General features: G+C 44.5%; 3 protein-coding genes and 1 pseudogene across 6 annotated transcripts; 1 reads left to right on the top strand and 3 right to left on the bottom strand.

Moving 5' to 3' along the window:
- Positions 1-567: 567 nt before the first annotated feature.
- LOC309795599 (growth hormone-inducible transmembrane protein-like) lies at positions 568-2,047 on the bottom strand (annotated as a pseudogene). Its single transcript has 2 exons — positions 1,049-2,047; positions 568-818 (listed from the first exon to the last, which is right to left on the bottom strand). The product of its transcript is annotated as a growth hormone-inducible transmembrane protein-like (transcript).
- Positions 2,048-11,126: 9,079 nt separating this feature from the next.
- Positions 11,127-29,111, bottom strand: ADAT1 (adenosine deaminase tRNA specific 1). Of its 2 annotated transcripts, none has more exons than XM_082606892.1 (10): positions 29,060-29,111; positions 26,784-26,974; positions 26,438-26,506; positions 25,420-25,474; positions 24,828-24,958; positions 21,505-22,108; positions 19,596-19,741; positions 18,963-19,062; positions 14,333-14,419; positions 11,127-11,512 (listed from the first exon to the last, which is right to left on the bottom strand). In XM_082606892.1, exons 2-10 carry the CDS (start codon positions 26,950-26,952, stop codon positions 11,380-11,382), a joined length of 1,494 nt encoding a protein of 497 aa, XP_082463018.1. In that variant the 5' UTR covers positions 26,953-26,974; positions 29,060-29,111; the 3' UTR covers positions 11,127-11,379. The 2 variants fall into 2 exon arrangements, with proteins under 2 accessions (XP_082463018.1, XP_082463017.1); XM_082606891.1 differs by having other exon boundaries at positions 11,127-11,454.
- Positions 29,112-33,321: 4,210 nt separating this feature from the next.
- Positions 33,322-48,621, bottom strand: KARS1 (lysyl-tRNA synthetase 1). 2 transcript variants are annotated; one of them, XM_082608089.1, is made up of 15 exons: positions 48,503-48,582; positions 46,808-46,987; positions 44,426-44,585; positions 43,332-43,497; positions 40,540-40,633; positions 40,012-40,198; positions 39,800-39,925; positions 38,062-38,181; positions 36,643-36,805; positions 36,362-36,535; positions 36,126-36,211; positions 35,720-35,805; positions 34,978-35,104; positions 34,176-34,319; positions 33,322-33,609 (listed from the first exon to the last, which is right to left on the bottom strand). In XM_082608089.1, exons 2-15 carry the CDS (start codon positions 46,951-46,953, stop codon positions 33,511-33,513), a joined length of 1,878 nt encoding a protein of 625 aa, XP_082464215.1. In that variant the 5' UTR covers positions 46,954-46,987; positions 48,503-48,582; the 3' UTR covers positions 33,322-33,510. The 2 variants fall into 2 exon arrangements, with proteins under 2 accessions (XP_082464215.1, XP_082464216.1); XM_082608090.1 differs by lacking the exon at positions 46,808-46,987 and having other exon boundaries at positions 48,503-48,621.
- Positions 48,622-48,708: 87 nt separating this feature from the next.
- On the top strand, positions 48,709-56,434 carry TERF2IP (TERF2 interacting protein). The gene is made up of 3 exons (XM_082608095.1): positions 48,709-49,479; positions 53,758-53,882; positions 55,194-56,434. Exons 1-3 carry the CDS (start codon positions 48,804-48,806, stop codon positions 55,587-55,589), a joined length of 1,197 nt encoding a protein of 398 aa, XP_082464221.1. The 5' UTR covers positions 48,709-48,803; the 3' UTR covers positions 55,590-56,434.
- The last annotated feature ends 1,179 nt before the right edge of the window (positions 56,435-57,613 follow it).

The raw sequence follows: 57,613 nt of genomic DNA, 5'->3' as shown, positions 1-57,613 counted from the left end.
GGAGAGCCTGGAGAATCACCTATGTCTTTGTTTTCTGCTCAGTGCTTCTGATAAATTCAGCAGATGTACAACCATGACTTGTTTCCAAACATCCAGACCCCCTCACTGGCTCACCACAATTACACGAGTGCTAAGTTCTAAGTATTCAAAGAAAGACTGCAGGTGTCGCTTTACTTCTCTCTGGTCCCTTTACCAAACCCCTACATCACTTATGACGTTACTTGTTAATATTCTGCAATCCAAAATGAAAAATGCAGGTACACAAGTTTGCTAAATTTCACTTAACCAAATAAATTTTAAAATAGATAAAATACTTAAATTCCTGCAACACAAAACTTGGTTTTCATATTCTTTTGAACATTTTAGAATTACTCAAACACGAGAATTGAAAATATGTGTGCTATTTGGAAGAGAACTACTGAATTTATTCTCCAGAAGAAAAAGCAGACCTGAAGCATCACATTACTGGAACATCTGAAACATGTTGACAAATTCTTATCTTCTAAACTTCAACGAAAGCTGCTTGCACAAACTATTTAGAAAGCTGCTTGCACAAACTATTTAAAGAATATCTGCCCCTATTAAACAAGCCAGATATCTGATGTATTAAGGAAGTCAGAAGCTGAGTCACTTCATTTCTTTCTGTTGCCTCCAGGTGCCAGAATACTGGCAACTCGCATTAATATGTTTAACATATCCATGTAGATTCCCAGCATCGAATTGATGGGATCATATTTTTGAATTCCATACACTGGTACTAATTCTGCACGCTTGATTACTTTCTGTGTATCATACAGAAGAAACATGCTGAAAAGAACTAATCCAGGGCTTCCCTGGTGGTGCAGTGGTTGAGAGTCCGCCTGCCGATGCAGGGGACACGGGTTCGTGCCCCAGTCCGGGAAGATCCCACATGCCGCGGAGCGGCTAGGCCCGTGAGCCATGGCCGCTGAGCCTGCGCGTCCGGAGCCTGTGCTCCACAGTGGGAGAGGCCACAACAGTTACAGGCCCGCGTACGGCAAAAAAAAAAAAAAAAAAAAAAAAAAAGAACGAATCCACCATAAATTGCCACTGAGTACAGAGTGGCACCAGCCACAGTGGTAGGTGGAAGAAACATAGATCCTAGTGAGGACACAAAGACGACACCCAGGCCCACGCCCAGGGGTGCTCCCATGTTCAAAAACTTCTCACTGGGTGCACATATGGCCACAGTGGAGAGGCCTCCCACAATACCAGCTGTGTACCATGCAGCTGTGATGAGAAGAGGCCCCCCCCTAATATCGTCAGAGGAGCCACTACTGCACCCATCACACCAGAATGTAGTAACCAAGCAAGATGCTTTGGGCCTGGGCTCTGGTCATATGATATCGACCGGACCAGCATTCCAGCTCCAATTATGGCTGCAAAGGTTGCACCGGTTGTCACTCAAGAGCCTCTCATCATCAAGTTCATGAGGGCACGAGTTCCGCTCACTGCCAGGGCAGACAAAGCTGTTATGCTGATACTTCCTGCTAAGTACATATAGGTGGTATGAATTCTATCCTTCACATACTGAGGCCAAATTACAGCTTTTTCAAATCTCATTAGACATTCCCAAGCCATAGTAGCACAAAGCTCTAAGACCGACAGCAGCCCCTCCGGCAATCTTCCCGTCGGATCAATTTAAAATATTTTTTCCAATGATGTTACGAAGCTGCCTCCTTGAGTTCTTGGCTAGTTTTCCCACGCCAAATTCCAAGTCTTGTCCTGGTGGCATATTCCCTGCTGGGTGTTAAGACCCACTGATTTTTCGTGATGGAATTCTTCACAACAGGGGAGGCCTTGGTGAAAGCTGGGTGGAAAACCCTGGAAGGTAGTGTCCGGAGACACACAAGTCTTGCGGCCAGCATGGGGGTGCACCAGGTTTACCAAGCAGATCTGAAACGCTCAGTCCCTGGTCAACACAAGCGCGCAGTTCCCCTTCCGGCCTGCGAAACGCAACGACTACCACCTCCCGCGCCCTCCGCCCACCTCTTACTCAATTGTGGACTTTAAATTCCCCTTTTCATCTTTATTTCCTCAGGGAGAAAAAAACAATCCTGGTGGTTGACATCAGGAAGGCGAGGCCACGGAGTTAGGTAGGAGGATCTACATATTTCTCTGTGATCAACAGCTCTGCATCCTCACCTCCTTAGCTGCTGGAGACAGGCTGCTGCTTCCAGATGTGGGATGGGGTGGTGCACGCAAGCAAATGCCTGGTGCGCCTCAAGGGGCTCCACAAACATCTGCCCAACACGCTTCTCCTAAGGACGATCTCTTAACGTTTGTGAGCAAAAGTTCTGGAAATCAGGATCAGTAAACTGCAGAGTACCTTGTGAGCGGTAGTGACAGACCCAGGCAAGAACTGCACACGCGGTAGGCAGCCCTCCTCAAGCCTGTTCTGAACAGTATCTCATCTCATCGCCACAACCCCACTGCCCGGGCGGTGTTGCCCTCATGTCAAAGGTGAGGATACTGACGCTCTGAAAATGCACTTACCCACCCAAGATCACACACTCAGTCCATCCTGGAGTCACAATTCAAACTCAAGTCTATGGCCAAAGTCCATCCTTGTTCTGCTAGACCAGAGGTTACAAGCTGAAGGCCTGTGTTTGTACGTGGACCCTAGACATGTACGTAAAAACACAACTTTCTTGCTTCTCCTCAAAAAATTCTGAAGATCTGGCAACAATCAGCCAGAACAAAATAATGGCTCCTCTTTGGACAAGGAACTTGCCAGTTCACTCCACCTACTTAAAAAAATATATATATTTATTTATCTATTCACTTATTTAGGCTGCACTGGGTCTTAGTTGAGGCATGTGGGCTTCTTAGTTGCGGCATGCATGCCGGATCTAGTTCCCCATCAGGGATCGAACCCGGGCCCCCTGCATTGGGAGTGTGGAGTCTTACCCACTGGACCACCAGGGAAGTCACTCACGCCACCTACTTTTTAAAGGTTTCCTATTCCTGGATATCTTTGGGCTTACAACCTTTGCACCATAGTTTACGTGCTATCCTTTATTTTAGAACAGAATTCTTTCAAAGTATATGTAAGCAAAATACTAACGCACATTGGTCCCCATCTTTCATGGGAGAGGCAAAGAGCTGGGCTGCACGATCTGCCTGCGTCGGCACAGGTGAGCGAACGCTGTCATCCGGACCTGTTGAGACTGTACTCCTGCTCCCTCGCCCCGAAGCCTGGTTTCTCCTGCTGCCAGCTGTTTTCTCAGCCCAGCAGTTACTGATGTGCTGGGATAGGAGGGCATTCACATACCACCGGGGAAATGAGGAAAAGTATAGCATGAAAATACCAACTGAAAAGGTACTCACTAGAGGTCAAAATAGTCCACTAGTAGTAGCAATAAAAAAGGAAGTTGATGAAATCTTTGCGGGGAGGGACAGGGAACATACATTAAGAGCTCTTTGCTTTCTCTCAATTAATGGAAGCTAATTCAATTAAAACTGGGGCAAACTAGACTGAGGGTGCCTCTATTGCTGGGCAAAGCTTGGGTTGCTCACAGTTTAATTTCGTTTTTAAAAAAATTAATTTATTTACTTTTGGCTGCATTGGTCTTCGTTGCTGCGCACAGGCTTTCTCTAGTTGTGGCAAGCGGGGGCTACTCTTCGTTGCGGTGTGAGGGCTTCTCATTGCAGTGGCTTATTTTGTTGTGGAGCACGGGCTTTAGGCACGCGGGCTTCAATAGTTGTGGCATGGCCCACGGTTTAATTTCTCAGAGATTTCCTGAGAGGTTGCACATAAAGGTCTGTTGTTGAACTGAAGAAAGATGCTGGGAATAGGCTCTCTGATCCTGCTCTGTTGTCAGGTTGGTTTCACCACCCAGGGGCCCACCGTGCCTCTCCCCATGGAGACACTGCTGGGTTTCAATGTGCTTTTCATTCTCTTGGCTGCCTGAGCAAACAGCCATCACTGTTTGCATTGTGAGCTCTTCTCCGTCTGGAGCCAAGCCCAAGTTCAGGGAACATGTGCTTGCGACCAACATTTGGCAGCCTGGGTCCCCACTTGGAGCGACTTTCTGCCTTTGCCTTTTTCCCATCAAGACAGTTCCTGAATCTGGAGACTGAAGAGCAGTGCTGAACATGCTTAGTTCTAAAAGCTGGTTCCTCATCCTGCTAGCTCACTGGGATGAGGGACAAAAAATTCACAGCAAAATCCAGAGCCCAGGTTACAAAGACAAAAATTATTTCCATCCCTCCCTTGTTACCAACATGACTGAGGGCATACATATCTCACAGGATCAATGGGCTTAGTTTCCTGAAGAAAATTTCTCTTTGTATTATCTACCGAGTTAAGAATTTTTATGAGAAGTCCTAATACAAGCGGAAAAACATTGAGCATCCTAATCCTGAGGCCTCATTTTCTAGGTCAGGTGACAGAATGAAGAGATTAAATGCTTTCCCCACATGCACATAGGCAGTAGTGGCAGAGTTGGTACTAGGACATAATTACTTGAATATCCAGACCAAAGTTTATTCTACTATGCCAAGTCACTAATAAGGACAGGGTTGTTTTTTTTTAACATTTTTATACTGAGATATAATTCCATACAATAAAATGCACAGATCTTAAGTGTAGAGCTTAATAAATTTTGACAAATGTTTACACCCACGTGATCAAAACTCCAGTCGAAACATGGAATGTTTCCATCATCCTAGAAAGTTCCCTTGGGCCTTTTTCCACTCAACTCCCTTGTCCCATCTTCCCGCACCCAGCAGCAACCCCTGCTCTGATTTCCATCCCTTTTGATTAAGTTTCGGGGCCCCAGTTTTAAGAAATAAAAATTGAATGCATGTGAATTTGCCTGAAGCCCTGAAATGTCTCTTTGCAGAATTTTCCTCTCCCTTTTGGACCACAAGTACTACTTAAGATTTGTTTTGGATCCATCTGGACATTCTTCCAGAAAGTCAGCCTTAGCCCCAGCACAGACATATTTAGGGTTAAAGGCATCCACGTTTATAAGAAGTAAAGGCCAACTATGTTCCTCAATATGTGGTATAAAAAGAACTCTACCTTCTGGAAAAGAAAGTTGCTATCTCCAAAATATCTGCCTTCTTGGCTCTTTCTGTATCCCACCACTCCTTCAGAGTAGCTGCCTCTGCTCCTATGGAAAGAATTGCCTGAGCCCTTGAAAGTGAGCACACATGCATTATCTTTCTACTTGGAAGCTGTTTCCTAGTTTTGATAACCTTCTGCTGCAGTGGGATTCCTCTTCGCAGCTCCTCTGACTTCCCCAGACATCATTACAGGAGGGCAGAGGCAGTTGAAAACCTAACATTGTCCTAAGCTATTTAGTCAGCAAGGGATCTGGGTTTTAGAAGCTGGAAAACTTTGGCTAAGGCTTGCTCAGAACATTGTCTTAAGGCCAAAAAGTGTTGGCAAGGCCCAGGTGAAGGCAGCTTTCCACCAGCCACAGACACGACCAAATCATACGGGGCCTGCTTCTCTTTTAAGCGGAGTGCTGACGGCCAGCCTGGATCATTTTCTCCACATCAGCTTGTCTCCCCAGACAGTGAGCTAATGCTTGGCACCAAAAAACACCATAAAAAAAGGCATTTAACCCCATGTTTTGAGGCAGAAATGACTAAATGGAATATATACACAAAATTATTTAAATCAAGACAACTTTTAAAAATTCTAAGAGAATAAAAATTACTCACACATAGTCATAACATTGGAACCCACTTGTGAACACAGAATAAAGAGGAAGCAATGCTGAAAATGTAAACTTCTCTGAAAGAGCCAAATTTCAGAAGACATTTTGTTAGTAAAGAGAGAATTCTGCGGAATTAGCTGCCTAAAGCATGTTGAATTCTTCTTCCCTATGCAATGTCACTCCTGAGTATGTTGTGGTGTTTCTACAGTTTAAAACTATTGATATTTTAAACTTTTTCTATTTTTTTTCATTTTCTAAAATTTACTTTAAAAAACAGGTACTATATTAACATGGTTCAAAATTTTAAAAATAAGAAAAGTCTCCCTCCCACTCCCAGGCCCCAGCGATTCCCTTTCCCACCCCACAGGCCCTGTGTTAGTGGTTTCCTATGCATCTATTCAGAGCTAGTTTAGCAAAACATAGATATATACCTTTCATCCTTCTTTTTTGTAGAAATGGAATATTATAATGCTGTCCTACATTTTGCTTGTTTTTGCACTTCATTGTATTTAGAAACAGAATTTTGAAGACATATTTCAATAAAGAAAAATTATGTGTTCATTTACCCTTTGACACAGTGAATCCCACCTCAAAGAATCTATCCAAAATATACATTGGCAAAGATACAAAATATTCTATGTAGGCTATTCACAGAGTATTTCAAAAAGAAAGAATATGCAATGTCCACCAACTAATAAAAATGGTTACTGCTGGGGGCAGGAAGAAACAGAGGTGAGGGGACAAGGACGTAAGACCTCTCTGAATGTACCTTAAAAAAAAAAGGTGTTTTGAATATTTTACATAATTTTTTTAAAAGTCCCCCTAAAAATTGAAAGCGAAAGGAGACAAAATTAACTATACAGATTTGAAGCACTAACTACAGAGGAACTATTTCAAGTGACCTTAAAATATTCACAATCTGGGAGTTCCCTGGTGGTCTAGTGGTTAGGATACGGGACTTTCACTGCTGTGGCCCACGTTCAATCCCTGGTTGGGGAACTGAAATCCTGCAAGCCGCGAGGCACGGCCAAAAACAAAAAAAATCAAAAAACCTCACAATCCCTAGATCTGATTTTTCAGTCTCAGCACAACTGACATTTTGGGCTGGATAATTCTTTGTTGCGGGGGTTGTCCTGTGCATCATAGGGTGTCAGCACCCAAGGCCCAGGTGAGCTTCCCTGATTGGCAACATTTTGCACAAACAGTCACACATCGTTGCCCCAAGAATTAAGTGCTGGGTTTGTCACATGTGCACCCAAAAAACTAAATACTGACTGCCCTGGGAGAATGTTCTAAAATATAGGAGGAGGGGGCATGACACAGCAGGAGGAGCCACCTGGGGAAGCACCAGGGTGGGTCAGGAGGCACAGGGAGGAAGGAGGAAATGTGGGCAAGAGCCATTATTGTGAATGGGAAGGGACGGGATGGGCAGGGTAAACAGGCTTGGGATTGGCTGGTTTGACTAATTTCAGTAGACTCTGAGGCACAGCGACTGCCCCTGGTTTTCTGGTGCCTGGCCCTGGGGTGATTAGGGCAGGTAGATAGTGGCCAGAATGTGAGAGCCCCAGGATGTGAGAGCCCCAGAAAGGAGGTGGTTGGGGTATGGGCTCTGGATTGGTTGGTTTACGTACAAAAGGTGTGCTCAGAGATGAGTCTTTAACTGTCCCTAGAAACTGGCTATCCCTGGGAGGGGCAGTCTCTCCAGGGCCAGCAAGGCAAAGATGTCAAAGCATCAGAGACACAAGGTTAGCAAAGAGAGGACAACTAGAAGCTTGTGCAGACTGTCTCCTGGACTTCGCCCATGTGCCTTTCCCTTTGCTGACTTTCACTGTAATAAATGGTAACTATAACAGTTTTTCTGAGTTCTGTGAGTCTGTCTAGTGAATCAACCTAAGGGTGGTCTTGGGGACCTTGTGACACAGTTGCTAAAACCATTCTGTAAAAGGGTGATGGGATAGATCAGGCTGATACCACTGAGCCCACTGATTAATCACTGAAAGCGGGACAACCCTATGTTGTGCAGAACCATCTGAAAAGAACTGAACCTGAATGTAATCAAGCCTCTCCATGTAACCACAAATTTATAGGAAATATGAGGGAGAGAGGAACCTGCTATCAACACTGGAGGAAATAAGCAGCCAACTCCTGGATGCGGGACAGTCTACAGGACAAATAACCCATTTGTTAAGCACATAAAAAGGAGAGTGAACTGCTACAGATTTAGTGAGAAAAAGACACGTCAATCCAATGCATTGTGTGGACATTGTTTGGATCTTCATTTGAACAAAACAACAGAAGACATTTTTGAGACAACAGGGGAAATAAAACACAGCCTGCATAATAGATATTAAGGAATGATTGTTAATTTTGTTGGGTAGAATATGATGGTTAGAATTCACTTTAAAATATTCCAAGAAAAACAAAATTGGAGGGGAGGGGGGAATAGATTAGATAACAACAGCATAAAGCTGATGATTGTTAAGTCTGGGTGATGGGTACATGGAGGCCCACTGTGCTATTCTATTTTTTGTCTATTTAAAAACTTCTATAACAAGTTTTTATAAATTTATTTTACTTTTGGCTGTGTTGGGTCTTTGTTGCTGCACTCAGGCTTTCTCTAGTTGCAGCGAGCAGGGGCTACTCTTCGTTGAAGTGAGCGGGCTTCGCATTGTGGGGGCTTCAGTAGTTGTGGCACGTGGGCTCAGTAGTTGTGGCTTGTAGGCTCTGGAGCACAGGCTCAGTAGTTGTGGCACATGGGCTTAGTTGTTCCGTGGCATGGGAGATCTTCCTGGACCAGGGATAGAACCCATGTCCCCTGCATTGGCAGGCGGATTCTTAACCACTGCTCCACCAGGGAAGTCCTATGACAAGTGTTTAAAAAGGTACTTAAAAATTGGAAGCAGTTATCAGTAAAAACATATGATCTAAATGTATGAAGTCCGAGAACCTGCCAATATTGCAGAGGTGTGATTTTAAGGCATAGGTGAGATTCTAAACTTGGGTTTTTGTTTGGTTTGGTTTTGTTTTTGGGGTGTTTTTTTTGGGCAGCACCGCGTGGCATGTGGGATCTAGTTCCCCGACCAGGGATCGAACCCACGCCCCCTGCAGTGGAAGCACGGAGTCCCAACCACTGGACTGCCAGGGAAGTCCCTAAACTTGGGTTTTAAGAGATTAAAGCAAAATGTAGGAAGTTGGCTGTCTAAGCTCCCGGTTTAGCTCTTGAGAAAACAGGCAGAGTCCAAGGTGAAGCTGCCTCTGGTCTCTATCTTTCAGGGTTTTCCCAGTCTCTGTTCTGAAGCATAAATTCAGGGGTGTTTTTAATATTTAGTTTTTTGGGTGCACATGTGATGAACACTATAAAATTTAGGAATAAAAAGACATTATCTCCTTACATTCTCATATAAATCTTTATCCTTTAAAATAGAATCTCGGGACTTTCCTGGTAGTCCAGTGGGTAAGACTCTGTGCTCCCATGCATGGGGGCTGGGTTTGATCCCTGGTCGGGGAACTAGATCCTACATGCATGACGCAACTAAGAGTTCACATGCCGCAACTAATTAGTCCTCATGCCGCAACTAAGAGTCTGCATGCTGCAAATAAGAAGTCCGCATGCCGCAACAAAGATCCCACATGCTGCAACTAAGAACTGGTGCAGACAAAATAAATAAATATTAAAAAAAAATCTCATGAGAGAGAGAGAGATGCATAATTTTCTGTGGATAAAAGCTTCTGCCAATCGAGGTATCTTAACTGCTCTCATATCATAGGATTTGGGGTCAGGCAAAAGGATCTCTCTGATTAAAGCAGCATATGGTAGGGGTCTGGCCTTCAGGTAGTGATGTTTTTGTCTTTCTTTCCTGCTATCTAAAAGGATCCCTTATAGAAAAAAGTTCAAGGATAACTTGTTATGAAAAACTTATGGGGGAATTCCCCGGTGATCCAGTGGTTAGGACTTGGTGATTTCACTGCCGTGGCCCGGGTTCAGTCCCTGGTCGGGGAACTAAGATCCCACAAGCCGCACGGCACAGCCAAAAAAAAAAAAGTTACAATGGTAAATTTAAAAAAAAAAAGAAAAACTTACGTATTACTTCTGTAATAAAAAAAAATTAAGAACATATGTTCACATGCAAACTTGTATATGAATGATTATAGCAGCACTATTCACAATAGCCAAAAAGTGGAAAAACAACCTAAATGTCCATCAGTTGATGATTAGATAAACAAAATGTGGTATATCCATAGAACTGAATATTATTTTTATTCCATAAAAAGGAATAAAGTACTGACTCATGCTACCAATTCACGTTATAACATCATGAATCTTAAAACATCATGTTAAGTGAAAGAAGCCAGTCACAAAAGACCACATATTGTATGATTCCATTATATGAAATGTTCAAAACAGGCAAATCCATAGAGACACAAAGTAGATTACTGTTTGCCCTGGAGCTGAGGGGGTTGAGGGGAAATGAGGAGCGGCTGCTAATGGATACTGTACTGGGTCAAACAGTATCCCCCCGCCTCCCCCAGATGAGAACAAAAATGTTCTAAAATTGATCGTGGTGATGTTTGCACACCTTTGTGGATATACTAAAACCCACCAAACTGTACACTTTAAATGGGCGAATTTTATGGTATGTGAATTATATGTCAATAAAGCTGTTATTTAAAATATTTAAAGGTATAAGGAAATACTGAAGAACCAACAATGACCTTGAGTAATCCCAACATGGAGAACTTCCACTTTTAGTCAATAAATTAGAGTGTGAAGAGGTTGAAAGTTAAACATTAGTTGTTAGTAAAAACAGCATTGACTGCTAGCTCTGCTGCTCAATTACTGTAGGGACTTTAGGCCTTTTAGACAGAACTCTTTCCATTGAAAGTCATAGGAAAACGGTCTCAAACAGGCTTACTCAAAACAACAATAGGAATTTATCTCACATAATTGAAGTCTAGAGTAAGCACTAGTTTCAGGCATCCAGACAAGGTCACGAGAGCTCTTATTCTCTCAGCTGTTTCCTTCATTGCCTTTGTTCTCAAGCTGGCTGTCTCTATGTAGTAGGCAAAGGCAGCCACAGGCAATCCCAAGATTACGTGGCGTTTATAGTTCCCGATACAAGAGGAGAGAGAATCTTACCTGATCACTCTGGCACTAGTTCCAGGACTGTTCAGGGCTGGCTCACATTCCTGGAGCCAAGGAGGAAAGTTCACTTCATCCAAGCATGGGTAAAGCAGGAAAGGGTGGTTCTCCAAAGGAAAAAAGACTGGATATACAAAATACATGTCCACTATGACAGGCGAAACTCTAAAACTTGCAGAGATTCAAACATCATCTCAGCCCAATAAGTACTTGCCGAATCAATGTAGGAACACACAAAATGGAGCTATTGCAGAGTACTTTTAAAGCATCACATTCCAAATTCTTATTCTTAGAGAAGCAATAAAACACAGGACACATACCAAGGTCATTAGCAAGATGCTGTTTTAGCAGTGAGCTTCTTCAGTCAAGTATAGATTGTTCCATGTCCAGAATTCCATCCATCTCACACAGAAGAGATATTTTACTCTGGTAGATGGCAGTCTTTTTTTCCTGATCAGCCACAAGAAAAGCTAAGGCTTATCCAGCATGTAGGAAGAAGGCAGTCCAGAGTGAATGAATGGAAAACACCCTGCTGCCAGTAAACTTTGCTCATTTAAATTGTTGATAATCCGGTGGGTTTCTGATCCAGGATCCAAACGCCTGCTTCCGGAGTGCGCTCCAGGCCTGCTGGTAAGTGGATGCGGCCTCCTTGTACTCATGGTACGTCACTAGCTTCTGCACCCTAATGCACACACACCACCAAGCACACAGGTTCTCACTGGACAGCTCACCACCGTGGCCAGCAAGACACCTCAGCAATAGGCTGGACAGATTTATTACAAGAGACTTAGGAAACAGGAGGATTTTGTTATGCCGTCCTATGCTGACTCTTACCTCCTTTGTAGGGAATTCACTAGAAAACAGCATGGATTAAAACAGGTAAGAATAAACAGAATGCTAGTTTTGTCTGGTCCTGGTGGAATCAGATAAAACAAGAATAACTGTATCTACTACTTGGTTTAAAATTTTCTATGTGTCTATAATTTCCACCATTAGGATCTAGCTGTTAGAAATTTCTCAACTGCATTTTCCCAAAGCACTTTCCATCTTAATCATATTCTCCTATGTACTGCCAGCCAGCACCCCTTCCCAAATCCCTTAGTGTCTCTGACTGCTGAAGAATGGCTGACGTGCTGAATAATATCTATAACACTCACACCCAGATAAAAAGATTTTCTTGTGACAAAGATTCATTCCTTTGATCAAACTTGAGTCAGGCTCCGCTGAGCCCTCTTCTCGATCCAGCCCCGACCTTGAGCTCCGTCCTTGCCATCTCACAGCTGAAGAGACTGAGCCTCACGTCTCATTGATTCAGGTTTTATCCTGCTTCTACTCTTTCGTTCTTTGCCAAGATCTGAGGAGACCCAAGTTGTTTCTTCACTCCAGCAAAGATTAAAGTTGCTAATGGTAGCAAACACTGATTTTAGTTGTTTGATCAATTTCCCATAGCTTTTTTGTGGTTAATGGATGGGAACCACACACATGACAATGTTAAACTTTACCTGAGCCCTCAGTTCCCCAAACAAGCTATGGTTAAGAAATCTCCCTCCCACACTTCTGTGTTGTGGAAAGTGGCTGACTGCAAACAACCACCCTTCTTCATGGCTTAGACAGACTCATGAATGCCCCCCCTGGTCTACCTCTAACAAGGCCAGACACAGACCCCATTCTTTGTCTCATAATGATTAGCTGAACTGTTTGTACCCACTGACACAATCTCGACAACACGCCTGCTAATTTGACCAAATATTAGTTATGCTTCTCTCCTTCCCCCAGACCCCCGAACTTGGAGCCACTTTCAGCCTGAGCCAGCATCAGCATGTATAACAAGCCCTTCTTTTAACAGCCCCTCCTGAGAATCAACACTTCCTGTTCAAATGTTCCATCACACTACCTGCTCGTCCTACTCCCCCATTCCTGGCTCTGTCTAACTTTGCTTCTCTCTCCGTTTAAAAGAAAATTCCTTTGCACCTGCTCTTCGAGAGCCTTACAGATCTTAAGATTGCAGTGCTCTTGCTATTGCGTTAGTCGTCCTCCTCCTGTTGTAACAGGCTCTTCCTCTTATGGCAATAAACCTTTTGAATGAAATCTCTCCTTACCTAAGTCCAGATTTGTTTTTAAGTCACAGAATATACGGAAACCCACCCAGTTCCAGTCTGATTCATTCTTCCAGACAAGAAACAAGCAAACTGACCACGGATGATGGGAGGGCATCAATACTGACTGTAGGATGCATGATGGTGAAAACAGGTGGTAGCCTCTTCATATGGAAGCATATAGCTACTCCTTTGCTTCTCCACTGTTGTATGAAAAAGAATTAGGCTGATCTTTGTTGCCAGTTCCTGGCAGGGAGCCTCTAAGCTCTTAGAATTCCCCTAATGATAGGAATGTCTTTGTTATTCATGGTGGACCCCTCAGATCACACCTAAGTTTTTGCTTAACGAGATGACTCATGGTGGGCCCTAGATAGTTTCAGGATGGGCTGGCCATGCCAGAAAGACCAACCATGAGATCAGAGAGTTAGGGCTTTGAGCCATCTGATACCAGTGTGACCTCCTGGGGTGGGGATATTGGAAGGTGGGGACTGAGTTCAACCACATCACGTGGCCAACAATTCTATTAATCATGCTTATTGATGAAACCACAATAAACACACTGAGCACTGAAGCTCAGGTCAGCTTCCTGGTTGGTGACAGACAGTGACATGCTGGGAGGGTGATGCATCCTGGGGACACAGAAGTGTCAGGTTGGGGACCCTTGGAGACCTTGCCCTATGTGCCCCTTCCTTCATCTGGTCCTTATTTGTATCCTTCACAATAAAAGGTAATTGTAAGTATGGTGCTTTCCTGAATTCTGTGAGTTTTTCTAGTGAATTATTGAGGCTTAGGGGGAACTGGGAACCTGAGCTTGTAGTCAGTTGGTCAGAAGTGTAAGTGGCTTTGGGGCCCCCCCAGTATGTGGCTGGTGTCCTGAAGTGAGGTCAGTTTGTGGGGACTGTGCCCCTACCCTGTGAGATTTGGCCTAACTCTGGGTAGTTAGTATCTGAATTCCGCCCACCCACCTGCCCCAGAAGTGGTTTTATAGTTCTCTACATTCCTGTTTGGAAAGTAATTTAAGTCTTCGAGCTTCCGTTCACAAGCAGTGATGTGAACAAAAGAAAAAGAGAAGAGAATGATACTCCCAACAGAATCTATTGCTCCCCAAGCACTCACACTTCCACAATGCTGTCCATCTGGAGGTGGAACAAGAGGAGGGCCTGTAATGACCCAGGCCCCAATTCTATAGGCTCGTGTGACTCTGTATTACCAACTACCCATCTGCCACAGCTCAGATCATACACATATCTGCAAATGGGGCCATGGGGATTGAAGAGCATGTGGTTAGCAATAAGTACCCACTCGCCTACCGAACCACCATTCTTGCCAAAGCTTCCTGCCATCCATAAGCAGAATTAAACCAGAAGTCTTCCTAAATATGAAAAAACATAGGTCAATGGCATCACCTGAGGGAGTCTGGCCACTTGTCCTCTGAAATACTGCTTAGCAGCTTCTGGAATGATCTAAAGAGCTCTACTTTGCTGATTCGGGATCTGTTTGGAAAAAGAAAACCACTAAGATTTATTAAGTGTTTACTATGTACCAGGCCCCTATCAAAGATACTGGGCTTCACATGGTATCTTTTTAGGTCTGAAGGTCCTAAGCCCCCATTTTCACCTTCTTGCACTTGTCAAGAAGAAAACTCCAGACCCAAGAGTCTGATTAGGTTGAGGGACAAAAATGATTCTCATCTTAAGAAATGTTATCAGGGACTTCTCTGGTGGTGCAGTGGTTGAGAGTCCGCCTGCTGATGCAGGGGACATGGGTTCGTGCCTGGTCCGGGAGGATCCCACATGCCGCGGAGCGGCTGGGCCCATGAGCCATGGCCGCTGAGCCTGCGCGTCCGGAGCCTGTGCTCCGCAATGGGAGAGGCCACAACAGTGAGAGGCCCACGTACCGCCAAAAAAAAGATTACACATTCACATTTCAACGTAGCCCTATCTTTATTCTAACGTACTTAGACACGCTTAGTTTTTTTGGTTTTCTTTTTTTTTTTTTTTTAAATCTGTTACCCTTCTCTTTTATAATCCAATGAGCCATGTAATGATCTCTCCAGGATGCTCTGGTAGCTTATCTGGGAAGGGAAGAGAATATGCCTCTTCAGGGCAAAGAGAATTTAAAAGGATTTGCCACTTTAGGGCAAAAGGTAAAATTAAGCTTCTTGAAAATGAGGGTCCTTTATCTGATTCCTGTTATCTCACTGTTTGCAATAAACACAAAGACTTAAAATAAAATATTACCTCTGAGTGTCGCACTAGTATTTTAAATGTTTCTAACATCCCAGTCTTGAGTTCATACTCCAGATCATTCTAAAAAAAGGTGATTCCAGGATAGCACTCAGGAATGAGAAGTGAGAAAACCCGCTCTCCCCAGCAGCTGTTGGTCTTTAAAATTAAAGTAACTTTGACCCTTCAAACATAAAGTGCAGGGGCTTCCCTGGTGGCGCTGTGGTTAAGAATCTGCCTGCCACTGCAGGGGACACGGGTTCGAGCCCTGGTCTGGGAAGATCCCACATGCCGCGGAGCAACTAGGCCCGTGAGCCACAACTACTGAGCCTGCGCATCTGGAGCCTGTGCTCCGCAACAAGAGAGGCCACGATAGTGAGAGGCCCACGCACTGCGATGAAGAGTGGCCCCTGCTTGCCGCAACTAGAGAAAGCCCTCGCACAGAAACGAAGACCCAACATAGCCAAATTAAAAAAAAAAAAAAAAGTGTCTTAAAAAAAAAACACATAATGTGCAGATTCATTTGATAACTGAAGAAGAAATCTATCTTAACAAGAAGCCCTGTACCATGTTAGAGGCACTCTCTCTCATTCAATTTTCACAACATTCCCGTGTGACAGATACTGTGAGTTACCCTTGCTTTATTGTTAGGGAAGTTGAGGCCCAGAGAGGTAAAGTAATTTGCCCAATTCACACACTTGGGGGGAAAGGGAGCCAGGACTTAAACATCAGTCTCTTGAACTGCAAAGCTTCTGCTCTTTCCACCATGAACTTCCTCCTGTATGGAGTCTGCCTCCTAAATGGAGAGACATCCACAACATGTCAGATACCTCAGATCACCTACTCCAATATCCTTGTTTTACAGATATGAACACACTGAGGCCCAGAGAGCTACTGGACTTGTCCAAAGTCACCTGACAACTGGAGACAGAGCCAGGGTGAGAACACGGGGCACTCCCAGTCACACATAAAACACTGACATATTGGGACAAACTGGAAAACAGCACTTTAGGAATCTGGAGAAAAGAGTAATTTTGAGCCAGAAAGAAGTCGTAAGGAAAGCTTTTAAGGTAAAAGATGGTGTAGGTTCACAGTGAAGAGCATTTAGACTTGAGCAAAGCAGCAAACTGAAGCCACAGGCAGGTGGGTGGGGCCAGTATGGGTTGCTGCTAGCCTGTCACTTACAGCAAAGGCAGAGCTCAGCAGGAAGTGTGGTCCCTGTCCCTTGTGACCTGTTCTGCTCACACATCGTGGCCTGTGGTTAACTGCTGGTCCCCGGAGAGATGCAGACAATGGCCTGAAGCAGGGAGGCCCTTGAGAAAAAACTGGTTAAAAAATCTCTACCCCTAACAATTTTGTAAATGCTACTCAGTTCAACAGCTTAGGCCACCAAGAGGCAGGCTGGGTCTGCTGTATAGGCCATTTGAACCCTGCTTAGTGTCTGTGAAGAAAAAAACTTTTTTTTTTTTTAAGTCTAAAAAGATGTAAGTTAGTATTGTTTCCATTGAGGGAGACAAATAAGCATGTCAAAAAGAAAAGAAACAAATCCACCTGTGAACTTTAATTACAATACAACTTTTTTTTTTTTTTTTTTTTTTTTTGCGGTATGCGGGCCTCTCACTGTTGTGGAGCACAGGCTCCAGACGCGCAGGCTCAGCGACCATGGCTCATGGGCCCAGTCGCACCATGGCATGTGGGTTCTTCCCGGACCGGGGCACGAACCCGTGTACCCTGCATCGGCAGGCGGACTCTCAACCGCTGCGCCACCAGGGAAGTCCCAATACAATTTTTTATAAGGGCATAATAAAGAAATGGAAAAGCCACTTAGAATGAAAAGAACTACCTATAAATTGTGGGAGTCCTACAACAGTCACTCAGAGGCAGCTCAATCCAGACAGATGGAAATGCCTTTGGTGGGGAGGCTGCTACCCCATAGCCCCACCAACCCTCGTGTTATTGCAGACCCTCTGTGGCTCACTGAGAGGGAAAAGCAGAGGGGGCAAGATGAACATTTAACAAAAGAAGAACCAATAAGGCAGATGCATGAAACTCCAAACACACAAGCATGAAACCCAAGTCTCATGTCCAACAGATCACATGCTCCACATTTCAATAAAAGCCAATTTGAAGATACAAAGTCTTGTTTTCATGGCACCCTTCTTGCCAGTCTGATCACTGTGCGGCTTCATAAATGATTCTCGGTTTCCAGCCTTGACCCACTAAACCAGAATCTCTAGTGGTAAAGCTCAAGAAAGTGTTCCTTTCAAAATCTTCCAGGGGAAAGAACAGTCTTTCCAAGAAATGATGCTGAGACAAGGACATCCACGTGCAAAAGAATGAAGTTGGATCCCTACCTCACACCTTATAAAAAATTAAATCAAAATGGATCAAAGTCCTAAACATAAAAGCTAAAACCATGAGAAGAAAACACAAAGTAAATCTTTGTGACAATGGTTTCTTACATATGATACTAAAAGCACAAACCACAAAATACAAAAATAGATAAAATGGACTTCCTTATAATTTGAAACTTTTGTGCTTTAAAGGACACTTTCAAAAACTGGAAAGACAATCCACAGAACTGGAGAAATTATCTGAAATATATATCTGATAAAGGACTCATATCCAGAATATATAAAGAAATCTCTCAAATCAACAATGAAAAGACGAATAAACCAATTTAAAAAATGGGCAAAAGATCTGAACAGATATTTCTTTAAAGAAGATATACAAATGGCTAATAAGTACAGGAAAAGATGCTCAACATCATTAGTTATTAGAGAAATGCAAATCAAAACCACAATGAAATAGAACTTAACACCCACTAAAATGATTACAAGACAGACAATAACAAGTGTTGGAAAGGATGCAGGATAATTGAAATACTCATACATTGCTGATGGAAGTTTAAAATGGTGCAGCTGTTATGTAAAACAGTTTGGCAGTTCCTCAGAAGTTAAACATAAGGTTATCCCATGACCCAGCAATCCCACTCCTAGGTATACCCAAGACAGCTGAAAACAAATGTCCACCCAAAAGCTTGTATATGAATGTTCAGAGTAGAATTATTATAAATAATAGCCAAAAAGTGAAATAACCCAAATGCCCATCAAAGGATGAACGGATAAAAAACTGGCATATCCATACAATGGAAAACAGGAATGAAGGAGTGATACATGATACAACATGGATGAACCTTGAAAACCTATGCTAAGTGAAAGAAATCACATATTGTATGATTTCATGTAGTGAAAAGTTTAGAATAGGTAAATCCATAGGGACAGAAAGTAGATCTGTGGATGCAAAGGTGGAGAAGAGGATGGGGAGTGACTGCTAATAGGTGTGGGGTTTCTTATTGTGGTGATGAAAATGTTCTGGAGGACTTCCCTGCTGGTGCAGTGGTTAAGAATCCATCTGCCAGTGCAGGAGGCACGGGTTCGATTCCTGGTCTCGGAAGATCCTACATGCTGCGGAGCAACTAAGCCCGCAAGCCACAACTACTGAGCCCGCATGCCAAAACTACTGAAGCCCACGCCCTCTAGGGCCCACCCGCTGCCACTACTGAGCCTGTCTGCTGCACCTACTGAAGCCCGCATGCCTAGAACCGGTGCTCCGCCACAGGAGAAGCCACCACAATGAGAAGCCTGCACACAACGAAGAGTAGCCTCCGCTTGCCGCAACTAGAGAAAGCCCGTGCACGGCAACGAAGACCCAACGCAGCCAAAAAAAAAAAAAAAAAATGTTCTGGAATTAGACGGTGGTGAGGTGTGAATGCACTGCCACCATCTCCTTCTGCCCCAATATGCTATACCTGGCTTGAAGGCGTCCGATTCCTTTCTTTGTTGTTCCCTGTGGAAAGCCATTGGCGGTGACATCCAGTGGCCGCTCAGGAACTGCACTCCAGCTGATGGCTATGAAAAGATAAGAATCTGGGGTTAAAACTGTTCAGTTTTCTGTAAATGTCAGAGGTATTTTAATAAAAATATTCCCCTACCACTGAAGACTCATGAGAGCTGGATATGACGCCAGAGACAGTGGCTGCCGCTCTGATGCCTGGCCTCCAGAATACAACAGTATAAGTAGTTCATGATTCATCATCATCACCACCACCATCATCATAATAGCTAACAATCATTGAGTATTTATTACATGATGAACACAGTAAATGCACGAAACAGAATTTCTCATTTATTCTTTGTAATAACCCTGACAAATAAATGATAATTCTCATCTGAAGATGAAGGAACTGAGGCTAAGAGAGGACAAGTTGCCCAGGGTCATAAAGAGTGTGAACTTGACCCAGTGTGGGTATCTCCTGAGCCCATGCTATTGACCACTTGAATGGTAAACTGCTACCCCAGGCTGGGAGGATGCAGTCCCTTCCAGGCCACTCTAATGTCCAGGGACAAGTTACTCCAGAGCAAGTGGAACCTAGATCCCTTACCTGCCCCACAAGGAACAAGTCGGCCTTGGTTCTCAGCCTTTTTTGCCTGTACTGCACAGCGGCTCTGTTCAAATAGTAAATCTGACTGCTGTATTTTCACTTCTTGAACTCCAAAGCCTTCGGGTAAAGCTGAGACATTCTGACACCTAAACGGGAGGGGAAAGGCATGTAGTTTAGGCTCACTCATCGAGAAGGAGAGTATCTAGGACTGTGGACCACATCACCACCCATGTCTCAGTGGGAGGCAAAGGCCTCAGAAGGTGTGTGGATTTATTTATGTATTTATTTATGGGGAGGATGGTATAGGAGGTTGTGACAGAACAGAATCCAGATCCTGTGAACCCTATGGCTGAAGGAAGATCTCCTCCACCACTCTGAAGTGACAGCTACAAACTGAGTCACCACCCCTCAGGGACTTCAGTAACACCGAACTCCATTTCTCATATTGGCTGTGAAAGATTTGAAAACCTTAAGAAGAAATACTAACCTGTCGGCATCAGCTTCCTAGGGAGTCCTTAAAACAGGCCAGAAACCAAAATTATACTATAATATAAAAGCTTCATTTTTTTTCTCGTGAATATTTCACACAAAGTAGATGCCAACATGTAGTGTGTCTAGAACTGAGCAGACCGCAACTTAAAGTCTTGGAATCAAGAAAACACGGAAAACAGAAAATGTCTTGGGCACCGTGCCTAGGATTGCCTTTTTTTCCTTAACATATTTATTGGCATATAGTTTCTACACCATGAAATCGCCCATTTACAGTTATAATTCAAGTTTTTAACTATAGTCACAGAGTTGTGCAACAAGCACTGCGATCTACATTGTCGTCACCCCAGTGAGAAATCCTGCACCTAACGGCCGTCATTCACCATCTGCTTCTCCGGCCCCTGGCACCCATGAATCGACTTTCTGTCTCTGTGGATTTGCCTGTTTTGGACATTTCACTCCATGAAACCATACAACATGTGGCTTCTTTCACTTAGCGTAAGATTGTCAAGGCTCAGCCATGTTGTGACATGTATCAGCCCTTCATTCCTTTTTGTGGCTGAGTAACATTCCACTGCAGGGAGCTACCACCTTTTGTTTATCACCAGCTGATGGACATTTGGGTTGTTGCACATTTGGGCTATTATGACTAATGCTGCTAGGAACATTCATGTACAACTTTCATGTGGATGTATGTCTTCATTTCTCTTGTGTATGTACCTGGGAGTGGAATTAGTGGCTCATATCCTGGGGCTGCTTCCAAGAGTCAGCTTTAGGAGTGGTCCATTTGACAAGGGCCCACAGACCTCCCCTGGTCATGGCCTTATCTGCCCTCAGTTACTACAGCATTAATCAGGTTTGGCTGCTCTTCTTTAGGGAGACCATGCTTGAGGGGTCATCACTTGTCTTTTTTCTTTTTAAAAAATTAACACTAATGTCTGAAGGTTTTTAAACATTATAACAGCAATATATGCACACTGCAGAAAAATTAGAAAATAGAATAATCACAAAGAAGAAAAAAATCACCCATAATACCACAACTCAGTGGTAATCATATTAATACCTTGGTGTATATCCTCCTATAAATTTTTTCCTATGGGCATATATACTCTAAGACCGAAATGAACTCGTTTTACCTTCTAAATTGCTCTTTAAACATTATGAGCATCTTTCCGTGTTAAATATTCATCAATATTAGTTGTAATAAAAATCACAATCTTCTATTGCTGGCCATTTCAGTGGTTTCCTCTTTTTTTTTTCCCTTAAATTAGTACACACAAAGCTAAGTATTTGAGCACTTTCTTAATTATTTCCTTAGAACAAATTCTTAACTCTTTGTACGTATGTATGTATGTCCAGGCTCTTTGGACATATTCTCAGACTGCTTTTTGGAAAGGCTGTTCCCTCCTTGCCCTCTCACCTCCCAATCAGAGCTCTCTGCATGGCCTCCTGGCTGTACGGGCACTTCCCAATGACCACAGCTGACAGGTAGATGGGCTCTTCTAGGAAGTGCATCAACAGTGCCCCCTGGCATCCGAGGACGTTCCACCGTGCCAGCTTGTCACTGCAGGACATGGAGCAAGTCCTGTCCCCTCGGCCTGGCTTCACTCGGAGAAGCCCCACCCGGTGATAGGCAGCACCAGGCTTCCCTGAGTCTCCAGCTTCTCCAGGCACACACTTGGCTCCAGTTCTATAAACGTCCACCACTTTGGCGCCACCGGGGGCCATTCCAGTGACAGCGGCTAGCTCCTCTGCAGTGAGATTAGAGCTGCTGACATCTGGTGAATTAGGGCCACTTTCCTGGTTGCCAAAACTCTGATGGTGAGCCATACCATCAGGAGTCCTGGGTTCCAGCCTCATCTTTTTGGTCACAGGACTATCTGAGTCTTCACATTTCCTTTTATCTTCAGGAGCTTCTAGGTTATCACTAGCTTCTACTGATGGGTTATTGGCCCAATCTCTCCTGACCGGACAGCAAGGCTGATCTTCAAACTCAAGCATTGGAATGATGGAGGCATCCCCACCTGTAGGAGAAGAAATCACTTAAACCAGTGGTTCTCAAAGTGAGGCCACCAGACCAGCCACATAAGCATCCCTTGGGAACTTGATAGAAATGCAAATTCTTGGGACCCACAGTAGCCCTGTTGAATCAGAAACTCTAGAGGTGGTACCCAGCAGTCTGTTTTAACAAGGTCTCCAGGTGATACTGATGCAATGTCAAGTTTGAGAACCACTGACTTAAATGAAGCTTAATTCTATTCTCCCAGCTACCTGAGATGAATTAAGAACACTTGGCCAAATTTCCCTAACAAGAATTCCCTGAGGTTCTTGCTGAAGACCGTATCCTAGACCCAGTGAGCTAGACTCTCTCAGTGGGAGGAGTCTTGAAAACTGAATTAACAAAGATCCCAGGTGATTCTTACCACAGAAGTTTTGGAAACACTAGATTAGACCAAGGTTTCTCAGCCTCCACACTGACATTCTGGGCCAGATAATTCTTTGCCATGGGGGCTTGCCCTATATATTACAGGATGTTTAGCAGCCTCCCTGGTCTCTACCTACTAGATACCAATAGCACCCCTGAGTCTGACAATCAAAAATGTCTGCAGATGCTGCCAAATGTCCTCTGGGCAGCAGAATGATCCTGAGTTGAGAACCCCTGGCTTAGAATGAGCACAGTTTCTCAAGTGCATTTTGTGGAATATTATTCCTTGGAAAACAAAAGTGGATGGTTAATTTCATGGTTAAATAAGTTTGGCAAATAATGCTCACAATTTCCCCATCTTGCATATCCTCACAGTAAAGACTCACAGTAAATTACACAAGTGGTGTTTCCCCAAGCTGGTTTAGAGATTTCTGACCCACTCTGTGTTTACAGGTAATCAAAGAAAACCAGAGGTCAGTAAAAAGCACACCTCCCCTGTGAGAAGGGAGCTTCTTCTTCAAACACTAATGTGTATTGCTTTTCTAAAGTGTGTAAATAATACGTCTATGGTCTTTATAACCTAAGAGTAGGAAAGGCAAGAGATGCAGAAGTGGGAGTGTTGCCAGAGAGGCTGGCTGGCAGGCTTCCAGAGACCTCACAAGGTGACAGTGACTTTGGAGAATTCCCCAGGGCCCACCTCCCACTCTGAAGGCTCAGAGATTTGATCTTGACAGATGCCTGAACTCAAGAGGCTGACTCATGCTAATACAGCTCACAAGTACCAGTCTGAAGTAGCCAATCCAGGCGCCAACTTATCAATTAGTAATGAGGAATAAATGCCAAGGGAGCCAAATAGTCACATTCTCTAGGTAGTGTTCTTTCTCCCTGCAGACAAACCATGGGTGGACACTGTAAAAGATTACCCATCACCCTGGGAGTTAGATCAGTCGTTCTAAATTTTGATTTCAAAGATCAGTAAAATCTCCAGAAGATTTTAAGATGAATAGAGTGTGGACAACTTTTTATTCCACCAAGTAAGATCTTTAAAAATCCTATTTATCAGTATTTTAAAAATACATAAAAATCTCATAACCTTAAAATGGAAAGAAATTGGTGTTTTGAAAAACTCACTGAGTAGCCCTGATTTTTCTCATCTGGCCATGGACCAGTACACTCTCACAAAGCAGTAACAGCCTGCAGACCACTGATTAATGTAGTCTGATTAGGCGGTCAGGCCAGCTGTGATCTCCAGATGTGTCTCTCTCCACAAGAATGCTACACCTCCCACTGGGATCAGCCAGGCCCTGGCTATTCAAAATGTGATACATGGGCCAATACCACTGGCACCACCTGGGAGTTGGTTAGAAATGCAGACCTCCGGCTCTACCCCAGACCTACTGAATTTGAATCTGCATTTTAACAAGATCCCTGGGTGATTTATATGCATATTACAGTTTGAGAAGCACTGAGTTAGGAAACAACCTATCAGGGCACTGCTAAGAATAGAGTATGGATGAGTCCTGCCTCCCTCTGTATGTCATTTTCCTGTTCTTTCATAAGCTATATTATATTTTTGATTTGAGTTATGATCTTCAGTTATTGTCTCTTAAGAGTGATTACTTATCTGCTCTAATTGCATAGTTAATTTTAAAATTTAACACTCAGGGGACAATCTTATATCCTTATTTCAAAGTTTTTAGGGTGAGGAAATTTTACTACCATCCCTGAACTGTTGTCTACAAAGGGTAGAAATTATTCCCAATTTTCAAGACAGAAAAACAAAGGACAGAAAATTGGCCAGGTCTGGTCTTCCCGCCTAATGCAACCAGAGCACCTGAACATCCCCTTACAACTCATCAAAATTTACCTTAACTAACCATGACTGTCTACATTCCCTAAAAAACTAAAGGGTGAGCAGGGACTAGTCTTATTCACGCTACACAACCAGTATGTCACACTTGCCTGACGAGTAGAAAATTTATGTTTAATGAATGAATGAAATGAGTTTCAGGATAAATCACCATAGAACTCAGGGCTTTGGACCTCTAAGCCCTCTTGTTGGTTTTGGACCTTGTAGGGTCTCAGCTTTAAGCTTCCCAATCCTGCTTGGGAACTGAGAACTGAATAATAGTAGGAGTGAAGCTCCCTCCACTTTTCCTTGGTAGAGACGTGATTAGGCACACTGGGCTGTTCACAAAAAGGCACTATCAATGGTTGTAGCTCACTTCATCTAAGGTGTTTCTTTGAGAAACTATGGATAAGACAACAGTAAGGAAGCAGACAATGTAACATGAATCCAAAGGCATTAATATACTTACAGGGTGTATGGCTGGAGAAAAACACAAACAAGAGGTCTGGTCTGAGTTTCCACAGTTCTCTCCGAGTTCCTGGGACAAAGATGGAATCCTCCTTCAGGGTGGCTGCCAAGTGGAGCTGATGGAGAAGGTACCTAATGGGGTGCAGGATGTTATCAGAATGAACAACCAGTCTCTGTGGTAAAGGGAAAGACTCTGGCTGTGTGATTACTAAGAAAGAAAGAGATACTGCAGACCAATGGGACTGGTAGTGATCTGGAATTATGAGAATGACCTAGCCCAGTGATTCTCAAAATGCGGTTCCTGAAACAGCAGCATCAGCATCAGCTGGAATTTATTAGAAATGCAACTTATCAGGCTCCACCCGGATCTGCTGAATCAAAATCTCTGGGGATGGGCCCAGCTATCTGGATTTTAACAAACCCTCTAGGTGATTCTGATGCACATCAAGCATGAGAACCACTGTCTAGACGAGCACTATTTTAAGTGCAGTTCAGAGGCCTACATAATCAGTATTACCTAGGAGCTTATTAGAAATGCATATTCTGGGGCCCCCACCCAAGCTAAATCAGACTCTTTGGGGATGTAGCTTTACCTTTGGAAACTCCTTCTGGCTATGACCTCAGCATGGCTATCATTGAGGATGTCTCCTGTGGCAAAGACAGGACATTAGTAAAAACATATGGAACCTGGAGATTCCCTGGTTCCTAAAAGCAGAACATAGCAGCTTCTCCCAGCACCCAGAATGGCCATGTAGCTCCTGGAAGGCTTTGCCTGAAAGTTTTACAATCATTACTGGCAAAGCATTTACAGCAGGGTTTCCTCAACTAACGGACATTTAGGGTTGGAAAATGCTTTGTTGCATGGGGCAGGGGGGCGCTGTCTTGGGCTTTGCAGGATGTTTAGCAGCATTCCTGGCCTCTCCTCACTAGAGACCACTAGCATATTTCCCTCTCCCCAGTTCTGACAACCAAAGTGTCTCCACATACTGCCTAAGTCTCCTGGAGGGCAAAATCTCCCCTAGCTGAGAACTCCTGATTTACAGGGAAATCTTTATCTGGAGGAGAGGAGTCCAGATCTTTTGTACCCTCGTGCCATATTTGTGCTCATAGTGGTAAAATTCCATCGAATTCTATCAATAGTGGTCCTGGAGCAGCTTCATCATATCCAGGAGGAAAGGCTAGGAGAATGAGGAAAGCAAACTGGAGGAGGAATCTGTTAACGGGCAACCAGAAGGTGAAGATGCCAGACCCCTAAGGGATTTCCATATTCTTTCTGGTACCAGAATCTCCATTTAATTAAAGATTGCTTTGTGGGGCTTCAGATCTAATATGGAATAGCTAAGCCCAGGGAACTTTTGGTTTGAGCATGAAAATACTGGCCAACTTTCAAGCCACTCAGAAAGATGTGCTTGGTGGCCTTTGCTTCCACAGCTTACTTCATTCTTTAAATGAGTTCTGTCCTTTCAACTGGAGCGACAGTCAGTGGGAACTGAAAGGTCAGCCACCTAGCGATATGGCCCCTTTGCTCTGCCGAGGAGAGGAACGGATGACATGCACACAGGTTTCCAAAAGCTCCCTAACAGGCCCTGTTCAGACCCCACCGGGGCTTACCGCTCTTCCTCATTTTGGACTGGCCTATGCATTTGGTTCCTGTTCCCATTGAGACAACTTCCTTTGTCACTGAGGGGAAAAAAAAATCATTAAGTGAGCTCTCAGAATCTGGTCTATAGGTTTAATAAGTCTGCACATTGAGTCCCCCAAAGGCTGACTCAACTGTGGACTGCGGTTCCAGCACGGCCATCTACCGCCACCAGAGGTACCCCGCCCCCTGGCGGGGAGCAGCGGAACATGCCCAACATCGCGGTTTACACCCAACCGCCATCGTCCCTGCCCAGCCCTGTGTAGTTCTACGATCTCCTACAGGGAGAGACAGCGTTCCAGGGAGAAAAGGTCTCACCTTGCACCGGTCTGTCAGGGCGGTCGCAGGCCTGGTCAGCTGTAGGTTGTATCTTCACCACGGCTGCGAGCAACGTCCACTCGCGGTTGGGCTCAGGCTTCCCTTGCTTGGGCAGCGTGCTCCCATAGTGCTCATAACACAGCCGCGCAATCTCATCCGCGGTCCACATGGTGTGAGCTGGTGCTGAGGCCCTGATCAAAACCCACAGCCATCAGAAGGGCAGAAAGGAGAACGACTGCACGATGCTACAACCCTGCACCGGTGCTTCAACAGGCGTTCAGATATAGCCCGTTCATGTTCACACTGAGGTTTCTCAGTTCGGAACCCTATGTATCATCTTCTCCTACTACCCACTCTGCCTTCTTTTCATCTTTAATGAAAGACCAAAGAAGTCCCAAATCTCACAACCTCGTAAGATACCCTATTTCTTCAAGCTGCTTTTTTTCTTCTTCTAATGTTATATATTTGACATGTTTCTAATGAATCTGAACCTAACCACTCAAAATGAAAGCATGAGAGGGAAGTATCCTTGTTACTCCAATTTTCCTTTGGAAATAGCATGTAACATAGCTGAGGCTGCCGACCTCAGCTTGCCTTGGACAGACCCTCACCGTACAAAGTTTATCTTTCCGGGGAGAAGGTTTTTCTTTTCCGTCCTCTTTTTCAGACGTTTTACTTGTCATCCCGTCATAGCAGATAGTTTACCTCCCTCTAGTAAACCTCCACTGATGCCCCCATCAGGAAAGCAACCCTTTAATTTCTTCTACAGCGTTTCATGATGCAGAGGGGAGAAGTGACAAGATTCTAGTGGTTTCTCACCAGTCAACTGTTCTGCTTCTCAGAGTGAGTGCTTTGGAGTTAGCACTTCTGGATTCTCATCCTGCTTTTGCTACAAAGTAACTGTGCGATACTGTGTAGATTACTTAACCTTTCTGTGTCATCTGATAATAGAGAGAGTAGTATGTAATCCACTGGAGTTACTGCGAGGCTTAAATAATTACAAAAAGCAGTTGGTACAACGTTGAGCATAATTAATGTCAACTGAGATTAATATAACAAAAAAGAACACTTGAATTTCCTGATTGATTTGCCTTGGGCTCCTTATCAGGTAGTGGAACTGTAATGGACACGTAAAACCATGAATAAAAAACCATGAAGCAGATCAGACCTAAAAGAGGCCTAGAATACTTCCCTGGAAACTCTCTCCCTCTGGACTCTATGGATGCTCACTCAGTGACCTCATTTGGACTCAAATGTATGAAAAGCTTCCTAGTAGAAAATAAGATCATATGGTGATAGACAAAGCCAGACATGTCACACACACACACACAAAAAAGGCTCTACTGAACCCCAATGCATATAGCAGACAACTGACTTTTCTACAATGAGAAAAATTGCATTCTGTTAAACAAGGAGGCCATTAGATTGATGAGGCTCTGATGCTGTGGTGGCCTATTTATGCAAACCAAGATCTAAGCATGTTGGGCTTCCCTGGTGGCACAGTGGTTAAGAATGCGCCCGCCAACGCGGGGGACACGGGTTTGAGCCCTGGTCCGGGAAGATCCCACATGCCACGGAGCGACTGGGCCCATGCGCCACAACTACTGAGCCTGCGCTCTTGAGCCTGTGAGCCACAACTACTGAACCTGTAGGCCACAACTACTGAAGCCCACGCGCCTAGAGCCGGTGCGCCACAACAGGAGACCACTGCAATGTGAAGCCCGTGCACCACAACGATGAGTAGCCCCCGCTCGCCACAACTAGAGAAAGCCCGTGCGCAGAAACAAAGACCCAACACAGCCAAAAATAAATAAATTAAATTAAATTAAAAAAAAAAGTTAAGGTAATTCGGTTGCCAGAGGAGAAAAGGCTTTAGAGGGGTTGGAAGTGAAGCCTACTTCCCTTAGGCCCCCTCCTCAATATCCTCCAGGGGCCCGGATGGGGCCCATTAGGAGACTCCAGGCCCCTGCAGCAGGGACAACGTGCGTGCCTGCCCCCTTGGGCTTTGTGGGATGCTGCCGAGAGGGCACGCGCCCCGCTCTCGTCCGCAGCAGGAGCTCTCCGCACGGGGGGGACGGTGGCATTTCCCTGAAAGGAGCCGCATTTTCCCACCGGACGCGCGGTGCGAGAGGCGCGGTCCTGATATCCTCTCCCCACACAAAAAGGGCTCCGGAAAGTCGGACAGAGGGGACCTCACCCAGGAGCCCCAAGGTACCCCTTATTTGCGCGCCCTCGGCCGCACGACCCCACCCCCTTCACGGACGCTCCCCTCCCACCTCCACAACGCGCGCTCTCGAAGGGAATGAACAGAACCCTCGCCGCGCAACGGCCGTGACGTCACAAAGAGGCGGTTCTTTCAGGCCCGTCTCCGGAGGCGCGCAGTGCACGCTGGCCCTTGTAGTCGTTCAGGGGGCGGAGCCAGGGGCGGCTGGGCTGATCCCTAGAGTCTAGCGACTTCCGGCGCTGTGCTTAGGTAGCGGTTAAACGGGCTCAGGGAAGCTGACTTCCTGGTAGGATAGATTCAAATAGTAGAGTGATGTCGTATCTTGGAACACCAGCCTGAATTCTGGTCTAAAACAGCGATGTCCAATAGAAATATAATTCGAGCCAGATATGTAATTAAAAAATTTCTAGTAGCTACACTTTAAAAAGTCAAAAGAAATAAGTGAAATTAATTTTAACCATATATTTTATTTAACCCAGCATATTCAACATATTTCAACGTGTAATCAATATTTTTTATAAATTTGAGATATTTTACATTCTTTTTTTCATACTAAGTTTAAGAAATCTGGTGTGTATATTACACTTACAGTACATCTAAGTTCTGACCAGCCACATTTCAAACGCTCAGTAGCCATATGTGGCTAGTGGCTTACCGTATTGGACAGCTCTAAACCTTCAGATTGTCAGGTATAGGTAGTATAGCTGTCTTGGATAGTTCAGGAGCCTGTACCATTCAGCAGCTGTATACCTCAATTACTAAAGATGAGAGAATTCACTTTTCTTACTACCCCTCAAAAGCTAGAGAAGAAGTGCAACTTACTTGACCCCCATCTTTCTCTCTAGATCAGAGGAAAAGGGCCACAGGCCTCCTCCAAGTGTCAGGACCCTGATCCTCGTTCCTCTCTCCAACATGTTTAGTTTTTTTTTTTTTTTTCGGTACACGGGCCTCTCACTGTTGTGGCCTCTCCCGTTGTGGAGCACAGGCTCCAGACGCGCAAGCTCAGCGGCCATGGCTCACGGGCCCAGCCGCTCCGCAGCATGTGGGATCTTCCCGGACCGGGGCACGAACCCGTGTCCCCTGCATCGGCAGGTGGACTCTCAACAACTGCGCCACCAGGGAAGCCCTTTGTTTTGTTTTTTGTTTTTGGCCGTGCAGCATGTGGGATCTTAGTTCCCTGACCAGGGATAGAACCTGTGCCCCTTGCATTGGAAGTGCGGGGTCTTAACCACTGGACTGCTAGGGAAGTCCCTCCAGCATTTTTAATCTGCGACTGACTCCTTGTCTTTAAAGACTCCTGGTGGGGGAATCACCTTCCAGGGTTATCTCAGGGATTAGTACCACCATTTGTCTAGTTGCATAAACTGAAAAGTGAATCACCTTGTCATTTCCCTTCCCTTCACCCCCATAATATAATCCAATATATAATCCATTACCAAGTCCTGTTGAGCTTTCTGTCTCTTGAGTCCATCCAATTCTGTCCATTTTCATGGCAACACCCTAGTCCGAACTGCTGTTGTCTCCCTCTTGCACTGCTTGTTAACCTTGGACTTTAACCTCTTTCTGCCCACCTCCAATCCTTTTTCACAGAGCAGCCAGACTGATGTTTTCAAAATGCAGATATTATGTCACTTCCCTGCTTAAATGCTTCAGTGGTTTCCCAGCACTTTAAAAATGCAGACAAAGTCCCATAGTAGGGCTCCCAGCCCTCTATGACCAGCACCCTCCTGCCTCATCTGTTGGCATATTTCTTTGGGTTTTTATATCTAGTGGTATTGGTCTTCTCCTTGTTCTTTCCTCGTCAGGGCCTTTGCACTTGTTGCCACACTATGGAAAGCCCTTCCTTCCCTTCTTTGACTAGTTAGTGCTCTATCTTCCCTCAGATCTCCCTGATGTCCTCAGGGAAGCCTTCCTTAACTAGGTCTGTTAGAGTTTCTCAATACCCCATGGATGTCTCCTTCAAAGCATTTTCCAGAGTTGCCATTTTTTGGTTTTTGGGGGATGACTTATTAAATATCTATTTTCTTAAAGGATTTTAAAAAAGATTTAATTTTATTTATTTTTGGCTGCGTTGGGTCTACATTGCTGCGTGTGGGCTTTCTCTAGTTGTGGCGAGCGGGGGCTACTCTTCGTTGTGGTGCACGGGCTTCTCATTGCGGTGGCTTCTCTTGTGGAGCACGGGCTCTAGGCACGTGGGCTCAGTTGTTGTGGCACACGGGCTCTAGAGCGCAGGCTTAACTGTAGTACATGGGCTTAGTTGCTCTGTGGCATGTGGCATCTTCCCAGACCAGGGATCAAACCCATGCCCCCTGCATTGGCAGGAGGATTCTTAACCACTGCACCACGAGGGAAGTCCCTTTCCAGCTTTCATTCTGTCATTTTTCCTGCTAAACAGCACAGACAAGACGTCTACTGCTGCTTCAGTTCCGCTATCCCCAAGCTCTTTGAGGCCAGACAGCTGGTATCTGCCCCCAGCCTACTACTAAACAGCTCTCGAAAGATCACTTGTGACCTCATTAATCCTTGTTGCCTTTTCCAATGGTCCACATTGACGGTACAGTGGTGCCTGAGGTCAAGTCCCTTATCCTGATGAGTTGACTTTTCATTTTAATTAACACCACCTTGCTGAAGGATGTGCCATATGATGTGCTTCTTCTGAAATACCACCTGGTCATCTAACCAGCACTGCCAAGTGCTCCTGGAGCCTATGTTCAACACAAGCAAGGAGTGAGGTTCTCAGCACTCCCTGTAGTTCCCAGTTAGGTAATTCTGCATGCTTAGATTTTACCAACCGCAAAGTAAAAACCTGCTCTGTGAAAGTAGACTGGCAACTCCCAAGCCGAGACGCTTGCAGAGGTTTTGCTGAAGTGCAAAAGACAAGTCCTTTGTTGTCTCATTGGAGAAAAGTTTCCCCCAGCTGCCTCCCTGTGTCATGGGCTCTTTTAACAGCAGGTCCCCAGCCATACCCTTGTCACATTCTTAGCTCAACTGAACTGTGCTGTAAATGAGAATACACCAGACTCACTATTCAGCATCCTATTCACTTTTCCCACCCAATGTCTAACAAGCATGTTAAATTTCATTATGTTCAAAACCAAACACTCAACCTTCCTTCTCAAACCTGCACTTCAAGTTTTTTCCATCTCAAGTCAATGACAACTCTACTTTCCAGTTGGTCAGGCTCCAAACCTTGAAATTATCTTTGATTCCTCTTCTTACAACCCACATTGACAGCAGATTCTGCTGACCTCAGGAACACAGGCAAAGTCCAATGGCTCAACCATCACCATCACTTTATACCACCCACGGCTAAGCCATCATCTCTCCTCAGCCCACTGCTGCAGGGCAGCTGTCTCCCTTTCACTCTTGCTTTCCACATGCTAACTAGAACAATCTTTTAAAAACACTGCTCAAGGGAACTTCCCTGGTGGTCCAGAGGCTAAGACTCCGTGCTTCCAATGCAGAGGGCATGGGCTCGATCCCTGGTTGGGGAACTAAGATCCCACATGCCATACGTGGTGTGGCCAACAAACAAACAAAACACTGCTCAAAATCCTCCAATGGCTTCACACCTCTCATAATAAAATACATACTCCTTTGCATGGCTTACAGATGGCTGCATGATCTGGCCCCTTACTGATCTTTACTTTCTCCTCTCCGGCCAAACCAGACCCCTTTGCTATTCCTCAAAAATGCAGCCCTGTATTCTGAATCACCCATTTTCCACTCAGATCTCTGTTTCCAGATCTCTACTTAAATGTCACCTAGGTCTTCCCTGACCACATATGCAATGTAGCACTGCCTCCATCACTTCTATCTAAAATAGCACCTCTGGGGACTTCCCTGGAGGTCCAGTGGTTAAGACTTCGCCTTCCAATGCAGGGGGTGGTTGGATCCCTGGTCGGGGAGCTAAGATCCCACATGACTCGCGGCCAAAAAACCAAAACATAAAGCAGAAGCAGTATTGTTAACAAATTCAATAAAGACTTTAAAATAAAATAGCACCTCTGTCCCCTTTCCCTGCTTCATGTTTCTTCTTAGCATGCATCACTACCACAAATATGGATTTACTTGTTTGTTTGTTTAGTTGCCCCCCAAACTCCTGCCCCTAAAGCAAGAGTATAAGTTCCACAAAAGCAGGAACTTGGCTTCTGTTCACTGCTGTGTCCCCAATCCCTTGGAACAATGGCTGGCACAGAGCAGACATTAATATAAATTTGTTGAATGAATAAAGTGGTATAATCCTAAACATTCATTATGTCAGCTGAGAAATAAGATGACATTCCAAAAGTAAAAAGAGTGATGAGACAGGAGTAGAGACAAATGGTTTATTTGGTAACAAGGAGTGAAAAGGAATTCTTAATTCCTCTTCTCTCTTCTGATGGTGGACATGAAATGTGATAGTCAAACAGACAGCAACACACACAGGAATTCCCTCGCAGTCCTTGATCTTCTGCACAAACGCAGAGATGCCCAAGTCACACGACCTGCTGTTATAGTTTTCTAGACAGAAGTGCCGGCTGCTGTGCTTTCCAGTCCATCAGTGGTGGCTACATTCTCCTTCTTGTCTTCGGGTTTCATGGCAGGAAACAGAAGCACTTCCTACAGGATAGAGAATGCATTCTGAAGCTAAGACACACTTTTTCCTGGCTATCCACCTACTCCTTTCTCCCCTCATTACTGTTATCACCAAAACCTGGAGATCTGTGTGTTTTTTTTTTTTTTTTTCCTGGTTCTTTTATTTCAATTCAGTCCCTCTCAGTTACAGAGGATGGAAAAGAAGAAATGCACAGCACTGCCTAGGGTACAATGTCAAAAGAAGGAATAAACAGAGAGGTTCTCTTCAAATATGATTTCCTCAACTATAAACATGGGATAGCAACAGTTTCTACACATCATAAGCTGACTTAAGTTAAATGAGATAATGCATGTAGATGGCTTAGCATGTTCCTTGGATCCTTAAGAAATGTGAACAATTAGTATTTCTTCTGCATCAGGTTGAAAAACCCCCCAATTCTGTAAGGTCAGATGCTCTGCCCCTCCTCTTGTGAAGTCACCTGTAACTTCTCTGCCTGCCCCTCCTCCTAGCCCAAAGCCCTCTCTTTATGCTCCAGGCCCACCACACCCCGCTTCCAAGACAGTGGTGCTCCTTCAGGGTCTCCTCGTACCTTGATGTTATTGGAGTCTGTGAGAAACATGGTGACGCGGTCGATGCCCATGCCCCAGCCACCTGTGGGGGGCAGTCCGTATTCCAGGGCAGTGCAGAAGGTTTCATCTATGAACATGGCCTCATCATCGCCAGCAGCTTTGGCCTGGAAGAGGAGAACCACACAGCGACGTTGTTCTAGGCTGTGCTCTCTCGGCGTCTGAGTGAGCACGTGAAAACGTCCAGAGGCGTTATCATTCCAGGGATGCTCTGGACACCCAGCACTTGCTGGGAATTGGTTTCCCGGTAACTCCAGGATGGAGCCATTTCTTTCAAAGACCTGGAGGTCAGGACTGATGAAGGCTACCTCAGAACACAGGCAAATTTCTCTGCGAAATGAAAATACTTCTACTGCCTGGGGCTCTTCGAGTCCAGTGAAACGCATTTTCTTTCAGAGACTCTGATGATTCCCAACAGTCTTTCTCCCACTTCCTGAACCACCCATCAGTGGCAGTGCTAGTACAGGCAGCCTGTGGCTGCTTTGGCTTCTCATCCTCACGCCACCTCAATAAATGTACCATCTAAGAAAAATTATGTTGTCAAGTGTCACACTCCTCAAACAGATATTCATGCCTAAGCTCCATTTATATAGAAATCCTAGGCCCCAAACTAGTCAAGTTCTCCATCTTGAAATGTGACCTCCTCCAGTGAAGCCTGTGGCTTTCATCCTTCATTCTGCTGAAGTCACCAGAAGTTGCAGACAAGACACAGACCAGGGTTAAGGCTGATATCTTCTGGTGAGTGGGCACACATTCCTTCCTTACCTTGGCCTGTTCTTCAAAAAGCTGCCGCTGTCGCATAGGGTCATTCAGCTCAGTGTAGGCATTGCATATTTCCTTTTTCATGACAAATAGCTCAAAGCGTTCAGTCAGACCCTCTTTAGAGCGGTGCCTGGGGACAGGAGACCAAAGGGGAGGGTGAATACGCAGGTTCAGCAAGAACATCTGGTACAAACAAGAATTCCTGAAATCTAGTTGACTCAAAATTGTTACTGATTGTGACCCAAAGCCTGCATGCATTCTTGGCACCAAATCATTTGGTACATTAGTGAGGAGGGTGAGAGACAAAGAAGCTTTAATTATCTTCACAACAGGCGTGTGTGACAGACTGATACACTGAACCACACCCCCTGTATTCATGCCCTTCTGTAGTCCCTGCCACACCGACTCTGGGCTGCCCATATGACTTGCTCTGGTCAATGGGACATCAGCAGAGGCTTGGTATGTGTTTGCACATCAGGATTTATTCTTTTGGAATGCTTCCACTTGGAACCCTGGCTACACTGCCAGAGAGGCCCCAGAGGATGAGATCCCATGTGGAGGAGATGCAAGGTGCCCTGGCAGAGTTCCCAGTTGAAAAAAGCCACTTGAGTTACCCTAGCCAACACCACGTAGAGCAGAAAGACTACCCAATGAACCCACAAACTCTTGAGAATAAACTGTTTTATGCCACTAAGTTCTGAGGTTATGCAGCAACAGGTAACTGCAACACCGTGCTTTATCTTACCATTTGGCCAGAGGACTCATTATCTGCGGGTGATCACAGATGAATGTAGGATTGATGCACGTCACTTCCAGGAACTCCCCAACAAGCTTAAGGAGAAAGCAGAGTTAGAGAGCCCTTCTAAATGGCATTTTGATCGTCTCCGTCTTGGTGGTAGAGGCCTCGGACCCTAACCCTATACCTGATGCTACAGGGGTTTATCCTAAGCTTCTCAATGGTTAGTAATAAGGTAGCGAACATAACTATTTGGCACAGAGCTTAGTACAGCAGGAATTCAAAACTTGTTCTCTCATTACAGCTTTCCTGTGAAGCTGCAGAAGTTCCTTCTCTACAGTGGAGTTCACCTTCATAGGGGGTGAGGGCGTTACCACTGGATGAGGGCATGTACCAGAAGTGCACGGCCTTTCACCTTATCAAGGAGCCTGGCTGTGGTCCGAGGTGGAGGGCATTCAACGGCTTTTGCCACACAGATATCATCTAGAATTTTGCGAGTTTCTGCAATACAAACATACAAGTTAGGACAGAAGACATCACACTACCCCATTAAGAGGTATATAAAGAGAATAACATGGGAAATTCTAGCCCTGACCTATTCAGAGCTGAACAGGAAGGAGGGCCCTACAATGAAGGAGTGCATCACTTTACCTTCTGTTTCGAAGAGGTTAGTTTCTGGCAGTTTCATGCCCAGGGCTTTCTCAAGCTCTTCTACCATGCTGATTTTCCGGAAGGGTGGGGTGAAGTCAATCTCACAGGCTTGGCCCTCTGGGCCATCTGGATGATAGGTGACCTTGTAACTGCCTGTAATGTGTTTCACCATCCCTGGGAAAGATATGTGTCATTTAAAGAGGACCAACAGGAAGTCCAACTGAAAGTGGCACACCAGCCCTTCAGACACGTGTGAAAGACAAAGGGACAGGAGGGGTCACCTGAAATCATCTTCTCTGTGATTTCCATGAGATCATGATAGTCTGCATAGGCCATGTAGAATTCACAGGTGGTGAACTCAGGATTGTGAGTCAAATCAATCCCTTCATTCCGGAACTGCCGTCCGATTTCATAAACCCGGTCGATGCCACCAACCACCAGCATCTAATAACAACACACGGCCGTGGTCATGGCAGCTAATCTTGTCTTACTGGCTAGGGAAAGCGTCTGTCTACAAAAGCTGTAACTTGGATTTCACAGCTCAAGGCAGGCTTTCAGGTCTCTACCCAAATGCTGAGTGCCCTACTCTCTTTAGGCCTTTGTGGATAGTCATCATTCTGGCTGTCCAGGATCACTAACTCTCTTCCTTTGTCTGGGGTGCCCCCCATCTTGTGAGCGTGAGCCTCCCAAAGAAAGAAGCCTCTTTTGGGGTTAGGATGTAGGCATGTGACCTAAGTTCCCCAACCTGTGAGACTTCAACATGCAAAGAAGATGCAGGTATTGCACAGAATCCCTTCTGGTGAAGGGGGCCAGAGATATCTGGCTTATAGAGGTAGTAACTGCAGAAGTCCCAATGGCAATGACCTGTGCCTAGTGCCAAGCTTATGAGTTGTGGTAACTGTCCTGATTGGAAGATACTGGGTTCTTCATGGGAACAGCCCAGAGATATGATTCAGAATCATTTCTAGTTGTGTGGTCTCCAAGCCTGATTCTCTGATCTTCCTGGAAATTGTGAGCTTCCTTATATATTTGAATACATTTTTTTTTTTTTTTTTTTTGCGGTATGCAGGCCTCTCACTGTTGTGGCCTCTCCCGTTGCAGAGCACAGGCTCCGGACGCGCAGGCTCAGCGGCCGTGACTCACGGGCCCAGCCGCTCTGCGGCATGTGGGATCTTCCCGGACCGGGGCACGAACCCGTGTCCCCTGCATTGGCAGGCAGCCTCTCAACCACTGCGCCACCAGGGAAGCCCATCGAATACATTTTCTTTTTGCTTAAACACCATTAACAGGTTTTGTCGTTTGCAAGTAAGAATCTTAAATGACACAGTCTCGATATTTACTCTGGTGATTTGAGGATATTTCCAACTTTCAGACAGAGATTCAACTCATTCTTCTACAAAAGACTAAAATCAAATTTAATCCAAGGAGGATTATAAACTTAAAAGTATTATGAGATTATGGGAAACAAAGTATGTTAGGAGGATCTGTACGCCTAGGAAAGATACCCCCTTTGCCCTATAATGCTCTACTGATCCTATAGATAAATTCCAGAAATGTAACACTCAGAAGCCTGACAATTTAGAATACTCTCCTGGCTGTTCTACCCTCAATGTTCCTCTTATTTCTGACTGTACCTGTCTAGCCAATATTTTTCAGCCTTCTACTTCTCTAAGGACACAGGGCATCTTCTTATTGGCTACCTTATGGTAGAGTTCTGGAGCAATCCTCATATATAAATTCATGTCCAGCTCGTTGTGGTAGGTGATAAAAGGCTTGGCCACAGCTCCCCCTGGGATGATGTTCATCATGGGAGTTTCAATCTAAAAGAGAGGAAAAGCATTTAGTTCACAGACAGAGGTCCTCAAACTACAGTTCTTGGGAATGGCTCATGCTTTGAATGTGATAGGCTAAGCCTACTATATCCCAAGTAAAAGTTAAGTTCAGTAATAATGTGTAGGTGCTTGACAAAAGTAGAGGTAGCTTGATTTTCTAGAATAGTGTCTCTATTAATACCAAACACCATTAACACAGTACCATAAACTTTCACAAGCTGTTAGTGGGACTCTAAATGGGTAACGCCTTTCTTGAGTTCAGTTTGCAGTATTTATTAAAAATTGTAACTGCTTATACCCTTTGACTTATTCTACTTCTAGAAATCCATCCTACAGAAACACCTGTCCATGTGTACAAAGATGTTCACTAAAACATTACTGAAGAAAATCAGAAACTTAAACTATCAATAGGGGAAATAATTATAAAGCATCAAAAAGGAATACACATACACACATATATATATGGACATGCAAAGGGCCCCAGAATATATTTTGTGTGTGTGTGTGGGAGGTCCATTATAATACATACGATGTGACTTCATTTATGTTTAAAGCAAAAAATAAAACCCTTCTAAAACACTTACACATGTACCCCACCTGCAACATGCACAGGAATGGAGGTATTATAAATATGCAGAGTAAATGGCAAGGAAGGATACATATTCAAGTTTTTTTTTTAAATTTATTTATTTATTTATCTGGTTGTGCTGGGTCTTAGCTGCAGCACGCAGGCTCCTTAGTTGAGGCTCAAGAGTTCCTTAGTTGTGGCATGCAAACTCTTAGTTGCGGCACGCATGTGGGACCTAGTTCCCTGACCAGGGATTGAACCTTGGCCCCCTGCATCAGGAGCGCAGTCTTAACCACTGTGCCACCTCAAATTCAAGTTTGGAGAGGGACATTAGCTGGGAAAAAAATGAAAGGGGACTTTCAGTTTTGTTTCTATTTATTTCTTTATTGTTTGAATTTGTTGTATGGTAACAGGTACTCAGCTTTCTCATAAAATTAGAAAATATGAAAAAAAAATTTTTTTTTTGCTCTACAAATTTTCCTAAATATTTTTTAGTTTAAATAAGTTGCATAAAAATCAAGAAAAAGGGGCCTCCCTGGTGGCGCAGTGGTTGAGAGTCCGCCTGCCGATGCAGGGGATACGGGTTCGTGCCCCGGTCTGGGAGGATCCCATATGCCGCGGAGCGGCTGGGCCCGTGAGCCACGGCCGCTGGGCCTGCGCGTCCGGAGCCTGTGCTCCGCAACGGGAGAGGCCACAACAGTGAGAGGCCTGCATACCGCAAAAAGAAAAAAAAAAAAATCAAGAAAAATATTATTTAATGCTACAAAAAAGCAAAATGAGTTGATAACACATTGAACATGGCATTGTTAGCACGTGGATGGCCCTCTACTTTGTCCATTATCTTAGAAGTCCTGTCCTACCTTCCTAATCAGGGCACTAAATAAACAAGGCGGAACAAAGACACTGGCAAGAAAGGGGACTTTTCACTGAGCATGAAGGATACTGACACAGGATGTGCCTGTGGAGAAGGGAAGGGAAGAAGAGTAAGAGGCAAGCCCAGAATGCAGCTCATCATGTCAGGTAAGAACCTTCCATCACCTCTAGGAATCCCAACTCATCCAAGAAATGTCTTATGTATGTGATGATCTTAGAGCGGATGATAAACTTCTGCCTCACAAAGTCATTCAGGATCAAGTCCAAGTATCTCTGACGAAACCGTGTTTCCTAAATGAAAAGTAACAGATAGAAATCACTGATGTGTTTGATTCAATGGTATGATAAACCAGAGCCAGGAGGCCACGAGAAATTACCTTGTCTTTGAGGCCAAAGTGAAGATGAGGTAACATATGCAAGCAAGGAGAGAGCAGTGTGATTTCATAGGGAATGATGCTCAGCTCGCCCTTCTTGGTTTTCCCAGGATTGCCCTGAACTCCAATTATGTCTCCCCGGCGCAGTTTGTTGTTAATACGAATAAATTCTTCTTCAGATTTATAATTCCTGAATAAATGGAAAACATAATTCAGTATACAATATCCCAAATTAAAACTGACCACTGGTTTACTGTGGAACCCTCACTAAAGTGTTAATGTGTACCCAAGAAGAATCTCAGATTCAAAGTCAACTGTTAAAAAGTATTATCTTTTATTTTTAACTGCTCCACAACCCAAGATCAGTCTTTATTCTCCAGGTGACCAGATGGCCCTTTTATTTTCCCAACCATATACCACTCCCTTTAACTTTAATTTCCTATGGGAAAAGAAGACTATATGGGCCTTTGTCCCCAGTCATGTTGCTCTGAGCCAACCTAGAAAGGCCTGTAACTGGATATTTCTATGTACCTGGAATTGGCCATGACTTGCAACTTGACCCCCTCTCCTCGAAGGTCATAGAAGATGAGCTTTCCCCCAGAAGCTCTTTTGGCATGGATCCTACCTAGAGAACAGCAAAAATAATGACAGAAGCAGAAGCTATTTCATGATATCAGTGCCAAAAAAGCTCCCTCTGTAGTTTTTACATCCAGGCAGAATATAAACTAGAACAATTTGATTTTAGCCTGAGGCCTAAGCCCTGCCATTTTCTTCATGACAAAGTTGGCTCCCCATTTAAACCAGTTAAAAGATGTGCAGGAAGATCTGGCTTTTAAAGGTGTTCATGGATTCCTGGAATGTTGGTGGCAGCATAGTTGTGGGATCTTCCTAAATCCTCATATAAAAATAGAAAGCACAAGGACTTCCCTGGTGGTCCAGTGGTTAAGACTCTGTGCTCCCAATGAAGGGGGCCTGGGTTTGATCCCTGGTCAGGGAACTAGATCCTTCATGCCACAACTAAGACCTGGTGCAACCAAATAAATAAATAGTTAAAAAAAAAAAAAAAGAAAGCACAACTAGACAGGCAAGGCCAAAAAGCCATGGACAAAATTTACAACAAAATTATGTGGGAAGATATTCCCAAGAATCCCCAAATACAAGCAATGGGGAAAACCACTAAGGGCCCCAAGACCTCTATATGGGAAGAAGCAATGGAGTCTCTGGCAGGTCTGAGAACTGGAAGTCTTCCAAAAAGCCATAGGTATTCACTGGAAAATGTGGCAGGGCTAAGTGGAGGGTAGCAGCGGGCACTCGGAGGATAGCAGCTTACTGCCATACAAGTGAATATAGTGGGCTGCATTAAGAAGGTCTAGGGGATGAAGCCCTTTAGAGTAGCCCCCAAGAACTCTCTAAATTTAACAGCAAGGGATCTCTCCAAGGACAAGGCCCCACAAAATTGAACAAGACCAAGAAAACAGAGACAAAGGAAAGAGAAGGTCCAACAAAAGTGAGAAAGAAGAAGAGCCTGAAAATCCCAGAAAGCAAGGTGCTGTATTTCTGAATGCTCCACAAAAACAACAGAAGAGGGAGCTCAGTGAAGTTGGAAAGGCTATCTGAACCAAGCTTCCTTTTAACATTGAAGAAAATTAATCTCACATGAAAATAAACAACATAAAAGCAGTGAGGTCAAATACCAAAGTTATTAAATTAAAAAAAAGAGAATAAGGGGCTTCCCTGGTGGCGCAGTGGTCGAGAGTCTGCCTGCCGATGCAGGGGACATGGGTTCGTGCCCCGGTCTGGGAAGATCCCACATGCCGCGGAGCGGCTGGGCCCATGAGTCATGGCCATTGAGCCTGCGCTCTGCAACGGGAGAGGCCACAACAGTGAGAGGCCCGTGTACTGCAGGAAAAAAAAAAAAAAAAAAAAGAGTCCCAAACATAAAGCTAAGCAAGAAACAGAATACAAAAAAATTATATTCAAGAAAAATTTCCAAAAAAAAAAAAGACTTGAGAATACATATTTAAAGGGCACAGGGCTTCTATGGTGGCTCAGTGGTTAAGAATCCGCCTGCCGGGCTTCCCTGGTGGCGCAGTGGTTGAGAATCTGCCTGCCGATGCAGGGGACACGGGTTTGTGCCCCGGTCCAGGAGGATCCCACATGCCGCGGAGTGGCTGGGCCCGTGAGCCATGGCCGCTAGGCCTGCGCGTCTGGAGCCTGTGCTCCGCGACGGGAGAGGCCACAACAGTGAGAGGCCCGTGTACCGCAAAAAAACCCACAAAAAAACCCAAAAACAAACAAACAAACAAAAAAGAATCTGCCTGCCAATGCAGGGGACACGGGTTTGAGCCCTGGTCCAGGAAGATCCCATATGCCGTGGAGCAACTAAGCCTGTGCGCCACAACTACTGAGCCTGTGCTCTAGAGCCCGCAAGCCACAACTACTGAGTCCTCGTGCCACAACTACTGAAGCTCATGTGCCTAGAGCCCGCGCTGTGTAACAAGAGAAGCCACCGCAATGAGAAGACCGTGCACCGCAATGAAGAGTAGCCCCCGCTCGCCACAACTAGAGAAAGCCTGCACGCAGCAACGAAGACCCCACAAATAAATAAATAAAATGAATAAATTTATTAAAAAAAATAATAAAGGGCACACTGTGTACCTGAGAATACTGACCCAGAATAACTAACATCAAGACATATTTTAGTGAAAACACTGGATTTTAAAGAAAAAGAAATTTGGGGGGCATTTAAGTATTGGCAGGGGTTCTCTCTGGGTGGTGGGATTATGGGTAATCAAACTTTTCTTTCTTTGCCTTTCTGAATGTTTCAACATTCTAAATTTTCTACAACAAATAGTTTTATGTATTTTTTGGGGGGGAAGGTATAAACGAAAGACAGGATTCAATTATCTTTTAAATTAAGGAGAAGATCCCACACAAGACAGTAAACTCCAAAATAACAGTGCTCTAGAAAAACAGCCTAGTGTAAAGTAGTCTAGGAACACAGATTGCAATTTTTAGGAGCTCAGGGCCATGGCTCCCACTGATGAAGGGAAGTCCTCATAAAGGACTGTGAATGAGTAGCAGCATCAGGCCAGGAGTCCCCCACAAAGAATGCCCCTTCCTCTGTAGCATCACCACTGGAACGTGACCTCATGCCTCAGGGCTGCTCTCCTTTCTGTGAACAGACATACTGGTACCATCTCTAGTAATGTAGCCTCAGACTTAAGCTTTTTGAGAGCGAGACCACCCCAGACCTTCCTGTGCGCAACTGGAGAGGCCTGCCTGCTGTGGGAGCTCAGCAAACTGCCAGGGAATCTTCCTACCTGCCACCTTTAAGGTGATGTCAGTCAGGTGCTCCCCAGGCTGCAGGTGACTGTATTCTTGGATAAAGTGAGTGAGCGAGATGTCGACGTGGAACTTGTGTGGGTATGGGTCTTCCCCATTGACCTTCAGCTGGTGGACTGCTTGGCTTCGGATTTTGAAGTATTGCTGTTAAAAACAAAAAACAAAAGAGCTTTTGAGAAGTTGAACATTGTCAGTCCAGAGGCTTGTCTAATGGAGTTCTGTATTCTGCCTCAGAGGGGCCCCAATACAGTGAGGTTTCTTTAACCAACCCCCCTGCATCCTTGAAGTCACAGGCTTGGAATACGGAGTGAGATGTGCACTTAAATATGCAGGGTGGCCAGATCCACAGCTGGGAATAAAGGCCAGAATTCCAAAATACAAGATTCAACAAAAAGAAAAATCACATCTCTGCCTAAAATAATGTTTAATTGGTACAGATGGCCCTGGTTACCACTTTTGTAGACACATCTGCATGGTGAGTCACTCATCTTCCTACTTTCCTGCCCCTGGCCACACACCAGACTTTTTCCCCAAGGCAGGCCCATGGGCCTGGAGGGTGTGTAAAAGGAATAGTCTATACCAGGGGTCAGCAAACTTATTCTGATGCAATTACTCAACTCTATTGTAGTGTGAAAGCAGCCTTAGACATATGTAAACAAATGGGCATGGCTGTGTTTCGACACAATTTTATTTATAAAACCAGGGAGGAGGGATTTGGGGTAGTGGTGGCTTTGGCCTGTGGGCCATAGTTTGCCAATCTCTGGGCTAAAGTAAACCCCAGCCCACCTTTAGGGAGACATTTTCTCTGGGGCTTCTATAAGGCCCAGCTGGCTCCAAGGAAGATCAGTCACTTCGAAGTACTGGATTCTCCCAAATATCTGTAAGTATTCGACAAGAAAAATGTGCAGGGCCTGTGCCTTTAACCAGATGGGGTGGTGGGCCCACCCTCATCCATCCCTGTGCCTGTTTCAGTCCCTATTTATCTCCTTAATCACTGGTCCCAAGGAATTTGCCACAATCCGCATTAGAAGCTTCCCTAGGCCCAGCCAGGGCAGCGGTCCCGAGGACTCACGTTTGGGTCCAAGCTCTCCTCCTCTGCACCCACACCGTTATCAGCAGCGTGGCTGGCGGCAGCAGCAGCGGCCTGGCTTAGTTGTTTCTCACTGAGCTCCTTCTGCTTGGCCTCCTTCTCTGCTATTTTCTTCTCAGCTTTCAGGCGTCTCTTTAGCTCACTGTCAGGAAGATGAAAATGTTCAACGTGACAGGTGCCTGAAGAGTCCTCTATGTTCCGCCCCATAGCTACTTATCAAAACTATGAATAACCTGGGGAAACACTCATGCCCAGTTCTACATGCCCACTGTTAGTCTCTCAGTCACTGAACTCTATATGTGAAACAGACAAGGGAAAAAAAGAAACTTAGAATAAAGATGTGAAAGATCTTTCTCAGTCTCTTTTTTCCAGTCTGAGGTCCTTGGCATTAGACCCCAACTAAAATCAAGATAGACAAGGACAAAGAAAACCCTACATATTAATTTATATTTAGAATAGGAAAACAGGTTTTCCAGAAAATCAGCAAGATAGGCTTTTCTCAAGCTAATTAGGCTTGGGAGCTCCTTGAGGCCAGGGACTGAATCTTAGTTGTTTGGATTCCTCTGCAGAATATGAAGTTCCTAGAGCATCAGATCTGATGTGTGATAAGGCGACATCTCTAGCTTTGTCTGTCATCTCTCTCCCCTCCCGAAAGGAGTGGGTTAGTCTGGGGTGGGGTGAGGAAGAGGGGGCTCTTCAGAGTTCAGGGAGACACTCCACTGACAATCTCTCCCCCAGCATTGATCAATGCATTGACAGTGGCCCTCAGCATTGGCCTCACTCTCCACAGTGCAGCCTGACTTTGACAACAAATTGGGTAGAATAGTGTACAAGGCAGCATAGCACAGGGGATAATATACGTCTTTGGAGCCAGACTGCCTGGGGCTAAATCCTGACATGCCTACCTACCAATTATGTGACTTTGGGAAAGTAACTTAATTTCTCCTGTAAAATAATAACAGACATCCTCCTCCCCCAATGTTGTGAGGATTGAGATAATGTACATAAAGAGATGACCCCACCCCTAGCATTTTAGTAACCATGCAAACGTGAACCATTCTAGGTATCCCTATCTTAACCCTTCACACTCTGCCTCAAGGACAGAAATTTTACAGATGTGGATAAATTTCTTGTCAAATCTCTCACTATTCAAACTCTTGATACTCGTCACCTGAGACTCAAAAACTAAAGCGATTGGTACAACTTGGTTTAAATAACTTGAAAACTTGCTATCTGAACCCAGAAACCAAACAGATTTGGGTAGAGAGGGATACCCTCATTATTCAAATAGACTTGATCATTCTTTTAAACCACCAATGTTAACTGAATATCCTGTCATAATGAACCATGGCAAATGATCCTTAGGCTTGCATACTGTTTGGCTTCAGGGTGCATTTATTATCTATGAGTTTAGAATAACTCAATTAAAAAAACTTAATTGGAGATTTGAAATGATTATCTTTTAAGTAAGAAAACTGACTCTGAGGGCCTCAAAGTAAGTGTCTCTGGATATAATCTGTTTTGTAGCAGTTGTGAAGTCACCCTTCTAGAACAGTGTGCTAGACTTATTGTGCTGTCATTCAGTCAGTGGGCATCAAAGCCTCTCTGGTTCTTCCTGGCATTAACATAATGAACTTGTTTTCCATTCAACTGGCTGTTGCTCTTTAAGTCAAATCAATAATAAGGATAATCCAAAAAGGTCCTAGGAGTAAGAACTGAGACTAGAAACCAAGTTAATCTCAGGAGCAAAGAAATTCCAGAAAGACAGGGAAGGGAAAATAACCTGCATTAGAAATTCTTTATTCATAAAGGGTTTTGTTCTCAGCACTGTTCTAGAATAAGACCTAAAAGTCATCTCAAGAATCTATGGGGCTTCCCTGGTGGCGCAGTGGTTAAGAGTCTGCCTGCTAATGCAGGGGACACAGGTTCGAGCCCTGCTCTGGGAGGATCCCACATGCCGCGGAGTGACTAGGCCCGTGAGCCACAACTACTGAGCCTGCGCGTCTGGAGCCTGTGCTCCGCAACAAGAGAGGCCACGATAGTGAGAGGCCTGCGCACCGCGATGAAGAGTGGCTCCGGCTTGCCACAACTAGAGAAAGCCCTCGCACAGAAACGAAGACCCAACACAGCAAAAATAAATTAATTAATTAATAAAACTCCTACCCCCCGCCCAAAAAAAAGAATCTATGGAGTGAGAATTTGAATTTATTAAAGAGAAACTGAGAAAGGACTATTGCTTTTGGTAGGTAGCAGCGTTGTTTCCTTAGCAAGTCCAAAGACTCAGCCAGAGGCTTAACAGATAAGAAACTAAGTAAGGGAAGGATTTTTGCTCCCAGAGCAATAAAGAAGGTAATGGGCACCAACCTTCTTTTATCAGAAAGTGGCTTGTCCTTGTGAATCGTTGTGAAAGGAGCAAGTTGACACAGGCGCAGCTCCCTCTGCCCCCACTGTGCCCAGGAGGTTTGGCGCAGGGACCCCCTAACAAGCCTTACAGCAGCTTGCGTCAACATGGCAGATTACCCTGGAACTAATGATTACCACCACCTAACAGGAAACACAGAGATGTGGTGTCAGATGGGACAGACAGTACACATACTCCCAGCCAGCACTCCTACTCTTATGGGTTGGGTGCGGGGAGAAGGCGAGGTTACACAACCTTTTAGTGTCCCATTTTACATAAGACCCTCTCAGCTGACATCAACCCTGTAACACTCACTGTGCTGCAAATTAAATGACAATGTTCTCAGTCCTGGCAATGGTAAGATGGTGCTTATTTGGGGTCAACAGCAAGACAGTCAATGGTTTATGGGTAGAAATGATCACAACAGTCTAAATAATGGGAGTGTTTCTGAAGTCCCTGACATGTAGTTTCTCTCTTGGTGATGAAATACCTGTCCACAAAGATGGCAATGGGAAGCATACAAAACGTCACCATAAACTGCAAACTCTAGAGGAAGCTAAAAACATGCCACACAAAATCACCTGAATCAAAGACAAGCCTTGTTTGGAGCTCCAGGAACAAGGAGGAAAGAAGAAATTCATAAAGAGTCTTAGACTACATTAAGTTTATACATTAACACTGGAAGGCAACAGAATGACAGAGATATCATGTTCTTTATTGCCTTAAAATAAATGTGGCCTTGAATGAATCACCTGGCAGGCAGCCTATCTGTTTTTAAACCTGGAGAAAATAACTGGCATACAATGGTGCTCACTAAAGATTCACACCAAGGAAGTTCCAAGAACAATTAAGAAACAGAACTAAAAAAGTGCACTAAAGCAGGCATTATATGCAATACACTAACTTCTCTCCGATGCCTCTGGAACGGTGCTATATTTATGTACCATCCTTAGGAGTACTGAGGAACTAGTCACTCAGATCATTACCTATGTTCTATGAAGAACTCCGGTTGAGAAGGAGTGCAGTATTAAGAGAATACAAGACACAGTGAAAGGGCAGCTAATCTAAACTTATTTATATTTACCTTCATACTCCAAGGATTTGGGGTGATTAACAAAGATATAGCCAGCAGTGCTAAGTGCAGTTTGGTGTACCCGGCTAAATAAGACAGTCCCTACTGCCAGACATACTCACAATGCTCTAACCCATATGGATAGGTGTACGACACAGTTTTAGAACTGATCCCTTTAATACAAAGGGTTCAGAATGGCCTTTGATAAATAAAGTTCGAACGTTGAAGGTGCTTCTGAAAAGCTAGGGTATTTAACGTTTCTCCATCTTCTTTACAGGGGTGTGGCACAGTAACGCACTTCTCGGAGAAAAGGGAAGGAGTAAATTTCGCTTTTCTCTGTCCCCGCCCAGTTCTCCGCATTCTTACTCCACGACTACGAGAAGGAGGAAGGACCCAACCAGCGGAGGGCCCCCGGGCATCCTGGGGGATGTAGTTTCGGGGCGCAGCGACTACGTCCCAGCATGTTCATACCCACGAGAACCGGCAGGAAGGCCCCAGGCACAGCCGCCTCGGCCGCAGCCTCGAGGCGCCTCCTAGTTCAGACTCTCCGACAGCAAAGGTTTTAATAACCTGCTGCGACACTTACTTTTTGCTCAGTTTCGGCTCGCAGTCGTCCACTTTAACTTCAAACCCCTGCACCTCAGCCATCTTCCCAGAGGGCCGGACCTAAAGAGGACGAGGGTCGCACGGCAATTTCCAGGTCACGCTCAGAAGCCCCGCCTCTTCCGGGGAAAGGGGCGGGCACTGCTCTGCGCAACTGCTGCGCAGGCGTAGTACGGGGTTGGGGGGGCGGCGGCAGCGGCGTCTGGAACGCTGTCTCAGGCTCTGGGGCCCGGTTCGCCTCGCGCTGCGAAGACGGCACCTTCTTCTGGTGCTCGGCTTGAGCTATGGCTGAGGCGATGGATTTGGGCAAAGACCCCAATGGGCCAACCCATTCCTCGACTCTGTTCGTGAGGGAGGATGGCAGCTCCATGTCCTTCTACGTGCGTCCCAGCCCGGCGAAGCGCCGGCTCTCGTCGCTCATCCTGCACGGCGGCGGCACCTTGTGTCGCGTGCAGGAGCCCGGGGCCGTGCTGCTGGCTCAGCCCGGGGAGGCGGCGGCCGGGGCCTCGGGCGACTTCATCTCCACGCAGTACATCCTGGACTGCGTGGAGCGCAACGAGAGGCTCGAGCTGGAGGCCTACCGGTTGGGCCCGGCTCCAGGGACCGACCAGGCCCCAGAGACGAAGCCCGGGGCTCAGGCTGGGGGCGCCGCCGCCGCGGAGCCCGAGCTGCAGCCGCACGCGAGGCGGATCGTCTTCACGGACGCGGACGACGTGGCCATCTTGACCTACGTGAAGGAACATGCCCGCTCGCCCACCTCCGTCACCGGCAACGCCTTGTGGAAAGCGATGGAGAAGAGCTCGCTCACCCAGCACTCGTGGCAGTCCATGAAGGACCGCTACCTCAAGCGCCTGCGGGGCCAGGAGCATAAGTACCTGTTGGGGGAGTCCCCAGTGAGCCCCTCCTCCCAGAAACTCAAGCGGAAAGCTGGGCAAGACCCCGAGGATGCTGATAGCGGGGGTGAGGCTTGCTGCGAACGCGCGAGCCCTCTGCTGTCCCCTGTGTGAGGCGGGGGCGGGGGCGTCGGCCTCTTTCCCCTTCTGTTGGGCGTCCATGTTGGCATCTTGGGGAACATCGTCCAGCCCCCTCCCCCCCCTTTGACATCCCGGTAAAACTGCGCCGTTTTCTAAGGTCTCTCTTAATTCACTTTTCCAATAACTGGGGTATTGGCATGGTCCGATATTCAAAAGGTGCAGAAGGAGTATGTGGAAAATTCTCCCCCCTTTCCTTTCCCACCAGCTACCTAGTTTTTTCCCCCCCAGAGACAACGGGGAACCAGCTTCTTGGGTATCTTTTAAGAGATTTCCCAGACTTGTTTTAAAAAATAGTTCTTCTGTGTTCAGGTACATTCAGCATAAGACGTTTTAAAGCCATGCTTGCCAGACCAGCTTATTTTAATTTCTTGGCTTAAATGACTGCATATTCACATAAGAAGGTTCTCAGTGGGAAGTCGCTTCCACGTTTCGCTCAGGTGAAGTGTATTTCTAACGCAGTTGAACAGAATATTGGGATTCAGAGCCGGTTAGGACACAGTGCATAGCTGTTGAGATGCTTCACTTCTGATAAAACGTATTGACAGCATAAACTGACAGACCCTTTTGTTTAAAGAATCATGCTGCTTCCCCATCTTCTCTTTCCTTATGTGGCTATTCCGCATAACATTTGAAATCTGGGGAGGCAAAATCTGTTAATCCTATTCAATATGCTTAGTAGGAATTTTGTTTTTGGTAAAAGTGACATTTGAGATTCATTCATTCAGCAGATACTTGAGTGCCAGACATTTATCCTGCTGGGATATAACAGTAAATAAAACTCCCTTCAGTCATGGAGTTTAAAATGCTAGCTGGGCAGCGGGAAGTGCTACAGAAAAAAATAAATCAGGGTAAGAGCCGGAGAGGAGGTTGTTTTCTACAGGGTGAGAAGGGAAGGTCACTATTGTAAGCTGATGCTTGAGCAGAGACCAGAGGAAATGAAAGAACTCAGCAGTTGGTTATCTGAGAAAGAGTGTTGCAGGCTTAGGGAGTATTAAGTACAAAGGCCCTGAGGTGGAGTATAGCTGGTGTGTTCTTGGAGCAACAGAGACCTGTGTGGCTGGGATGGAAGAAGCAAAAGGGAGAATTCTTGGAGAGACTGGGCTGTGTGTATGGGTGAAGGAGATCTTGTAGGGCCCTGATTTTAAATCAGTGGTGTGGAGGTGGCTGGTCGACCAATTGGAACTTGGGACAAAATTAAGCTGGATTCACCCTACTCAGTGTTTTGATATTCAGGCATTTAAATGTAAAAATTAAAATCATAAAATGACCAGGAGAAAATGTGGATGAGTATCCTTTTTTGTTTTTTGTGGGGTTTTTTTTTTGGCCGCGGCTTGCAGGGTTCCCCGACCAGGGGTCAAACCCAGGACCATGGCAATGAAAGCACAGAGTCTTAACCACTGGACTGCCAGGGAATTCCCGAGTATCCTTTTTATTTTTAAATTTTGTTTATTTTTAATTATTTTATTTTATTATTTATTTTTGACTGCGTTGGGTCTTTGTTGCTGCACGCGGGCTTTCTCTAGTTGCGGAGAGCGGGGGCTACTCTTCACTGCCGTGCGCGGGCTTCTCATTGCTGCGGCATGTGGGATGTTCCCCGACCAGGGCTTGAACCCGTGTCCGCTGCATTGGCAGGCGGATTCTTAGACACTGCGCCAGTAGGGAAGTCCCTGAGTATCCCTTTTAATAGTTACATGTTGATAGTTCTGAAACCAGGAAGACTAAGAAAAAACTTGATATATTTGATTACTTAAAATTTAAAGCTTCTCATGATAAAGAAAGTCAGAGGGCAGACTGGAAAAATATTTCCAATACGTTGCAACAGAGTGAGTTTCCTTAATGTCCAAAGAGCTTGCAGGAGTTAGTAAGTAAAAGAAAAACTAGTAGAAAAATGAGCAAAGGAAATGGAACAGGAAGTTTCCAGAAAAGGAAATAGATAAATGGCAAATAAACAAATGCAGAAATATTGTTACTGAAACAAATAAATTAGACCTTGAGGGGACTTCCTTGGCTGTCCAGTGGTTAAGACTCCGTGCTTCCACTGCAGGGGGCACGGTTCGATTCCTGGTCAGGGAACTAAGATTCCCCACCCCACCCCCCCACCCCCATGCCATAAGGCGCAGCCTCACAAACAAAAAATTACACCCTGAGCAGAGGACCAGTACAAGCCATGCTTGGACTTCTGCCCATGGAAACTGAAATAAGTGTGTGTTTTATAGAAAAGTAGATCAGAGCAAGGCAATGTCATATTTTATCTGTTAGGTTGGCAATAACTAACAAAATGGGTAATACCCAGAGTTAACGAGGTATATGAAAACAAGTACACTCCTACATTATTAATAGAAGGACATTGGTACAATTTCTTTGGAAGGAATTTTGACACCATCTGACAACATTTAAAATACATGTTCCCTTAAACATGGTAATATTGCCTCTAGGAATTTATCCTACAGATACACTCCAAGTGTAAAAGAGTACATAGTGTGAAAAGCGAGTCTCACTGCTCCATACCCCTTCTCCCGCTTCCTCTCCCAGAGGCAACCACTGTTGTCCCGTTTGTGTCCTTTTTGCTCATAGTAACACTAGACAGAAGTTTGTTCTGCAGTTTGCTTTCTTTTTTTAACTTAATCTTGAAGCTTTTGTGTGTCTGCGCATTGTTTGCTTCATTCCTTTCTTGTTCATTGCATTGTGTTTCATTATGTGAGCCATAATTTGTTTACACTTTTTATTATGGAAAATTTCAAACATTTACAGAAGTAGAAAGAGAATAGTATAATGCACGTACCCATCACCCAACTTCACCTGATTATAGTTTGTGGCCAGTTTTTTCATCTACACCTTTCATCCTGACTTCTGGGATTATTTTGAAGCCAGTGCCAGGCATTATCCCATTTTATCTGTTTCAGTATGTATCTCTAAAATATAAGGCTTCTTTTAAAAATTTTATGTAAAATAAAATTGACTTATTTTGGTGTACAGTTATGTATTAAATTTTTTTTTATTGTGGTAGAACATACATTAGATAAAATATACCATTTTAGCTGTTTTTAAGTGTTCAGTTCAGTAGCACTAAGTATGTTCACATTGTGATGCAGTCATCACCACCATCCATCTCTAGAACATTTTCGTCTTCCAAAACTGAAATTTGTACCCATTAAACACCAACCCATGTTGCAACATGTGTGAGAATTTTGTTCCTAGTGTTTCCACGTCTTGGATATTGTGAATAATGCTGCTGTGGTATGGGTTACTAATACCTGTTTGAGACCCTGCTTTTTTTTTTTGGGGGGTGTATTCTCAAAAAGTGGAATTGCTGGATCATATGGTAATTATATGTTTAATATTTTAAGAAACTGCCATACAGTTTTCCAGTTAGGTGTTTTAACACATGTACAGATGGTGATGTAACCACCAAAATCAGAATACAGAACAATTCCATCACAAAAAAACTCTCTCGTGTTGCCCCTTAGTAGTCAGTCTTTGTTAAGTGGAAAATAGCAGAGTTAAGTCCTCAGAGAACAAAGAGTAAAAGGGAAATAGAAGGATGTTTAGCTTTAGGAGGCTGTCCTTTCTGTAGATGGTATGTGGTGGATTGTGGTAGACCCCCCAGATCTGTCTTCCCCTGGGAGAACTGCCTTACCCAAGGTTCTGTCATTCTAGGCTAGCATCCAATGACTAATCTATGTGGGGTTATAATAACATCTTGGCTCCCTTGCCCCAACTTGGTCAACTCTGTAGGGCCTTCCTAGCTCCAGACTTCTACATGGTTTCAGTTGCTGCCTTGTTGGAACTCTTCACAGCTCAGCTTCTTTCTGCCCAGTGAACACTCCCTAATCAACACCTTACGTGTTAATCTCCATCTCAGAACCTACTTCCCAGAGAACCCAATTTATGGCACAGTTTTGTTAATTCGCAAGATCTATAAATACAAAGCGAAAAATGAATTAAGCTTGAAGAGTATTTTTACTTTACGTATCAGAACCTAGGAAAATTATCACCATTTTTATGGTACAACTTTTCAGAAGCAAGAGTAGAAATTATTGAACATGCATGTCATGTTTTTCTTACCCTTCTGATCAAAAACAGATATTTTCTAATAGGAAAAAAGTGAAGGCTCACTTCTGGCCCAGAGCTCACAGAGCATTTACTATATTTTTGCTTTCTGTAAAAAAGGCTAATTCTAATCTGGTGCTGTTCTGTTTAATAGAACCACAGAATAAGAGAACTCCAGACTTGCCTGAAGAAGAATTTGAAAAGGAAGAGATCAAGGAGAATGAAGAAGCAGTCAAAAAGATGCTTGTAGAAGCCACCCGGGAGTTTGAGGAGATTGTGGTATGTTAACTAGATTTAACTCATGTTTTTTTCCTACGTCCATTCTCCTCCTTTGAAATTGGTCTTCCCATCTGTTCTTTTTATACACCTGAGGCCCAGAAAGGTAGGAGAGAAGTTCAAGATGGAGGAGGAAAATGGAAGGTGAGACTGATCAACGTTCTGGGCATGTACTTTTAGTTTTTGGTAGGATGATTTAAGGAGGGGAGGGAGAAAGATGGGGGAGAATTATTTTTAAGCAGTATAAAGCATCTTACTTTGAGTACTTTCATCTGTAAGTTTTTCTAAGTTAAGATTGCGGATTTTTAAAAATGTTTTTATTCTTCTCAGGTAAAAGTAATTTTTTAAAGAGGTTCATTTTTTATCAAGCAATTTTAGCTCTTTGTATACTTAGAGCTTTTTGAGAATTTTTTAGCTCTTCCATATTCAGTTAAGTTCTAAAACTTTGTTGGAATCCCATATTTAATCATAGTTATAGAGAAAGGCAACCATAAAATAATGAGTAATAAAAAAATCCAAATTATATGTGCGTATCTTCTCTAAGAAAAAGGATCTTATTAACTTTTCTTACTAACACTAAGAAAAATGGTTATGCGTCAGTCTAAAACAGGAAAATAATTTGAAGTTCATTTAATTTAAAGTTGGTTCATTTTCTGTAAACTTTCAGATACTCTCAACATCTCTCAAACATGGCCTACATAGGTCTCCTCTCACATAACACGCTTTGTAACGTGCCTAAATGTAGTGTAGTGTGGAGAGCCTAATATATTCATACAGCAATGTTTTTTGAGTACTTACCATGTGAAGGCATTGGTAGGCACTGGGGATGTAGTGGTGAGCAAAACATAACATTTCCTGCCCTATGGAGCTTACAATCTGAGAGTGAAGTCAAATTTTTAACAAATAATCTAGTGCATACATGTGTATACATATATGTGTATGCACATAACATTTATTTTTTACATTAAGTGTAGCTTCTAATGTTCTGTTGGAATACCATATACATACACGTACGTACATATGTACACATGCACACACACACACACATATATATATACCCCCCATCCACACTCACACTTCTCCTTACCCTATCATATACATACATATATATATATACACATACATACACGTATGCACACATTCAACATGAGTAAATGTAAGAAGGAACATAGCACATAAGAGGAACTGAAGGAAGTCCAGTGTGATTGGGGTGAAAAGGGCAAGGAAGTGGTAGCTGGGAGAGACCAGATATTTTAAGAGTAAGTATTCATGACTTGGTAATTAGGAACTGGTCATATTCATCACTTTCTCTAGGTGGATGAGAGCCCTGATTTTGAAATACATATAACAATGTGTGATGATGATCCACCCACACCTGAGGAAGACTCAGAAACACAGCCTGATGAGGAAGAAGAAGAAGAAAAAGTTTCCGCACCAGAGGTGGGAGCTGCCATTAAGATCATCCGGCAGTTAATGGAAAAGTTTAACTTGGATCTGTCAACAGTTACACAGGCCTTCCTAAAAAATAGTGGTGAGCTGGAGGCTACTTCCTCCTTTTTAGAGTCTGGTCAGAGGGCTGATGGGTATCCCATTTGGTCCCGACAGGATGACTTAGATTTGCAAAAAGATGATGAGGGTACCCGAGATGCACTGGTCAAAAAATTTGGTGCTCAGAATGTAGCTCGGAGGATTGAATTCCGAAAGAAATAATTGGCAAGATAATGAAAAAAAAGGTTTGGCAGATAAGGCATTAAAAAAATTTTTTTGTGACTATTGAACTTCAGAGATTTTTACATTGGAACTGACACTCATCTTTTGACCAATGCTGTTGTTGCTCTGTGAGTCCTAGATTTTGTAGCCAAGCAAAGTTGGAGGATGAAAATAAAAGAAATTGGATATATTTAGAGCTGTTCCTGGCAGTAACAATGTGTTTGTAAAAGGAAAATCAAAAACAGAGAGGTTGGTTTACATAGTAATAACAGCTTTCTGGAATGGAATCCCTGCTGTATTGGTGAGAGGAGCTAGTGACAAAGTCAAAGGCGGAAAATTAGATGGGTCTTTTCAGAAAGCATAAATAAAGAGCCTCCTATCCTTTGGCAGAAGCTTCTCTAGATTATGATAGATTCCACATCAAGAATGGTAGATTCCAAATAAAGAATCTAGGAATGTGGAAAGATTTAATTACAAGGCCTTTGAACATGGACTGTCCCAAACCCTTGCATCCCCCAGTGAACTCTTGATTTCTGGGCTGCTTTGAAAACCCCATATTCCTTTTGCCAACTTATATTTGGGGAGCCTGTTTGTTGGCTGTTCTTTTCTTCAAGTCTGTGTCAGTTAAGTCTCTAGCATGTGTTTCTTTACCTACCATCCAGTTTTGTTTAAAACACAAACAAAAATTTAGAGAGTCTTGGGAAAAGTCTTACTTGGTTACTAGTAATGTGTTTTTATTTATTGAGGATAGTTTTGTGCTAAGAATAGTGTTAGATTTAAAAATTAGAGGATTAATTCCTCTTTGTTGTGTTGATTTCATTATTGAAAATAAATAGAACTTTGTATTTGAGTCTCCACAAAGTGTTTTCTTTGATTGTATTCACAAAACCTTTTAGGTATAAAAACCATAAAGGAACTAACATTTTTGGCTCTTAGTAATTAGAACCAATAAAGAGTTCCATTTAAGACTAATGGGTTATTAGAAAGAAACTGTTTCTTCTGGGTGGAGCAAAGAGAAGATTTGTGTCAGGGACTGTGAAAGATGGCATAACAAGGTGAACCGCTGAGAGTCAAAAGGGAAGTGAAGCCAATAAGGAGCCATCCGGTGTGTAACAGAAGGTGTCAGTGCCTGTCCCAAATGCCTGAGCACTCACCATTCCAGCACTTGCCACCAACAGGAGTCCTACTGCACGTACCTTCCTGAGGCTTTCTCTCTGCTTGAAGTGCTGTGGAGTTAATGCCCCTGAGAGCAGCTTTCAGCTAATGGTGAATAGGAATCAGAGGATACATACCTAGCTTCCTTGCTCACCAGAGAAATGACAACTGAATATTTGAGTTACCCCTTGAGTGAAGCAATGGTTTCCATACCATCCGAGGCCGCCAGTAGAAGAAAGCATAGTTGCCCCCAGTGGTATGAATGCACCTGCATAGACCTCCTCTTATTTTTTTTTTTTTTTTTTTTTTTTTTTTTTTCTTTTTGCGGTATGCGGGCCTCTCACTGTTGTGGCCTCTCCCGTTGCGGAGCACAGGCTCCGGACGCACAGGCCCAGCGGCCATGGCCCACGGGCCCAGCTGCTCCGCGGCATATGGGATCCTCCCAGACCGGGGCACGAACCCGTATCCCCTGCATCGGCAGGCGGACTCTCAACCACTGCGCCACCAGGGAGGCCCGACCTCCTCTTATTTTACATACCCACTTCCCTACTAGTGCATCCTGGAATCATCAGTTAAATTCACAGTTTTCCCTTAGAGTCTGCTTCTGGGAGAACCCAGCCTAAAGCAAAGCGTTTAACCTTTTCCTCCTCCTTAGAATGTTGGAAGGATACAACACACACCCAGCAGTAAACGTAGCTCACTACAGTAGTGATTCTTTTTTTTTGGCTGTGTTGCACGGCATGTGGGATCTTAGTTCCTTGAGCAGGGATCGAACCCGCTCCCCCTGCAGTGGAAGCATGGAGTCTTAACCTTTGGACCACCAGGGAAGTCCCTACAGTAGTGATTCTTAAATGGGGCTTGGGAGGGGT

Source organism: Mesoplodon mirus (genome assembly GCF_964341445.2).
Source record: "Mesoplodon mirus genome assembly, chromosome: 19".
Lineage (NCBI taxonomy): Eukaryota > Metazoa > Chordata > Mammalia > Artiodactyla > Ziphiidae > Mesoplodon > Mesoplodon mirus.
The sequence above is the reverse complement of the archived record's forward strand: the minus strand, read 5'-3'. Positions and strand labels throughout refer to the sequence as shown.

Excerpts from the sequence above, each read along its gene's own strand:
- TERF2IP (XM_082608095.1), top strand. The coding sequence starts at position 48,804 with ATGGCTGAGGCGATGGATTTGGGCAAAGACCCCAATGGGCCAACCCAT. Across the intron at positions 49,480-53,757 it reads CGAGGATGCTGATAGCGGGG|AACCACAGAATAAGAGAACT; the intron begins GTGAGGCTTGCT and ends TCTGTTTAATAG. Across the intron at positions 53,883-55,193 it reads GGGAGTTTGAGGAGATTGTG|GTGGATGAGAGCCCTGATTT; the intron begins GTATGTTAACTA and ends CACTTTCTCTAG.
- KARS1 (XM_082608089.1), bottom strand. The coding sequence starts at position 46,953 with ATGTTGACGCAAGCTGCTGTAAGGCTTGTTAGGGGGTCCCTGCGCCAA. Across the intron at positions 38,182-39,799 it reads ATGAGTTGGGATTCCTAGAG|ATTGAAACTCCCATGATGAA; the intron begins GTGATGGAAGGT and ends CCTCTCTTTTAG. Across the intron at positions 34,320-34,977 it reads TTTTTGAAGAACAGGCCAAG|GCCAAAGCTGCTGGCGATGA; the intron begins GTAAGGAAGGAA and ends CTCCTCTTCCAG.
- ADAT1 (XM_082606891.1), bottom strand. The coding sequence starts at position 26,952 with ATGTGGACCGCGGATGAGATTGCGCGGCTGTGTTATGAGCACTATGGG. Across the intron at positions 26,507-26,783 it reads CCCTGACAGACCGGTGCAAG|TGACAAAGGAAGTTGTCTCA; the intron begins GTGAGACCTTTT and ends TTTTCCCCTCAG. Across the intron at positions 19,063-19,595 it reads ACTTGTTCCTTGTGGGGCAG|CCATCAGCTGGAGTGCAGTT; the intron begins GTAAGGGATCTA and ends ATCTTTTCATAG.